General features: G+C 35.3%; 2 protein-coding genes, 1 long non-coding RNA gene and 1 gene segment (V, D, J or C); all 4 read right to left on the reverse strand.

Moving 5' to 3' along the window:
* LOC118807309 overlaps positions 1 to 247 on the reverse strand; it is an 844-nt gene extending 597 nt beyond the window's left edge. The window contains exon 1 of the long non-coding RNA XR_005007192.1: positions 163 to 247. This is a non-coding gene — a long non-coding RNA (uncharacterized LOC118807309). The remainder of the gene's footprint in view (positions 1 to 162) is intronic.
* An 11557-nt stretch (positions 248 to 11804) lies between these two features.
* LOC118806341 lies at positions 11805 to 14958 on the reverse strand (the record flags this gene model as incomplete). The annotated part of the segment is given in 4 exon segments: positions 11805 to 12226; positions 13194 to 13310; positions 14423 to 14761; positions 14868 to 14958. Coding segments are annotated over 4 exon segments (555 nt in total), but the record flags the coding sequence as incomplete, so codon positions are not given.
* A 10369-nt stretch (positions 14959 to 25327) lies between these two features.
* Positions 25328 to 33636, reverse strand: LOC118806342. Its single transcript, XM_036567750.1, has 6 exons — positions 33557 to 33636; positions 33010 to 33348; positions 30486 to 30602; positions 30021 to 30064; positions 29828 to 29929; positions 25328 to 25450 (listed from the first exon to the last, which is right to left on the reverse strand). The coding sequence occupies exons 1-6, from the start codon at positions 33624 to 33626 to the stop codon at positions 25328 to 25330; spliced, it is 795 nt and encodes a 264-aa protein (XP_036423643.1). The 5' UTR covers positions 33627 to 33636.
* Positions 33637 to 56919: 23283 nt separating this feature from the next.
* Positions 56920 to 63561, reverse strand: LOC118807310. Its single transcript, XM_036569303.1, has 4 exons — positions 63436 to 63561; positions 58768 to 59115; positions 58390 to 58482; positions 56920 to 57666 (listed from the first exon to the last, which is right to left on the reverse strand). Exons 1-4 carry the CDS (start codon positions 63479 to 63481, stop codon positions 57485 to 57487), a joined length of 669 nt encoding a protein of 222 aa, XP_036425196.1. The 5' UTR covers positions 63482 to 63561; the 3' UTR covers positions 56920 to 57484.
* Positions 63562 to 72089: the final 8528 nt, after the last annotated feature.

Raw genomic sequence — 72089 nt, forward strand, 5'->3', positions numbered from 1 at the left:
TCTTTCTTTCTTTCTTTCTTTCTTTCTTTCTTTCCTTCTTTCTTTTTTGCATAAACTCTTTCTGTAACACTTTATCACATGGCATTTGTTCTTAGTGAGGGAACCAGCTGAACTGAACACTGTGATTAACATAAAGAAAAGACTGTAAAATCCTCCACTCACCACTGCAGTGGTCACTGTTTCTCCTTTTACAGATTATAAAGGCTTGAGCAGAGATCACAACCACACACACTCCCAAAGCTGCTCCCAGACAGATCACAACAGGATCCACAGGCACCTCTGAAATAAATAAATAAATAAATAAATAAATAAATAAATAAATAAATAAATAAATAAATAAATAAATAAATAAATAAATACTGTACATTTCTGTTCACAAATATTCAAACCAAAAGAAAACATTATTTTGGAGGACTTGAACACAAAGTTATTCAATATTTATTCAGGCATTATTTAAGGTTAACTAACCCGAATTACTAACATATTTTAAAGTTAAAAATAAAATTCTCCTCCCATTTTCATTTAGAATCTGAATGCACTTCAAAATTTTTAGAATTTGTTTTTCCTATACATTTGAGTAGATTTTATTAAAACACTGAATCAAATTCATGTCCTTATAAAATGAAACTATGGGCGGCACGGTGGCGCAGTGGGTAGCGCTGTCGCCTCACAGCAAGAAGGGCCTGGGTTCGATTCCCGGCCGGGCGACCAGGGTCATTTCTGTGTGGAGTTTGCATGTTCTCCCCGTGTCTGCGTGGGTTTCCTCCGGGTACTCCAGTTTCCTCCCAAAGACATGCAGTCAGGCTGATTGGACATGCTGATTTGCCCCTAGGTGTGAATGTGTGTGTGATTGTATATGTATGTCTGTCTGTCTGCCCTGCGATGGACTGGCGACCTGTCCAGGGTGTATCCTGCCTTCCGCCCAATGACAGCTGGGATAGGCTCCAGCACCCCACCGTGACCCAGAAGGATAAGCGGTTTAGATGATGTATGATAAAATGAAACTGCTCACAACTCTGCTACTTTGTCTTTGGAGGCCCTGTACTGCTCATTAGATGCCACCTCTCTGACGCACTCTGAACAAAGACTACTTTTCATGCATTTGGTCAAAACAACTAGTTTTTACTTTTATTTACTAGAAAATGTTTAACAGTTTATACTTTACTTTCATTCAAGTATATTTTTGGCTTCATACTTCAAAATGTAATTCTTACATTCATATAAATATAGTTTCTCAGGTTTTATCCCACTCATGTGTTAACAAGTAAATTAATTTTACTCAACCTGAATAAATACTTTAAATGAGCGATTCTTTCAATGTAGTTTTTTAAGTTGAATATACTAGTTAATTGATTTGTTACCACATGAAGTAAATTTTTTAGGTAGATCTGACGAGCCACTTTTTACAGTGTACAAAAATTCTAAGCTTGCTAACTAATGATGTTTTATTTAGTACGACATCATTAATTACTTGCTAATAGTTTAGTAGTCGTTAAGAAGCAGACTTTAAAATAGTGTTAGCAAGTAATGTCATTTTCTCAGGAGCGTAAAGACTGTTAAATGATGTCATGCACAACATAATTTATTCATTCAATGCAGCTGAAGAATACTGTCAGTTCTGTTATGCCATCATGCAAATGATCAATGAACAATAGATTTAAACTTCTAAAATATTGCTTACGAAATTGTACTGATGCTCCATTGCCAACAATGATCTTCCCACAAGCAGCCACAGCGCAGTAGTAAGTTCCAGTATGGTGGTCGTCGAGGATGTTCTTGGAGAAGTTGTACACACAACTGTGTGTAGAAGAGCTGATCTCACACTGACGGCTGCTGCTGCTCTGATGAGTGTAAATGATTTCAGGAAAGGATTGTCCTGCAGCAGCTCTGAACCAGAGCACTCGGAGTTCTGCTGCTCTGATCTCAGAGAGGACCGTGCACTGCAGGTTCACCCACTCTCCTGGAGAAAATGACCCCCGTACTGGTGTTTGGAGCACTGATATGCCTAACTGAGGTTTATCTGGCCAATATAATGAAGACATTGTAAGATCTTAGTACATATATTTTCTTTACTTAGACAAGCACGTGAGTATGGTAATTAAATGTAAAATGGTCATTTATTACCTGTCACGGCTAAGAATGTGCCGTGAGAAAATGTAATGGTGTTCCCGTCTCCTACACCACAGAAGTACATTCCTTCATCATCTTTAGTAGTTTGCTCAATAGTCAGATTAAAACTCTGGTTTATTTTGAATCTGAATGATGAAGTAGCTGTTTTTTTGTCAGTTAACTTCACTGCCACTTCCTGAGGTTCCTGTCCTGCTCTTTGTTTGTACCAAACCCAAGACTTTGTTACAGACTTTTCCACAAATTTGCAGTGTAGAGTAACAGTTTTACCAGACTCAGTTGAGACAAATGACGCCTGAGTAAGATCCACAGCCTGAAAAGGATCTATAAAACAGGATTAGATCAGAGCTCAGCTGATAAAGAAACTAGCGGATGATATTTCATCAAGAACAATTAATAATATTACCTAAAATTAATAGTAATTGATGAACGAAAATTTTCTTGTAAAGAGCTGTTAGATTTACCTGCTATGTAGAGAGATAAGATGAGAATCCATATCAGAGCCATCACCAAAAAAGAGACAGATCTTCACTGAAGTAAATCTGAGAAGAAGCAACTGAAAAAATCACCAAATTAGCTTGCAGAGCACATGACTGTAACCTCATTGGCTGGAAAAAGTCACAGCTTTTTTTCTAGCTGCTTGTTTAATGCATATTTGATGACTTGAAGGTTCCTCCTCTCAAAACTATGAGTGTTATAATAAGCACTTCTGTTCACATAAAAATAATGTGATCAAATCACTTAAAACAAGTTCTTTAATAGCTTTACACTCACTGAAGATAAGCTGGAAGGTAAAAGCCCACAAATATATGAATTACATGCTTGACAGAACATCACCAGGAAGGATGACCGGAATGTGGTGATGTCTGAGGGTCTCAGTTAGATTTGATGGGTTCTAACCTGGGAGAGTGATGGCTAATATGCAATTGTGATGATGTATGTAAAGCCAGTCACTATAACTTTATTGTACTGAACTGCTGATAATGCAGAGTCATCAGACAGCTCACTGTGGAGGACAGCTCAACATCAGCAAACAGATGCCACGCTACACTCCTGCTGAGTGAAAGAAAAGAGTGAGGGGCTTCCTACTAACCCAGAGAGAATGAGGCTACTTATACTCTCTTGAATTCTTGGCCACAGATGACTGTGGCATCAAAGGATCAACCACACTGTTACTATTATACATTATATTATACAATGTATTTTGGAGAAATTCTTAATAAAGGGATCTTCACTGATTCTAGTCCCTGTCTTACTGGATGGCCTCACAGACATCATCACTTCCCAGCACAACTGATCGGTTATCAACTGGGGCCTCATCAAGACCTTCCTCCAACTGCTCTACATCTCTTCTGCAGGAAACACAGCGGCAACACAAGAAATCATTCAAATTTAGTAGATCCAGCTTCATCTCCTGCCTTCTAGTGTCTGTTAGTATGTGTCCCAGTCAGGATCTGGGACACACACTAACAGTTGTTTTGGAGGACAGACAGTGACACTTCTTGAGGTGGGACAAAGGCCTTATCCAAGACCAAGTTGTTATCTGCAGAAGGCTGAAGATGAGTGTAAGGTAGCCAAGTTAGTTACATCATTTATCCAGACAGGAGCCGACATCAAATCAGTTGTTATTGCAGCAAAGGCAAATATTTTTCCACTTGTAAAATCATCAAACCCAGTCGCCTAACTCTCAGCTCTCTTCATGTCAATTGCTGGACAACTGTTCTTAGCACAGAGCTGAACCCATAAAGCTCACTGATGACCACAGGAGCTGTTAAACACTAGAGGCTGTGAAAAGTATGACAAGTAAGTATGACATTTGTTTGAACGAACCATCTTACCTAAAGGTCTGGTGAACTGATGCTTTGCATGGCAATGGAAAATGTAAAAATTCACCACTTGGAATTTACATGTGCCTCCACACCACCTTCTACCTTTCAAATACACATTTGTTTTGTCCTGGAAAGGATCTGAGTCACACCAAGAAAATAGCAGCATCTAGACTTTTGAGTTAGTTAGTGTGCACCAATTACAGTGGACCATGCATCTCCTGTAGGCCATTCTCTGGACTGAATCTACAACTGTCCTTGAGTGACTCAGGCCAGAATAATGTCATTACTTGTGTTGCAGAAATACAGAACCAAAAAGTTATTCTACAGACTAATGCCAGGCCATTTAATGAGGCAGCCAGTGAAGACCACATCTCTTAATACAACTGATACAGCACAGCACAGAAACTGCTCTTGGCACAACGTTAGAAGGACACATTTCCTGAAGACAAAAGGCCTTTAATTCAATTTATCATTTACAATTTATCATGATACCAACTCCACTGGCAGAGAGACAGAAACTTCATTTGCTTCAGTGTTTTCAGCAACAATTAGCAACTAATTACATTAAAACTATTTCCAAAACATTCTCCACATTTCATTTGAATGAGAGAGAAGAACATTAAGATTAATTTACATCACTCTCCAATTTTAGAGAAACTTGAAACTGTTTACAATTTCCATTTCCTAATTGTTAATGATCAGGGCCACCGGAGCCTCATCTTCTTTATAGAAGACAACACCAAAGTTAATTGTGTCATGCTTTATTTTGATGGTCCCCTATATATGATCTACAGGGTTTGGTTTAGGAGTAGGTGTAGGTTTTGTGTCAAGGTTAAGATCAGGGTTAAAATAATCTTTCATGGTCTTCATGTTCAGTTACACTTATTAGATATAGACAGTATAGGTATTAATTTGAATGTTACTTAAAGACAAACTGAGATTCTACAGTGAAATGTTAGTTTCTTTGGATTCAGAGACATCTAGAGTTGGATTGTTGGAACTGCACCATTCAGCCGTCAGAACTATATCAGTTAGTTGTAATAGAGAAATTACCCAAATTTGCATATTTCCTTATTTAAAATGATCTCTCCCACAACAAAATAAAAAAGAATGGAGTTTAAGATATTTTATTATGGCAATTTTAAATTTATGATGACAGCATTATCTACAAACATCAAAAGTGACTCAGTTTACAGTAAGCCTCTGACCTTACATCCCAGAGAAGAAGCAGACATCAAGGAATTCTAATAACATCACTAAATGCTAGATAATTATGCAATTTAGCTTGTGACATAAAGGATCCAACAAGAAATACATTTTCATTTCACATTTGACACAATCTGGTTTCTTTTTACACTGTTCAGCTGGGTTTTATCTGCTGGTAAAAACCTTAAAGAAAGGGAAAAAGAGAAATATCCAGAAAACACTGATACCTTACATCAGCAACTTTAACTCAGTTTGATTTATTTTCTTATTTTCTCAAAATTAAGAGCAATATTGTCTTTCTGAATTGGTCTGAAGTCAGAAAGAGGAAAGAATCTCACTTGAGTGAAAATATTCTCCTTCAGTCGTCTCCTGCAATTAAAAGGAGCAAAATTGAAGTCTTCAGCATTAGAGTCCTGTTTCAGAATGAATGAATGAATAAGATCAGTGCTGTAATAGGGTGCTCCATTAGAGGCAGTACACACAATATCAATCAAATGATAATAAGATGCTTTAAGGACATAAATTCGGTTTATTTATATTCATATCACTACAGTGGGTTCCAATTAATGACATTTAAAATATTTCTGTGACTGAACATGTTTATGCTTGCAAATTTCAAATTTATTGAGGGGGTGGTTTAGGAGACTTTTTTTTTATCATATTGATATCTCACACTTCATATGTCAATGGAATAATAATATCATACATAATTACAGCCCCATTTCCAAAAAAGCTGGGACACTGTGTGAAATTTAAGTAAAAACAAAATGCAATGATGTGCAAATCATTTAAACCCTATATGTAATTGATGACAGCACAAATACAACAAAATGGGAAATGTTGATTTTTTTTTTTTTTATATATATGCCCATTTTGAATTTGATTCCAACAAGACATTCCAAAACAGTTGGGCTGGGGGCAACAAAATACTGGTAACGTTGTGTAATGCTTAAAAAAAAAAAAACACCTTGTGGTTAATTTGTGACAGGTCAGTAACATGATTGGGTATAAAAAAGAGTCACTCTGTGAAAGACTGCATAATCAAATAGTGCAACAATTCAAGAATAATGTTTATCAATTTAAAATAGCAAAGAACTTTTACTTTTCATAGTCTTCACTACATAATAACATTAAAAGAGTCAGAGAATTCAGAAAGATATCTGTATGCAAGGAGCAAGGCTGCAAAGCAATATTTGCTGGCCATGATGTTTGGGCCCTCAGGTGGCACTGCATTAAAAACAGACATGATTCTGTAGTGGAAATCACTGCATGCAAGGAAGAAATCATATATAAACAGGATCCTGAAATGCTGCCACCTTTGCTGAGCCCAAGCTCATTTAAAATAGACTGAGGGGAAGTAGGAAAGGAGAGTATCTTGTGTTGTCCGACCAATCAACATTTGAAATTCTTTTTGGAAATCATGGATGCTGTGTCCTCTGGGCTAAAGATCTCCCCGCTTGTTATCAGTGCACAGTTCAAAAGCCAGTATTCATGATGGTATAGGGGTGCATTAGTGCACATGGCATGGGTGACATGCACATCTGTTAAGGTGCCATTAATGCTGAATGACAGATACATGTTTTGGAAACATACTGCCATCCAGACAGTGTCTTTTTCAGGAAAGGCCTTGCTTATTTCAGCAAGACAATGTCAACCCACATTCTGCATGTATTACAACAGCATTGCTCCATTGTAAAAGAGTCTGGGCGCTAAACTGGCCTGCCTGCAGTCCAGACCTGTCACTACTTAAAACATCTGGTTAAGACACCAGTAAAGATAAATATACTGATACTAATGAAAACAAAGACTATTAATAATTGTTTTGGCCAAAGTCATCAGATGATTATAGAACAGTAAAGTGTTGAAAACAACTCAAGGCTAGCGCTGCTTTCTTTTTGATGTTACTGACTATGAATAAATTAAACAACAATCTACTTTGAGTATTTTGAGTTTTAAACTGTGGCAGCTACAAAACCACTGATATTTCTCACATCATTTCAAACAGTTGAAATAACGTGCAATGTTAGAATGAAGCACAACATCCAAAAATACACATCAATAGTTTTTAATGAAGGTCTGCACTCCAGTGTCGACATTTGCAATCGTTGTGCATTAGCTTTAGTTTCTCTGCTCAGCATCTTTGCGATTACTGTATTACTATATTATTATGTTACAAGGCCCTCGAAGCAGAGGTTTTACAGAGGCACACTCCAAATAGAGTGTTATGAGAAAAAACAAGAAAAACCAGTAAGATGGTTGCACAAGTGACCAAAGAAATCTATGAATGTGAGAATTGTCTCACATTGCAATAACCATTGTTTTATCTAAGTTTAATTTAGTTTAAGTTATTTAACACACATATATACTGCTACAGGAATAGTGGGAGCATTTTCCTCAAGCATGCTGATCGCAGGTGATGCTGGTTGTCCTGATTGTTATGGAGGGGCTCTCTGTCTCCCTCTGGTGGCCAAAGTTAGAAGGACACATGTCCTGAGGACAAAGGCCTTCAGTTCCATTATCATGTTGCTCAAGAACTTCTTTAGGATAGTGATACCAATTACACTGGCAGAAAGACAGAATCATCACTTGCTTCAGTGGCTACTTGTTTGCAGTTAGAGACACAACTTTCTGATTAGATTACATTTAGTAAAAAAGTGAAAAAAATCCACACAGTGTGCCACATTTTGCTGGAATAGGAGAGAAAGAGGGATTAGGTCTGGGATGAAATTCCTCAAGGTAGTGCAAAAGTTCAAACAGAATCTCAAAATGCTCAAAGTTGTCTCATTAATTTGCATCATGACTATTAGTTAGTAAATGGCAAAAGTGAGCAGATTTTCTGTCATAACTTTGTAACATTACTGCATCAAGACTCTTAGAATTAGTTAGAATTACATTCTCCTCCAATTTTAGAGAAACTTGAAGCTGTTAATAATTTCCACCTCCTAATTATTAATGCTCAAGGCTGCTGGAGCCTCACCTGCTTTGTGGAAGACAACTAGAAGTTATTTGGGTCACACTGTATTTTTGATGGTCCTCTATATATGATCTGCAGAGGTTTAGAGACATCTAGCCGTATTGTTGGAACTGCAGGACTACAGCTGTTAGCTTTGTTGTGTGTGTTTAAGGAATTACCCAAAATTCGTCTCGTCAGCAGGGCAGCACTGAAGGAATTCCAAATGCTTTCTATTTCTATTGTCTTAGAAATAAATGGTTCCTTCCATTGTTTCATTTATAAAACTATCATAAATACATACATATTAAAAAATCACCACAATAATATCAAAACAAGATTTCTGAGAAATTAAAATTTTTTAATGTGACATTTTCCATTGACAGTTTACATGTACGAACATTACAGTAAATTTCCATAAACAACGTTGAATGCCAGATAGTTACAAAAATCAGCTTATGATATGAAGAATACAACAAAAAATACATCTTTATTTAATGTCCGACAGTCATTTGGTGATTTTTTCTGCTGAGTTTTATGATATAAGAAGAAAGAAAGAAAGAAAAAGAAAGAAAGAAAGAAAGAAAGAAAGAAAGAAAAAGAAAGAAACTCAATTTGACTTATTCTCTTCTTTTCTCAGCAATATTGTCTCTCTGGATTGGTTTGAAGTCAGAAACAGGGAAGAATCTCACTCGGGTGAAAACGTTCTCCTTCAGCAGTCGACTCTTGTCAGAGAAATTTAAAGGTGCAAAACTGGACTCTTCAAATAAGTTAATAAATAAGACCAGTGCTGAAATATACAACTCCATTAAGCAGCAAGTATCAATTGAGTTACAATAAGATGCCTCTCTCTCTCCCTCTCTCTCTCTCTCACACACACATACCTGCTATTATTACTCTACTATAAAAAGTTTTAAATATAATTTATTTTCTTATAAGTGAAAGTAAGTTAACACATCCTCTACAGTGAAGATACTAATTAAAACATGTTCAGCTGTTTTGTTCATTGTCATAGTCCACAGTAAATCCTACTGTGGCCTAAACCACATCAGGTCTGTACCTTAAAGATGATCTGGGTATAATTTGAGTGTTTTGAGACTAATTCTGGGGATGTACTTAGAGAAACAATTTGGGTGACTATTGACTTCCAGTGTCTGCTACAATGTTAGAATGTTTGCCTCACAGCTCCAGATTGCAATTGATAAAGGTAAGTGAAAAATTGTTTACATTAGATTTTCATTAAACTATTAAGATGCATTCATTGCAGACACGTGTTAAATTGTTCACACAGAGCTTGAATAATCTCCAGCTTCTATAATGTAATAGAAAAGCAAAGCTCTGAAGCAGCCTCACATGAGCCTAAGGTCGCTATGCCTGGAACCAAGTGTAAAGGAGAGCGGTCTAAAGACCCCCAGTATTGAACTGTGTATTAATGGAGCTCCATCCAATACCTTTGGGATGAGTTGGAGAGATCCAGAACTGATCATCCAGCATCAGTACCTGACCTCACTAATGCTCCTGTGAGGTCTTTCAGGTCTTTCAGGTCTTTTAGTGTCTTTGACCTCAGTAGAAACATTAGATGAGCGAATGTCTAGAGATTTTTGTAAATATAGTACATATGGCGATGATATGTCCTGATGATGTGTATCATATGCTCAAACATGGAACTTGACAGCTGGGCCTGAATAGCTGCACTGATCTGAACTGAACGTCTTCTGGAGGTGTGAAAGTTTCAGCCTCTTTATCTCTTTATCTTATGTATAGTGTGTGGTTGAGGATGCAGTCCAGGGTGCAAATGTAGTCTGATGAATGGGGGGGGCTACACTAAACATGTAGCAATTTAAATTTAAAACTGTGTAAAAAAAGTAAACTTACAGTTACACTTACCATGTTGATATCATGCTTTATAGAATATAAACACAAAAACAAATATTATTATTAACATATTCAGAATTGAAATTCAGTTTGAGACAGATATTCATAATTTTTATGGAGTAACTCAGCAACAATGAGTTCAACAAAGAAGTGTTGAACTGCAGTGCAGGTTTATATATATATATATATATATATATATATATATATATATATATATATATAAACCTGGAACAAAACTCTTTATCTCCATTTTTGACATTTTTCAGTGTTGACATCATTTGAAAATATCTATTAGCCTTTACATTGTGTGTAAATTTCATGATGAATGGACTAAAAGAAATTTTTCAAAATGACTTGGAAAAAAGTCTGGTTCCATTGACTTGCATTAAAAATAAAGGTCTTTTCCTTCTCCTGTAAAGTTACCATTTTAGAGATATGAGATTTTCTTCCGACAACAGCAATGCATCGATTAATAAACAAGCACAGGCATCACTGTTATGCACAGCAGAATACAGATCATAAACATTCAGTGTTTGAATGGATGAAAAGAGTGAATAGTAAAGAATCTTCCTTTACCTTCACTAAAACTGTACCAAAACCTAAGGAGCTTTAGCTCTGTAATGCTGAACAAGCACAGAAAGACGCATGCGGATCTTAAAAACAAGAGTTCATTTATTGAGAGAACAGAGTCAGGGCAAATCCAAATTGTTGGCATTGGATATACAACGTGTTTATGATTAGTTTCCATCTTCCATTTAAATTCAATACCACAAAAATGCCCCCGAACTTCACTTCTGCATTTTATTTGGATAGTACACTTCAAAACCTGCGACAAAATATGTATTAAATTTACCTATTTTTTCCAACTCTACACTGGGCCCTAATCCTAAACTCAACTCAGATCCTAAACTTAAACCAACATCTGTTGAGAATAAATGAGTTTCACCCGGTATGTTCTTATCAATTTGAACCTATAGACAACCATCATGGTGCGTTTCAAATAGAGTACATTTATTCAGTCAGAGCAACAATAATAAGTGAAATATATTCTTACACTTTTGCTTACTTTCTAAATATTATATAAACAATGCAAAAGCAGCAACTGTGCCAGACCCTGTACTGATAATGTACTAGATTTAACCAGCAAAAACAGGCAGTGATTGTCCTCAGTCTTAAGAGCATGAAATGAGGAAATAATGAATAATTCTGGTTTTATACTCTTGGCATTCATTGCTTTACTGTTTATGAACCTCTGTTATTATAAGAAATGCAGCAAATGATTCAAGATATTATATGATATTATTTCTTTATTTATTACTTATTTATAAATGTATTATTTATTACTTAATACACATTAACAATTATTTATTATTATTATTATTATTGTTATTATTATTATTATTATTATTATTATTATTATTATTATTATTATTATTACTATTATATCACTGCTACAGACAATAACAGTAGTGACTTTAAAACGTTTATTTATTTTTTCTCAGATTATCCCTTGTTTAATATGTTTATACATAGCAGAGAGTTTCTCTTATATAGGTCCCTCCAGTCTCTATATTTTGGGTATATTTTGTGTAGAATTTATATATTTTAATTTTAGTATCATCTTTTTGTATTTCTACTTTGTTTGGTCTGCACTGTTTTTTAGTATGTATATAAAGCTGTCCTGCTGTTAAGTGATTACCTGAGCCTCACCACAAGCATTTCAATGTATACATTTTCTGACATGTTGTGCAAATGACAAATAAACTTGAAACTTCAAACATGAATGTTTTAGAAATAGTACGCATGACACTGTAAAATACACTAGTAATAATTTCAATGTTGCTATTCATACTTCAGCAACTAAACAGAACACTTTTCACTCTCTTTTGAGCAAAATGGGGACCTAAACAAAGTACAGCACTTCACTGTAAATCCAAATATCAGCAGAAACAACAAACATTCACAAAGTCCAAAATCAAGAGAAATAATAACATAAACATTATTAAACTAACCTGGAGATCATGTGCAGCTCTGAATATCCCAGTAAAATAAAAACATCCCCAAACTTCCCTTCTGCTCACTAAAGGAAAGAGATCTAGCGATGAGAACGATGAGCTTTAGCATTAGAGCTTCTCACTTGAGAGTACACAATGTCTTCAGGCTGTTCTCTCTTCACTCGTCCAGTTTTGGGTTTGTTCTCTTTGAAATGGATGGGAGCGTAATTCAGACTCTCAGCAGTCTGTGAGAAAGAACACGAAAGGTTCAGTAAGTTCTGTGTGGATTAAACAGTATCAGCATCTTCTGAAAGTGTTACAGAACACAGGTGTTACCTGACTGGTTGTGTTCTCTGATGATCCTTGTTGTTTTCTCACTGTGGTGGAAAAAGAATATACAGCATCATGTTTAGATCAGACAATATTACTTTTTGCCACTTTTACTACATTTACAGTTAGTTTGCACAGCATATTTAACACATAAACATTGTATATCTAAATGTAGATTGTAAATAGAGTATCTATATATTAAATAGTGCATATTACTCCGGTCTTATTTAGTACACAGTGGCTTCCTAGAAGATGTTGTTTATGACTTTTAAAACTCGTTATAGCTGAGCTTCGACACATATTACTGATCTGTTAAAGCGTTATGGTCCAGACTACTTTGTTCAACTAAAGTAAGCTTAGGGAAAACACATAAGACCTTTTACAACTCATAGCTCATAGACTATCAACTCATATTCTCTTCTTTAGTATCTCATATTAGGAATGTATTCCTGTTTGTAATTATAACTGAGCTTGATTCCTGGCCAGGCGGCCAAAGTCCCCAGAAGGATAAGCGACTTAGAAAATGTGTGTGTATTAATAATGTTTGTTTGTATCTCCATATGTTTGTATCTCCATTCTCATGTGCAATATAATCAATACTTCATGTGTAATATTCCATATGCAATTGGGTAAAATATCATTACAGTGTAAAGATTTTTTTTGTTGTTTTCTGTATTTCAGAATGTTGTATTGTTTATTTTGGTGAATAGCATTAATGTGAAACAAACAGAGTTTATGCGTTTGTTTGTTTTTTTGTTGTCGTTGTTGTTTTTTGTTTTTTGTTTTTTTTTTTGTTATTTTTGTTTTTTTTTTTTGCTCACATTAATGCTGAAAAGAACACTATGATTAATGTAGAGAAAAGACCAAAAATCCTCCACTCACCACTGCAGTGGTCACTGTTTCTCCTCTTACAGATTATAAAGGTTTCAGCAGAGATCACAACCACACACACTCCTAAAGCTGCTCCCAGAAAGATCACAGCAGGATCCAGAGGCCCCTCTGAAACAACCAGACATGTAAATATATCATTTTTATTGCTGTTGAATAAAGTTCAAGCCAAAAGAAAATACTATTTGGAATAGTTGTATTTTATTCAATTGTTAAGAAATTAGAAATACTGTAGATTTAGACTTTTGAAGCACTTCAAATATTTTCCTCTTTCCTTAGCCAATCATTTTTTTTTTAATTGCACTACTGACCATCACCTTACATGCCCTGAAAAAAAAAAACAACTTTTCACTCATTTGTTAAAAAATCTAGTTTTTACTTTTATATACATGAAGACGTTGATATAATGATTCTCACAGTATTTTCAGCTCTGTACTTCCAAATCTAACCTAATCTAATTTTATTTAAGCACTCATACTTTCACATGAGTACAGTTTCTCTGCTCTTGTTCTGCTCCTAAAAGCTATATTAGCAAATGGTTTGTAAAATATGAATGAAGGAATAATCTGCTCACAGCCTTACTGTAATGTATGAGTGAGACTCGGATAGCATACAGTACAAAAATGCATAAACCAAATTGTTAAAACATTCTGTCTCAACAGTTGCTAGTAAAAACTATATTACATTATAATAAATATAATTAAATATGAAAACAGTGAATATAAGTAAATATTTAAAGTTTTCAAATAGGTATTTGATTTCTTGTGAGCTGGTTAGAAGAACATAGCCTATCATATAGATTTGTACAAATTTGCTGTTACTGATTTAATTTGATGAAACGCTGATTAGACCAATACAGATACAGGATGATGATTACAAAAGATATTGGGATACTTCCAGTAGAGGCTTCCAGGAGAGGTTTGGAAATGTAAACATTTGGCAGAAAATCAATACATATTTTATTATTATTATTTGTGTTTATTCTACTATTACTGCTTTTCTGAGCAAATAAACACTTCCTAGGTAACTAGATTTAAATATATGTATTCCTAAAACTTTTGCAAAGTACAGAATGCAAAAGGGCTAAATACTTTTAAAAGACGGCTTACACAATATAATTAACTCAGTCAATAAAGTGAAAGAATATGATCAGTTCTAATATCTACATCCATCACACAAGTTGTCAATGACCAATGACTTTAAAATTCTTAAATATTGCTTACTCGGTTGTACTAATGCTCCATTGCTAAAAAGTATCTTCCCACAAGCAGCCACAGCGCAGTAGTAAGTTCCAGCATCAGAGTCACTGAGGTTGTTCTTGGAGAAGTTGTGCACACATTTGTGTGTAGAAGAGCTGATCTCACACTGACGGCTTCTGCTGTTCTCATGAGTGTAAATGATTTCAGGAAAGGATTGTCCTGCAGCAGCTCTGAACCACAGCACTCTGAGTTCAGCTGCTCCGGTCTTAGAGTGGACCGTGCACTGCAGAGTGACCGACTCTCCCGGAGAAATTGACTTCCATACTGGAGTTTGAAGCACTGTTACATTTAACTGAGGTTGACCTGGTCAAGAAAATAAAGACATTGCAAGATCTTAGTGCATATTGATTTTTTTCAGACAGGCATATGATTTATACAATAATGAAGTGTAAAATCATAATGTCATTACCTGTCACGGCTAAGAATGTGCCATTAGAAAATGTAATGGTTTTTTCTGTAATGTCTACTTTTCCACAGAAGTACATTCCTTCATCATCTTTAGTAGTTCGTACAATAGTCAGAGAAAAATGCTGGTTTATGTTGAATCTGACTGATGTAGTAGTTGCTTTTATTTTGTTGGGTAATTTCACTGCAACTTCCTGAGGTTCCTGTCCTGCTCTTTGTTTGTACCAAACCAAGTTAGTTTGAGAAAACCTTTCCACAAATTTGCAGTGTAGAGTAACAGTTTCACCAGGCTCAGCTGAGCCAAAAGATGCCTCAGAAAGCTCCACAGCTTGAGCAGAATCTATAAGATACAATAGATACAATCAGATCAGAGCTAAGCTGATAAAGACAATAGCTAATAACATTTTAACAAGCACAGTTAAACGTAAATCCAAGAATTAAGAGTTATTGATAACATAAGAGCTCATAAGAAGCTCATGAACTTACGTGTTATGTAGAGACATAAGATGAGAATCCATATCAGAGCCATCACCATAAAAGAATCAGATCTTCACTGAAGTAAATTTGAGAGGTTGCAACTGACAAAAGCATCAGGTTAGCTTGCTGGGCATGTGAGTGTAACCTCATTGGCTGGAAAAAGTCACAGTTTTTTTTTTTTTTTCTGACTGCTTCACTGACTCATGTTCGGCCCTCAGAAGTCTTTTGGTCTTCTTCCATGTCTATTTAAGTCTTACGATAAATTGTTTTGATTCCATAAACAAGAAATAAACCCATCTGTTCTATTACACCTTAATACAGCAGGTTTTTTCAAAAGTTTATTCTATAAAAGCAGCAAAAACTCTAAAGACCCAGCAATAATATCAATAATAATAAAGAATGTGCTTGTAAGCCCAGCAAACAACATAGCAGACTGAAAGAAACTTTCAAAAACAGAAGCTAGATCTGATGCAATCATCAACTTATCCGTGACCAAATAGTAATAATTTAATTTCAGTCTTATTGGTGCAGTTGGTCATTAGTTCATGCTTATAAAAAGGGGAAGAATGTACACCCAATGTAGTAGACCTTGAGACCAGTTTTGAGAACACAATTACGTTATCTCAGTCTTAGTCTTTGTCTCAACATTTTGTCTTAATATGTTTTCTCAGTCTGAGAGTGAGGCCTGTCACAGTCACACCTTGTATATCTATGGTGCTGTGAGGTCTGTAACACATGACATTAAAAGGCTGACCTGGTGTAGAAGAGAAAAGCAGTGAGGAATGGACAGGTCAAAGACATTTAATTAAACCAGCCACAAAACACTTACATACACTATCAACTGAGTACTTCAACATTTATGTTTACATTTATATTTACAACATTTAGCAGACGTCTTCTGTCTGCGTTTGAAGAACGCTAGAGAATCTGCTGTTAGGACATCCAGTGGGAGTTTGTCCCACTACTTGGGCGCCAGGACAGAAAAAAAAAATGATGCTTGGCCATGCATATTGAAGGATGGCAGGTCAAGCCAAGCTGCACTTGAGGTTTGAAGGGCTCAGGGTACAGTTTGAGATTTGACCATTGCCATAAGGTAGGGAGGGGCTTCTCTGTTTTTAGCTTTGTAGGCAAGCATGAGGGTTTAAAATCTGATTTGTGCAGCTACAGGAAGCCAGTGAAGGGAGTGCGGCAGTGGAGTGATGTGAGTGAACTTAAAGACAAGCTGTGCTGTTGCATTCTGGATGAGTGGCAGGGGTGTGGTGGCCTGCATAAGAAGACCAGCCAGGATCGAGTTGCAGTAGTCAAGTCTTGAGATGACATTAGACAAAACTACCACCTGGGTGGCCTCTTGAGTGAGAAAGGGTCTAATCCTCCGGATGTTGTACAGGAGAAACTTGCATAACCGAGTCAGGTTCGCAGTATGAGCTGAAAATGATAACTGGCCACCCAGAATCCCACCAAGACTTCTTGCATCTTCAGATGGAACAATCAGAGAGTTCTTGAATAAGATGGCAAGATCATGGTGAGGATCTGTAGTTCCCAGGAATGAATAGCAGCTCAGTCTTGCTAGGACTGAGTTTGAAATGATGAGCTGCCCTCCATGAAGAGATGTCAGTCAGACATGCTGAGAGGCACCTGGAAACCTGAATATCAGAAGGTGGGAAGGAAAGCATTAGTTGGGTGTCATCAACATAGCAATGGTAGGAGAGACAATGAGAGGATAATACATCACCAAGAACACGAGGGTGAAGTGAAAAGAGAGGAAGACCCAGCCTCGAGCCTTGTGGAACACCAGTGGAGAGCCTGCATGGAGAGAATATGGACCCTCACCATGTTACCTGATAAGAGCGCCCCTCCAGATAGGATATCAAGCCAGATCGAGCCAATCGATTCCAAGGTTGGTGAGAACAGCCAGTCTTGAGCAGTTCTACACTAATTACACACATACACCCATTTACAATAAAGCTGTGCCCTGTTCACACACACCAAAAATAAAGCTGTGCCCTGTTCACACACACCAAAAAGAAAGCTGTGCCCTGTTCACACACACCAAAAATAAAGCAATCCTCTGCTCTGCATCTACTGCTGTCCTTTAGTTGCTCAGGTCAGAATAATTTCATTACTTGTTTTGTGGAAATACAAAATCAGAATGATGTTAAGAGTTGATGGTATGTTGATAAATAAACCAGCATATAACATCACTTGTGAGCTGAACCTGGAAGAACTGACTTGCCCACACAAATACCCACCACTATCAGTGGTTCTCAGAAGTGCTTTAGCTGCTGAAGTGAAAGGTCCTTCTCCAGACTACTGCCAGGTCTTTTACTGAGGCAGGAAGTGAAGATCAGCACATCCCTCAATATTACTGATACACCACAGCACAGAAACTACTCAAGGCACAACGTTAGAAGGACACATGTCCTGAAGACAAAGGCCTCCAATTCCATTTATCACGTTGCTCAAGAACTTCTTTAGGACAGTGATACCAACTTTATTGGCAAAGAGACCAAAACTTAATTTGCTTCAGTGGCTCCTTGTTAGCAGTTAGCGGCAAATAACTTCCTGATTAAATTTCAGTTAGTAAAAAAGTATTTTCTGATTAATTCCACACAGTGTGCCACATTTTGGTGTAATGGGAGAAAAGGGATTAGATCTGGGATGAAATTCCTGAAGGTAGCGCAAGGGTTCAAATAAAATCTCAAAATGCTTAAGGTTGTCTCATTCATATGTAGCATGACTATTAGGTAGTAAATGGGCAAAGTGAGCACGTTTTCTATCATAGCTTTGTAACAATACCTGCATCAAGACAAAAAAGGTTAGAATTACATTCTCCTCCAATTTTAGAGAAACTTGAAGCCGTTCATAATTTCCTCTTCCTAATTATTAATGACCAGGGCCGCTGGAGTCTCACCTGCTTTGTGGAAGACAAACAGAAATTATTTGGGTCACACTATATTCTGATGATCCTCTATATATGATCTACAGAGGATGTGGTTTAGAGACATCTACAGCCGTATTGTTGGAACTGCAGGACTACAGCTGTTCCAACATCTATTTGTTGTGTGTGTTTAAGGAATTACTCAAAAGTCATCTCCTCAGTAGAGCAGAACTGAAGGAATTCAAAATGCTATCAAACGATTTGCATGTTTCTATATCTTGGAAATAAATGGTTCCTTTCAATGTTTCATTTATAAAACCATTGTAAATACACATACACACACACACACACACACACACACACACATATATAATAAAATAGCCACAATAATATCAAAAGGAGACTTCTGAAAAAAATTAATTTCTTTAATGTGACAATTTCCATTGACAGTTTTATATTTACTACAAGTAAATTTACATAAACATCACTGAAAGCCAGATAGTTTTAAAAATTTTTCTAGAAAACACTGACAATTTTTATGAATACTTTTAAATGAATGTGACTTATTTTCTACATTTTTCAGCAATATTGTGTTTCTGGATTGCTCTGTAGTCAGAAACAGGGAAGAATCTCACTCGGGTGAAAACATTCTCCTTCAGCAGTCGTCTCTTGTCAGAGAAATTTGAAGGTGTAAAACTGAACTCTTCTGCATCAGAGTCCTATTTCAGAATAAATAAACAAATAAATATACAAATAAGTTAATAAATAAGGTCAGCATCAAGGCAAGTATCAATCTAATCTCTCTCTTTCTTTCTCTCTCTCTCTTTCTCTCTCTCTATTTTGTTAATATATTTTATTTTCTTATAAGTGAAAGTAAGTTTGCTGGCAAATTATTGTTTACATTTGATTTTCATTAAACTGTTAAGATCCATACATTGCAAGCATGAGTTACATTGTTTACACAGAGCTTGAATAATCTCCAACTTGTATAATCTAATAGAAAAGCAAAGCCAGTAGAACAGGACGCTCTGAAGCAGCCTCACATGAGTCTAAGGTCACCATGCCCAGAGCCAAGTATCGAATAGAGGGGTACTGAACCCAGTATTGAACTGTGTAGTAATGGAGCTCCAACCATTACTTTTAAGATATGTTGAAGTGATCCAGATCTGATCATCCAGCATCAGTACCTGACCTCACTAATGCTCCTGTGGCTGAATTCTGCATTTTAGTGTCTCTGACCTCAGTAGAAACATTAGATGAGCGAGTTTCTAGAGATTTTTGTAAATATAGTACATATGAGTGTCAACTGATGATGTGTATCATATACTCAAACATGGAAATTGACACCTAGCCTTGAATAGCTTCACTGATCTGAACTGGTGTTAAAACCACACCGTCTTCTGGAGGTGTGAAAGTTTCCGCTTCTTTATCTCTTTATCTTATGTTTAGTGTGTGGTTGTGGATGCAGTCCAGGGCTCAAATTTAGTTTGGTGAGTGGGGGTGGGGGGGTGGGGGGATACGCTAAACAGCAAATTAATTTTAACACTGTGTTAACAATGACAGTTATAATGTTGATCTCATGCTGTATAGAATATAAACACAAAAACAAATACTATTATTAACAGGAATAATGATATTATAAATATTCGGTTTTGGTTCCTTTCACGATGAGATTTTGTTTTCCATTGTATTACTTAAATGCTTAGTGTGGTCTGCATGTTGCTGTATATATATTATCAAAATACTCCAATAATTGTTAATATGATGATAATTAAGAGAAATGCATATCTATTAATAACTATTATGTAATAATTCAACAAATTATTATTGTTCATTAAAAAAGTGCTGAAATCTCCAGGACAGATTGGCGCTGCTTTTCTGTATGTTGTTTCAGACTATAACTAAAATAAAAACAAACTCTTTCAAGCTATTCAAGAAGGGGTGGCTGGTAGTCTAGTGGTAGGAGAGCTGAGCCAGCAACTGGAGGGTCGCAGGTTCAGAACTGTTGAAGTTAGTAAACTGCTGCCAAGCAAGATAAACGAATTTTAGCTGTATAGTGCAAAAATGAATCTGCCGGTTTATCAGTACTTTCACAGCGATGCATTCTATGTAGAGCAGCAGCACTTTCTTCTGTATCTGTAACTGTGACACGTCCAGTATTTGGTGGAGCCCCGAAAGTCTGTTACATATATCATTTGTATCATCATGCATCCAGTTTTCTTAATGACGGCTCCCCTTCTGTCAGATACACCAGTGTGTTAAGTTCCTGCCCCATTTACTTTTTATTTTTTAATTTATTTTTAAGGTAACATACCTGGTCTTGCAGCATCTCTGGGAAACTTTGGATGACGGACTGACACGTTTTGCCTTTAAATGCATTGAGAGGGAAATGAGTTAGAAATTCAGCAGTGTGGTGATAAATTCTGTAGCATTTCATCTCAATACACTCACTCAGTTTTTACAAAGACTCTGACATTCACCAATATTTTCATGTTTGGGATTTGTTCCTCAGTACAAAGAGAACTGCAGGCTCAAGAGCACAAAAGTGCAAACTATTCAGAATTTTAAGAGATCAGAAGAGCAAATTTAAGTGAAAACCTAGAATGACATTTGTGAATGAGGCCAATTATTATTATTGTTATTATTATTATTATTATTATTATTATTATTATTATTATTATTATTGTGACTGTTTATTACAGGGAAAAATATAAACTGAACTGTAACTGTCATTACTGTAGAGAAAAGAGTGTAAAATCCTCCACTCACCACTGCAGTGGTCACTGTTTCTCCTTTTACAGATTATAAAGGTTTCGGCAGAGATCACAACCACACACACTCCCAAAGCTGCTCCCAGGATCATAACAGGATCCACAGGCCCCTCTGAAACAATCAGACATGTAAATATATCATTTTTATTGCTGTTGAATAAAGTTCAAGCCAAAAGAAAATACTATTTGGAATAGTTGTATTTTATTCAGGTGTTAAGAAATTAGAAATACTGTAGATTTAGACTTTTGAAGCACTTCAAATATTTTCCTCTTTCCTTAGCCAGTCATTTTTTTTTTTAATTGCACTACTGACCATCACCTTACACGCCCTGAAAAAACAACAACTTTTCACTCATTTGTTAAAAAATCTAGTTTTTACTTTTATATACATGAAGACGTTGATATAATGATTCTCACAGTATTTTCAGCTCTGTACTTCCAAATCTAACCTAATCTAATTTTATTTAAGCACTCATACTTTCACATGAGTACAGTTTCTCTGCTCTTGTTCTGCTCCTAAAAGCTATATTAGCAAATGGTTTGTAAAATATGAATGAAGGAATAATCTGCTCACAGCCTTACTGTAATGTATGAGTGAGACTCGGATAACATACAGTACAAAAATGCATAAACCAAATTGGTAAAACACTCTGTCTCGACAGTTGCTAGTAAAAACTATATCACATTATAATAAATATAAATAAATATGAAAACAGTGAATATAAGTAAATATTTAAAGTTTTCAAATAGGTATTTGATTTCTTGTGAGCTGGTTAGAAGAACATAGCCTATCATATAGATTTGTACAAATTTGCTGTTACTGATTTAATTTGATGAAACGCTGATTAGACCAATACAGACACAGGATGATGATTACAAAAGATATTGGGATACTTCCAGTAGAGGCTTCCAGGAGAGGTTTGGAAATGTAAACATTTGGCAGAAAATCAATACATATTTTATTATTATTATTTGTGTTTATTCTACTATTACTGCTTTTCTGAGCAAATAAACACTTCCTAGGTAACTAGATTTAAACATATGTATTCCTAAAACTTTTGCAAAGTACAGAATGCAAAAGGGCTAAATCCTTTTAAAAGACGGCTTACACAATATAATTGACTCAGTCAGTAAAGTAAAAGGATATGATCAGTTTTAATATCTACATCCATCACACAAGTTGTCAATGACCAATGACTTTAAAATTCTTAAATATTGCTTACTCAGTTGTACTAATGCTCCATTGCTAAAAAGGATCTTCCCACAAGCAGCCACAGCACAGTAGTAAGTTCCAGCATCAGAGTCACTGAGGTTGTTCTTGGAGAAGTTGTGCACACATTTGTGTGTAGAAGAGCTGATCTCACACTGACAGCTTCTGCTGTTCTCATGAGTGTAAATCATTTCAGGAAAGGATTGTCCTGCAGCAGCTCTGAACCACAGCACTCGGAGTTCAGCTGCTCCGGTCTTAGAGTGGACCGTGCACTGCAGAGTGACCGTCTCTCCCGGAGAAATTGACTTCCATACTGGAGTTTGAAGCACTGTTACATTTAACTGAGGTTGACCTGGTCAAGAAAATAAAGACATTGCAAGATCTTAGTGCATATTGATTTTTTTCAGACAGGCATATGATTTATACAATAATGAAGTGTAAAATCATAATGTCATTACCTGTCACGGCTAAGAATGTGCCATTAGAAAATGTAATGGTTTTTTCTGTAATGTCTACTTTTCCACAGAAGTACATTCCTTCATCATCTTTAGTAGTTTGTACAATAGTCAGAGAAAAATGCTGGTTTATGTTGAATCTGACTGATGTAGTAGTTGCTTTTATTTTGTTGGGTAATTTCACTGCAACTTCCTGAGGTTCCTGTCCTGCTCTTTGTTTGTACCAAACCAAGTTAGTTTGAGAAAACCTTTCCACAAATTTGCAGTGTAGAGTAACAGTTTCACCAGGCTCAGCTGAGCCAAAAGATGCCTCAGAAAGCTCCACAGCTTGAGCAGAATCTATAAGATACAATAGATACAATCAGATCAGAGCTAAGCTGATAAAGGCAATAGCTAATAACATTTTAACAAGCACAGTTAAAAGTAAATCCAAGAATTAAGAGTTATTGATAACATAAGAGCTCATAAGAAGCTCATGAACTTACGTGTTATGTAGAGACATAAGATGAGAATCCATATCAGAGCCATCACCATAAAAGAATCAGATCTTCACTGAAGTAAATTTGAGAGGTTGCAACTGACAAAAGCATCAGGTTAGCTTGCTGGGCATGTGAGTGTAACCTCATTGGCTGGAAAAAGTCACAGTTTTTTTTTTTTTTTCTGACTGCTTCACTGACTCATGTTCGGCCCTCAGAAGTCTTTTGGTCTTCTTCCATGTCTATTTAAGTCTTACGATAAATTGTTTTGATTCCATAAACAAGAAATAAACCCATCTGTTCTATTACACCTTAATACAGCAGGTTTTTTCAAAAGTTTATTCTATAAAAGCAGCAAAAACTCTAAAGACCCAGCAATAATATCAATAATAATAAAGAATGTGCTTGTAAGCCCAGCAAACAACATAGCAGACTGAAAGAAACTTTCAAAAACAGAAGCTAGATCTGATGCAATCATCAACTTATCCGTGACCAAATAGTAATAATTTGATTTCAGTCTTATTGGTGCAGTTGGTCATTAGTTCATGCTTATGAAAAGGGGAAGAATGTACAACCAATGTAGTAGACCTTGAGACCAGTTTTGAGAACACAATTACGTTATCTCAGTCTTAGTCTTTGTCTCAACATTTTGTCTTAATATGTTTTCTCAGTCTGAGAGTGAGGCCTGTCACAGTCACACCTTGTATATCTATGGTGTTGTAAGGTCTGTAACACGTGACATTAAAAGGCTGACCTGGTGAAGAAGAGAAAAACAGTGAGCAATGGACAGGTCAGAGCTTTTCTAAGACATTTAAGCAAACCAGCCACAAAACACTTACATACACTATCAACTGTACTTCTACATTTATGTTTACATTTATATTTACAACATTTAGCAGACGTTTTCTGTCTGTTTTTGAAGACCGCTAGGGAGTCTGCTGTTCGGACAGCCAATGGGAGTTTGTCCCACTACTTGGGCGCCAGGACAGAAAAAAAAAATGATGCTTGGCCATGCATATTGAAGGATGGCAGGTCAAGCCAAGCTGCACTTGAAGCTTGAAGGGCTCGGGGTACAGTTTGAGATTTGACCATTGCCATAAGGTAGGGAGGGGCTTGTCTGTTTTTAGCTTTGTAGGCAAGCATGAAGGTTTAAAATCTGATTTGTGCAGCTACAGGAAGCCAGTGAAGGGAGTGCGGCAGTGGAGTGATGTGAGTGAACTTAAAGACAAGCTGTGCTGTTGCATTCTGGATGAGTGGCAGGGGTGTGGTGGCCTGCATAAGAAGACCAGCCAGGATCGAGTTGCAGTAGTCAAGTCTTGAGATGACATTAGACAAAACTACCACCTGGGTGGCCTCTTGAGTGAGAAAGGGTCTAATCCTCCGGATGTTGTACAGGAGAAACTTGCATGACTGAGTCAGGTTCGCAGTATGAGCTGAAAATGATAACTGGCCCTCCAGAATCACACCAAGACTTCTTGCATCTTCAGATGGAACAATCAGTCAGTTCTTGAATAAGATGGCAAGATCATGGTGAGGATCTGTAGTTCCCAGGGATGAATAGCAGCTCAGTCTTGCTAGGACTGAGTTTGAAATGATGAGCTGCCCTCCATGAAGAGATGTCAGTCAGACATGCTGAGATGCAACTGGAAACCTGAATATCAGAAGGTGGGAAGGAAAGCATTAGTTGTGTGTCATTAACATAGCAATGGTAGGAGAGACAATGAGAGGATAATACATCACCAAGAGCACAAGGGTGAAGTGAAAAGAGAGGAAGACCCAGCCTCGAGCCTTGTGGGATGCCAGTGGAGAGCCTGCATGGAGAGGATGTGGACCCTCACCATGTTACCTGATGAGAGCACCCCTCCAGATAGGACTTCAAGCCACATCGAGCCAATGATTCCAAGGTTGGTGAGAACAGCCAGTCTTGAGTAGTTCTATGCTAATTACACATGTACACCCATTTACAATAAAGCTGTGCCCTGTTCACACACACCAACAATAAAGCTGTGCCCTGTTCACACACACCAAAAAGAAAGCGATCCTCTGCTCTGGATCTACTGCTGTCCTTCAGTTGCTCAGGTCAGAAGCATTTCATGTTTCAGTATGCTGATAAATAAACAAGCATATAACATCACTTTTGAGCTGAGCCTGGAAGAACTGACTTGCCCACACAAATACCCACCACTGTCAGTGGTTCTCAGAAATTCTTCAACTGCTGAGGTGGAAGGACCTTCTCCAGACTACTGCCAGGTCCTTTACTGAGGCAGGAGGTGAAGATCAGCACATCCCTCAATATTACTGATACACCACAGCACAGAAACTACTCAAGGCACAGTTAGAAGGACACATGTCCTGAAGACAAAGGCCTCCAATTCCATTTATCACATTGCTCAAGAATTTCTTTAGGACAATGACACCAACTTCATTGGAGAAGAGACCGAAACTTCATTTGCTTCAGTGTCTCCTTGTTAGCAGTTAGCAGCAAATATCTTCCTGATTAAATTTCAGTTAGTAAAAAAATGTTTTTTTTTTTATTAATTCCACACAGTGTGCCACATTTTGGTGGAATGGGAGAGAAAGAGATTAGGTCTGGGATGGAATTCCTCAAGGTAGTGCAAGGGTTCAAATAAAACCTCAAAATGCTTAAGGTTGTCTCATTCATTTGTACCATGACTATTAGATTTTAAATGGCAAAAGTGAGCAGATTTTCTGTCATAGCTTTGTAACTTTACCTGCATCAAGACATAAAAGGTTAGAATTACATTCTCCTCCAATTTTAGAGAAACTTGAAGCCGTTCATAATTTCCTCTTCCTAATTATTAATGATCAGGGCCGCTGGAGCCTCACCTGCTTTGTGGAAGACAACCAGAAATTATTTGGTTCACACTGTGTTTTTGATGGTCCTCTATATATCATCTACAGATGTTGAGGTTTAGAGACATCTACAGTCGTAATGTTGGAACTGCAGGACTACAGCTGTTAGCTAATCTATTTGTTGTGTGTGTTTAAGGAATTACCCAAAAGTCGTCTTTTCAGCAGGGCAGCACTGAAGGTATTCCAAATGCTATCAAATTATTTGCATAATTCTTTTCTTGGAAATAAATGGTTCCTTTCATTATTTCATTTATAAAACCTATAGAACCATTGTAAATATATATATATATATATATATATATATATATATATATATATATATATATATATTATGGCAAGCCAAACAGGAAATATTTAATGAACATTGATATGGAATAAACGTTGATATATATGGAATGAACTTTGATATAAATTGAAAAATGCTCTTTTATTGAGAGCAAGGGAAAACAGTGCCATTTGAAAAGCAACTCAAAATTGAGGTAGGTCACTCCTAGCCCCACTCTTTCTTCTGATGGTCACCAAACACAAGCACACTCTCCCTAACTCTGAGCTGGACACAACATAACACAGTAAACACAAACACACTCTCCCTAACTCTGAGCTGGACACAAAATAACAGAGTAACCACATACACACACTGTAACTGAAGAACTACAACATAGCAACATTAAATAACAATGTAAACAGTCTGTTAGGGGGGTGGGGTGCAAGGCTACAACACACACAACCCCAAAAGTCCCTCTCTGTCTAAACAAAACATTTTATGAATTATATTATTCATTTTTTTCATCTCAGTGTTCGATCCATGTACATCAATGTTCATTCAATATATATAAATTTTCATTCCATATATATCAATGTTCATTCTATATATATCAAAGTTCATTCCATATATATCAATGTTCATTCCATATATATCAAAGTTAATTCCATATATATCAAAGTTCATTCAATATATATCAATGTTCGTTCCACATATATCAATCTATGTTCTACTGAGATATATGGAATGAACATTTATATATATGGAATGAACTTTGATATATATGGAATTAACTTTGATATATATGGAATGAAAATTTATATATATTGAATGAACATTGATGTACATGGATCGAACACTGAGATGAAAAAAATGAATAATATAATTCATAAAATGTTTTGTTTAGACAGAGAGGGACTTTTGGGTTTGTGTGTGTTGTAGCCTTTCACTAAAAAAAAAGAAGACTGTTTACATTCTTATTTAATGTTGCTATGTTGTTGTTCTTCAGTTACAGTGTGTGTTGGTGTTTACTCTGTTATTTTGTGTCTAGCTCAGAGTTAGGGAGAGTGTGTTTGTGTTTGGTGACCATCAGAGGGAAGTGTAGGGCTAGGAGTGACCTACCTCAATTTTCAGTTGCTTTTCAAGTGGCACTGTTTTCCCTTGCTCTCAATAAAAGAGCATTTTTCAAACAGAGGTTATGGCCTCATCTGACTCTTCTTCTGCACCATGTCAAATTATGTATATATTGAAAATCCACCCATCTGTTTCTTCACATCATATATCTGCCACTCTCAGGTCACTCTGTCCACAGGATCACTGTGTATAGATACTGGTCACTTTATCAGAATTCCCTTCCTTTAAGCTCCACCTGGAGTTTGTTAATGCCCATTTATTGATGTACAGTTTTTCTTGGCCATCCTCAACCCTTCAACAGCAACTTTCATTCAAAATATATCTATGTTCAATCCATATATATATATATATATATATATATATATATATATATATGAACACTTTTCACAAGATTATTAGTAAATCATTACTATGATAAAATAAAAAAAAACAAAACATTAAGAAAGAAACCTTATTAAAGAAACTTTTATTAAAGCAGACAGTTAATATGTTGCCTCAATCTAATAGTAAATGAAAATTCAAAAGTTTTACAGTGTGTGAAAAAGTATACATTTTATACATGTTCTGTGTAATTTTAAAAGGAAATAGATACACTGTGTGTTTATGATTAGTTTATCATCCATTTAAACTCAATATCACACAACTTTTAGAACAGGTTTCAGTTCACCAGGTGGCTGAAGGATGAAACTTTCATTAAAAAAATAATAAATAAATAAAGTAAAAGGTTAAAAAACAACTTTTCATCAAAGCCACACTTCCTTGAATGATGCACCATATCAGGCACAATCAGTCTGACCTCATACATCTGAAAAAAGCTCATCACTGTCTGAAATGTCTTTCCTATCAGACCTTTAAACTTCTTTGTTTCTTGATCTTAAAATAACAACACAGTTCCATGAAGACTTCACTTCACCTTATCAGACACCATCAGTGTGAACTCCTGCGTCTGTTTAGCAGGTGTGAAAGATTATAATCACCCAGTTCTCTCACAATCAAACATACACACAATACAATACATCTACCAGGTGAGAAACCATATAAAAAACAGAATAAAGGTTTAAAGGAGCTTCTTCATTTAGAGGCCCTCCTCTCATCACAGATTGATTTCAGATAACACTTTATTTGAATAGTACAGTTTAGTTTCTTTGTAGGTACCTTTGACTCACATTAAACAAAATGTCCATTAAATTCACCATTTTTTACTAACTCTACACTTAAACCCAACCCTAAAACAGTAGAGTTTCACCAGATATGTGAAAAAAAGAAAAATCATGCATCTCTATTTTGTAGTTTTCTACATCATTTGAATATGACAGCTGCCCTTTACATTCTGTAAAATTCCATAATGAATAGACCAATAGAAATGCTCAAAAACATGGAATAAAATCTCTAAATTCTCTAAAATCTCATATGCTCATATATTTGTTGGCTTGCTAAAAAGTGCAGCTGTGCTGTGTCATGTTGATTTTACTAAAACAGGTGCAACAACAATAAGACACTGCATTAAAGAAATAAACAGGTTGAAACTACCATAAAAGTTCAGATGTTCTTGGTTTCCTGTGCTTAATAATTTGGCTCTGCAGTTTGTGAAACATCTGTGATGATGAGACTTAACAGTAAATTATCCATTATATTACATGATGTAATATTAAGATGTCATTTTATATTAATACTTTATAAAATTTCAATGAAAGTGTTAAGTTTGCCATTTGCAAATGGCAATTATCATGTATGTTATCAAGGGTTCTTTGTGGAATATCCAAACATGTTATGTCAGGAAACATGTAGACATAATCATAATAATAAAATAAATAAATAAAATAAAACAATTGAGATTGATAACACTTAGTGTACTCTGTAACCAGCTCTGTTCTTCTGTATATACTAAAAATACCATTTTAATGAATTTTAAGTTGCAGGAAGTGTAATTTTTGTGTTTAATAACTGAGCAGTGCTGGAAAAGAACAAATTACGGGAAAATTCTCATCAAAATCTGAAATAACTTTTCTGTCAAACCTTTAGACGGCCTTAAAAATACAACACACTTCTATTATCAGACACCATCAGCAAAAACTGAAATACTTTAATGACCACACTCACTCTAAAAATGTCCTCACAAACTCCTTTAGAGAACTGAAACTTCATACTAAACTGCACATTTTTCACCCAGTTTTAAGCAAAGTGGGGACCTAAACAAAGCACAGCACTTCACTGTAGATCCTGGCAAATATCATCAAAAACAACAAACACCCACACAGTCCAAAATCAAGAGAAATAATAACATAAAGCTCACTAAACTAACCTGGAGATCATGTGCAGCTCTGAATATCCCAGTAAAATAAAAACATCCCCAAAATTCACTACTGCTCACTAAAGGAAAGAGATCTAGCGATAAGAACGATGAGCTTTAGCATTAGAGCTTCTCACTTGAGAGTACACAATGTCTTCAGGCTGTTCTCTCTTCACCCGTCCAGTTTTGGGTTTGCTCTCTTTGAAATGGATGGGAGCATAATTCAGACTCTCAGCAGTCTGTGAGAAAGAACACGAAAGGTTCAGTAAGTTCTGTGTGGATTAAACAGTATCAGCATCTTCTGAAAGTGTTACAGAACACAGGTGTTACCTGACTGGTTGTGTTCTCTGCTGCTGATCCTTGTTGTTTTCTCACTGTGGTGGAAAAAGCATATACAGGATCATGATTGGATCAGGCAACATTTTTTTCCAAGAACATTTTTACAATTTTTACCACATTTTCATTTACAGGTAGTGGCACAAACCCAGTTGATGCCTAAAACAAAATGTATAGTGTATGAAGTATTTCTACATTAAATAAAGCATATTCCGTCAATCTCTTTCAAGTTCCATAGTAACTATAAGGTTTTGCTTAAGACATTTAAAACACATATCAGCTGATCTCCTGATCCGTTACAGCTCATCCAGATCACTTTACTCAGCTGAGGCAAACTCACTGTCTAGGATCTCTTACAACTCAGTGGGTTGAGGATCTTTTTCTTATGGTCAGAATCTTTTTATATGAGTAATGCAAGCTCCAAGATCCAAATTAAAATTGTAAAAATCCTCCACTCACCACCGCAGTGGTCACTGTTTCTCCTTTTATAGATTATAAAGGCTTGAGCAGAGATCACAACCACACACACTCCCAAAGCTGCTCCCAGACAGATCACCACAAGATCCACAGGCTCCTCTGAGAGAGATAAATAAACAAACTAACAAATAAATAAATACTATATATTTGTGCCATAAAAAAATCTAGCCAAAAGATTATTTTGGAGTAGTTGTATTTTATTCAAGTGTTACTTACATTGAATTTGAATTGAAGTCTTAATTGAATTACTATATTATTATATTAAATTAATTATTATATTAAATGGATATATTCAATTATGTGGATATAATTCTTTGATAATTCTATGTGTACATTTCTTTGTAATTAATAAAACATCCAACCAAATTCATAAAATTTCTAAATCAAACTGACCAGAACTCTAATTTTGTCTTTGTGTGTGCAAGAACCAGTACTGCCCATTAGTCACCACACCACTGACCACCACCTTACACACCCTGAACAAAAACTTTTAATCTAATTAAACATAGTTTGTACTTTTATATGCCTGAATATGTTTTGATATGTATGGTTTCTCAGTTCTTGTTTCACCTCTGAGCACTACATTAGCATGGAATGTAAAGTATAAATAATGGAATAATATAAATATGAGTGATGCTCAAATAAAGTACAGAACTCTGCAAAAGGCGTCAAAGGTATTTGTAATTTTATCTGAACAGTAAGTGCTTTTGCCAGTAAGAATTTGATATCAAATTAGAATTATAACAAATATAAACATTAACACAATAAAAGTCTCTAATTACTCTATTAGTATTGTTTGTACTAATCCTAAAATCATTGTTTTTTGAGCAAATGAACACTTACTGCCCAGATAAACTTATTTTTAAGATCTCTTAACAATTTTTAAGGCTTCTTAACAATTAATTAACTATAAGCAACCAATTAATAATACCTAGTCAGTAGAAATATATTTGTAACCATGCTTAGAAATGTGTTATAACAGTTATTTGTGTTAATGTAGTGTTTAATAAATGAATAATTAACTGTTGACAAATGAGCAAAATATAATTTAATTGTGATCTTTCAGTTACAAACATACTTGAAATATCAATATCCTTCTTTATCAAGGCCAGTGGTTATTATAATTATATTCCTCTTGTTTTAGATCTTGCAAATTCAATAATTAAAACCATTTAAATGTATGTTATAATTTGCACACTATCTTTATGTAATTCACAAACTTTCATAAACTCCTCCTTTAACCACCATACAGAATATACATGTGGATTTAGGCCATTTCTACTCAACAAGCTTATATAAACAATTTTATTTGATATTAAAAGCTGATGAATGCCTTCTTTAGCAGATTTGACTGTTCAATTCTGTTACATAAAGCATTTCCTTTTAATGTTCAAATACAATCATCTACTAATCACTGTAAAAGTAGTCATCAGTTGTTTGTGACATGAAAATAAATGTCACTATTTACTACAGCATTTGTTCATTGAATTCAGATAAATTTTACGTGTTTATGTTGTTTAATTAAGGCGTCACAAAGACATTACAAATAGGCTTATAATTGAAGTATTACAAACAATTAGTGTTTAATTCCATAGTCAACAAACAGTTAATAACTAAGTAATACTTCTTTCTGAGTGGTACTTTGTAGTTGATTAATAAACTCTTAACAGATTATCAGTAACACATCAACAACGTATCGGTGAAGTAGCAGTAGTGAAGCATCTGAATACACTAAAGTAAATATCTTGTAGATGTTCTGTTGATGCATTACTTACATTAAGTAGATGTATTGTTAATATGTTACTTCTATTACGCAAAACCTAACCTTACCCACAACCTAACCCTCACCCTGGCCCTAATCCTAACCTTAACCTCAATCCAAAACCTAATCCTAGCCCTCACCCTGCCCTAATCCTAACCTTAACCTCAACCCAAAACCTAATCCTAGCCCTCACCCTGCCCTAATCCTAACCTTAACCTCAACCCAAAACCTAATCCTAACCCTCACTCTGGCCCCAATCCTAACCCTAACCTTAACCCTTACCCAAAACCTAATCCTAGCCCTCACCCTGCCCTAATCCTAACTTATATTTTATTATAAGCAAATTTTATCCACACGGTTAATTAAATCTGTTGATAATCTGCAGAATGTATTCACTGCTGCTACATCACTGATATATTGTTAATAGTGTTACTAAGAGAATGTTGAGTGTTTACTTCATCTAAAAGAGGAGCATTCAAAATAAATTATTATTAATAACTACTTCACGGAAGACCTTATGTGTTATGAATACATTTAAACAACAGTTCTAAGGCACTAAGGCATCATTAATTACTTGTCAGTACTTTAGCTGTTTTTAACGTAATTTTCTCAGGTTCTTAAAGATTGTTAAATGATGCCATAATTTATTCAGTCGTTATAGCTGAAGAATACTGTCAGTTATTCTATGTCAATCACACAAATGATCAATGACCAATAACTTTAAACTTCTTAAATATTGCTTACTCAGCTCTACTGCTGTTCCATTCCCAACAACGATCTTCCCACAAGCAGCCACAGCGCAGTAGTAAGTTCCAGTGTGGTGCTGGTTGAGGATGTTCTTAGATAACTTGTACAGAGAGCAGCTTGAAGAAGAGCTGATCTCACACTGACGGCTGCTGCTGTTCTGATGAGTGTAAATGATTTCAGGAAAGGATTGTCCTGCAGCAGCTCTGAGCCAGAGCACTCGGAGATCTTCTGCTTCAGTGTCAGAGAGGACCGTGCACTGCAGAGTCACTGACTGTCCTGGAGAAACTGTACCTGATACTGGAGTTTGGACCACCGACAAGTTTAACTGAAGATGATCTGTTCAATTTAATAAAGACATCTTGTTTACAGCTGCACTGTCTCATGATTAAACATGATAATGATATTAATAATTTATTATGTAAGACATTAACCAAAAAGCTCATTCTAAATGCAATATATACAATCTAATATGATGCTAACTTTGTAAAACTAAATTGTGAAAAGTTTTGAATGAGTTAATATGTTAAAACTGTAATGTGATTACCTGTCACAGCTAAGACTATGAGATTAGAAAATGTAAATATTTTTCCATCACTTTGTCCACAGAAGTACATTCCTTCATCATCTTTGGAGACTGCCTTAACAGTCAGAGAAAAATCTTCATTTACACTGAATCTTGAATTATTTAAAATGGGAGATCTGTTGTCTAACTTTGATACAACTTTTTTAGGTTTCTGCCACAGTTGTTGTTTGTACCAAACCTTAACGTTTCTATCAGACTTTTCAACTTCGCAAGACAGAGTAGCACTTTCTCCAGCCTTAACTGAGACAAACGATCTCTCATTAAGATCCACAGCTTCAACAAGACCTATAAAATGACATGAAATCAATTATAAGCAATAAGCAAAACAATGGGTGACATTTCAGCAACAGAAGTTATATAAGAATCTAATTGCATTTTAATATCTGACACTTTTGAAAAGAATTCATAACTTACATATTATGCAGAGAGATAAAATGACAATCCGCAGTGGAGCCATCATCATCATCATAAGCTGCTTTGCTTATTTGAAGTAACTTAGAAAGGAACCTTCTGACCAAAGCAGCAAACTGCATTAGCATGCTGAGCTCAAGAGATGAATCTCTTTCGCTGGCGAATGTCACAAGGCCCTCCTCCCCTTCTGGCTTCCTTGTTTAGAATGATTCAAGTCTAATTATAAGAAACAGTCCACTCCATAATTATTAGTACCTTTGGTTAAGTTGGAGATCACCTCTTGTAGTTTTGAAGACTTAATGACCCCAAAATGCTACCATCTTCTGCAAAGGTGAAAACATGAACTCTGGAGAAATTTTAGCCTTGCTAAACGTCCTCCTCAATGTGTATGGCATTTGACAGCTGTTTCACCTCATATTTATACCCCCGTGGAAAAGAACATTTCCATACCCAAATGAAACTGTCACAGGATGGCTGGGGAGGGGTGGTTAGACCCAAATGCAGAGACCTTTTGGATAATAAGGAATATTTGTGTGTGAATGTTAGTGAGACTGGTTTTCACGATCACACCTGGGTGGAATTTGAACTGGGAATGTACTGATCTGCAAGTTACCACTGCACCACAGGGCCCAGTCTGAGGGCTGTATAGCAGCTTACAGGATGAATTGTGGGAAAAATGTGGGAAAATTGTAACAAAACGAGTGTCAGAGCAGCGAGCTCAAACAAAGAAGATAGTCCCACACAAAGGAAACAAATAAAGGAACACAAAACTCTTTTTCTTTTGTTTCCTTAGGAGCTACTTTGTGTTTTATTTTCTTATGATTCTCTTTTCTTTGTTTAAAGCAAAAATTTTCTTTTCTTTTCTTTTCTTTTCTTTTCTTTTTTCTTTTCTTTTCTACCAGTTACCCCTCTACAAAGGTGTGACACTGAGTGTCATTTGTCACTCTCTTTAATACAGCCCTCAGCAGGTGAGCCTAGTTGGCCTGATGAACCCAGGGAAGTCTGGGAATTGGAGTTCCCATGGCCACTTGCTCTATTCCTCTCAGAAAGCTGCCTCCGCCCTCTGCTGGCTGTTGGTGGCATGGAGCACTAACTTACAGAAACAGGAAGACCCGCCTATTTTTCACTAGAAAGCTTGACCCAAAACAGACCCAGCCAGGACCAAGAATATAATGAAAGGGAACATTTCACATGTTGTTCATTTTCTACAATAATAATAATAATAATAATAATAATAATAATACATTCAGATCAATTATTACTAATAATAAAAGCAATATTGACCTAGCAACTAGTCTTAATTCAACTCCACATTCTAAATTTTTTGGAGGCAAATGAAAATGATATAAAGATATTTCTGTGGTCTTTCAGGATCTTACGGAGCCCTGGAGGGGACGGAGGTAAAAAAATATATATATAATTCGAGCGAACGTTTTGTAGTTCGTACGCACATTTTCTCTTATTTGTGGTCACGATTTCTTAAATCGCTCCGTCGTTTTCTTTTAATCGTGCGCACGTTTTCTTTACTTCGTGGGTTCATTTTTTTTATTCATGATCACGATTTTCTAGTTCGTTCTCTCGTTTTCTCTTAACCGTGGTCATGTTTTATTTTTAACTGAACGCCCGTTGTTTGTGTTTTGATAACAGCTCCATGAGACTGTCTGGCGGGTTTTGATGAGTTAGATTGATGAGATAATGGACAGAGGTGCTCATCAGGTCTGATTTTGATTTGGGGGTTATGAGGAAACTGCAGCTCCTCTTCACAGCGAACGTCCCACGGTGTTTCTGCTCCCAGTCAAGATGCGGTGTTAGAGACCATCATACAATTACAGGACGAAATGATCAGCGTTTCAACATCCTCACATTAATATATCTACATCTAATCCATAGATCTATTAAACTCTCTCGCCATTTGACCTCATTCCACATGAACGTTTCTGTGTGTGTTTAATTTGAGTTTGTTGAAACGTTGACGCTGATCATTTCTTCCTGTAATTGTGTGATGATCTCTAACACCGCAGCTTGTCGCGGGAGCAGAAACAGCGCTAAGCGACCGCGCTGCGTCTCTATCTCTGTTAAATATGATCATTAGACAGTGCAGTTTAGTGAAGATTGTGGTTGTAGTTTATTGTCTTCCTTCATTTGACCACCAAACTGCAGCTGCACTGATGAATCTGAGGGCCGTTTGTTGTGAAGCGGAGCTGCAGTTTCCTCATAACCCCCCAAATCAAAATCAGACCTGATGAGCATCTCTGTTCATTATCTCATCAATCTAACTCATCAAAACCCGTCAGACGGTCTCTTGGAGCTGTTATTTACTTCTGCACCAGGCAAAAAGCACGACCTGTATCTACAACACTGATTTTGCGCACGAATCAAAAAAATAAGCAACGTGCGTTCAGTTAAAAATAAAACATGACAACATTTAAATGAAAACGAGAGAACGAATTAGAAAATCGTGATCACGAATAAACAAAAACGTACCCACGAAGTAAAGAAAACGTGCGCACGTTTAAAAGAAAACGAGGGAACGATTTAAGAAATCGTGACCACGAATAAAGGAAAACGTGTGTACGAACTGCAAAATGTTCGCTCGAATTAATTATTATTTTTTACCTCCATCCCCTCCGGGGCTCCGTAGGATCTTAATGTTACGTGGAAAGAAGAATGTTTAATTCAAAAAACCTCATTTCCACTGTTAGGCCGAAAAACACACACACATCAAATCCGAAGGCAAAATATTACTTAACCACAAACTTAACTTTAATCTTTAATATTGTTTTCCAGATCTCATGGAGTCAATAGCTTTAATAATGTACATGTAAATATATTTGAATGGTACAGCTGTTGACAGTGTTTCAAATTACAGTTATTTGGGAATTTATATAGGATCTTTTAGGACACACACTGATGAGTAAATCAATTAAAACTTAGAATTAGGCTGGGATTGTTATATAGAAATAGAATATTTTTTTTTTCTTCTGAAAGTAGAACGAAAGTTGTTCAAGCAATCATTTTTATTGTACTGGGTTATGGTGATGTAATCTATATAAGTGCAGCTCCTTCATTGCTGAAGCCATTAGACATGATCTAATACAGTGCACTTTATGTTATAACTGATGACAGACTTAAAATAATCATTGTGAGCTCTACTGCAAAGCTGGTTTATCATATTTTGATATAAGCAGGAAATTCCACTTACAGGTTTACAACCCCATTTCCAAAAAAAGTTGGGATGCTGTGCAAAAGGTAAATAAAAACAAAATGCAATGATGTGCAGATCATTTAAACCCTATATTTATTTGTAAATAGTACAAAGACAACATATCAAATGCTAAAAGTGAGAAAATGTATTGTTTTTTTTTAATAAAAATATATGCCCATTTTGAATTTGATGGCAGAAACACAAACAAAAAAGTTGGGACAGTGGCACGTTTACCACTGTGTGTCATCGCCTCTTCTTTTAAAAGCACTCTGTAGTCAGTGTTTAGGAGCTGAGGAGACCATTTGCTGCAGTTTTGAAAGTGAAATATTTTCTCATTCTTGTTTGATATAGAATTTCATCTGCTCAACATTTCAGGGTCTCTTTGGTCGTTTTTCTCATTTCATGAAGTGCCATATGTTTTCAGTGGGTGACAGGTCTGATCTGCAAGCAGGTCAGTTTAGCATCCAAGCTTATTTACTATGGAGCCATGCTGCTGTAATATATGCAGAATGTGGTTTTACATTGTGTAGCTGAAATAAACAAGGCCTCTTCTGAAAAAGATGACATCTGAATGGCAACATATGTTGCCAAAACCTTTATGTATCATTCAGCATTAATGATGCCTTTACAGGTGTGCACGTTACCCATGCCATGGGCACTAATGCACCCCCATACCATCATGAATACTGGCTTTTGAACTGTGTGCTGATAACAAGCTGGATGGTCTTTAGCCAACAGGATCCAGTGTCTATGATTTCTTAAAAGAATTTTAGATTTTAGAACACTTTTCCACTTTGGCTCAGTTCATTTTAAATGAGCTCAGGCCCAGAGAAGACAGCAGCGTTTCTGGATCCTGTTCATATATGGTTTCTTCTTTGAATGGTAGAGTTGTAACTTGCATTTATGGATGCAGTGATGAACTGTGTTCACAGACAGTGGTTTTCAGAAGTGTTCCTGAGCCCATGCAGTGATTTCCTCTACAGAATCATGCCTGTTTTAAATGCAGTGCCATCTGAGGGCCCAAAGATCTTGGCTAGCCAATATTAGTTTTTGGCCTTGTCCTTTTCATACAGAGATTTCTTCCGATTGTCTAAACCTTTTAATGATATTATGTACTGTAGTCTCCAAGTTCTTTGCTATTTTACATTGATAAATGTTATTCTTGAATTGTTGCACTATTTGCTACACAATCTTTCACAGAGTGGACAAGCCCTCCCCATTTTACCTTCTGAAAGACTCAGCCTCTCTGAGATGTTCTTTTTCTACCCAGTGATCTTACTGACCTGTGGCCAATTAACCTTGAGGTGTTTTGTTTTTTTTTTGCATTCCACAACTTTACCATTCTTTTCTTGCCCCCGTCCCAGCTTTTGTCTTTGTAATATTTTCAAATATATATAGGGTTAGAAGGTTTGCACATCATTGGATTTTGTTTTCATTTACATTTTGTACAGCGTCCCAACTTTTTTGGAAATGGGGTTGTATTTACAAAGCTCTTTTGAAAAAGTTACTACTCTACATTTCATCCTTTCTTAGTCAGAATAAATAGATTAGACAGAATGACTGACATGTTCTGAATGTACCATTCAGAGAATTTGGGCAGAAAGCATTTTCATGCAGTTGAGTGCTAAAATGCAACATCTTTTACTGTTCAGTCAATCTAAAATACTTTTAATACATGAGAGCTCTGAGTGTGTTTCTCTTAATTTTATCAAATGTATGTCTTTTTTAGGTTCTATCTGTTCTATTGGTTTTGTTTGTTTTATTTGCATTTTGTACATATGTTTGTTCATTTTAAACTTATTTTTAATCTTTAAAGTAGTAGTTTTATTAAATTAGTACTTTGTTTTTGTTTACAATATAGTTGTATTATTTTATTTTATGTCTTACAGGACCAAATTGTAAATGAGGCTTAGTCAGTTTACCAACCACCCCAATATTAGAACAAGGAAAGTCTTATTCTTCTCACTGGTCAAGAGTCACACACAGCCCAGTGCAGCTACTATACACTGAATTTTGAGGAGTCCTGGTTCCTGTTAGAGCTTTATGAAGTAGAATTTAAGCTAATCCAAGATTGGAATGGAAAATACAAAAAAGCATTTTCACTGGTTAAAATGAACATCATTCCTGCTGTTGCTCTACTGTTTGTCCAGGGAAGTTTTCTTTAAATAATGACAGTTTTTCACAACTTTAACCTAAATATATCTCTGCACTTTCTCTACCACTGATAAACAGCACGATTAAAAAGGAAGCCAGGGGGGCTTTTGGTGGTCAAACTAGATAACAAAAGAAGTGAAGGAAAAAGACATTTTCTGTTAGCCATTACCTGCGTCAGCCAATGAGGTGAGAATGTTGTAAGCTCATCAAGCAAAAGCAGCCTGGTCTGTCAATCACTTCCTTTCAAACATGTTACTCAAAGTATCAGTCATTTCAGTCATGAGGACGGTTTCAGTCTGGATTCTTATGTTGTCTTTTCATGAAATATGTAAGTTTTATTGGTATTTTTAATCTTATGTTAAATTACTTTTATCAATCACTAATAGTTTTGATTAAAACTGACTGTTCAATAATTATTTTATAGACGCTGCAGAAACTGTGGATATTTACCAGAAACAGTCATTTGTCTCTGCTAAGCCTGGTGAAGCCGTTATCCTTCAGTGCACACTGGCTGACCATCAGAGTACTTAAGACGTCTTTTGGTACAAACAGCCACTGGGACAAATGCCTCAGGAGGTGGGCATCAAGGGGGCATTTATGAAAGCAGTCTTTTCATCACATTTCAAAAACACAAGCTTCAAACTGGAGAGAGTGGAGAACAGTGTTAGTCTGACTATACCACACCCCACAAAAGATGATGAAGCGATGTACTACTGTGGGATATCTATGATGAAGATGATCAAGTTTTCCACTGGAACATTCTTAGCTATTACAGGTAACTTTATTCATATTGTTATTTATATTGTATATTATATTACGATGTATATTATTTTATACAATCATAAAGTTATAGATGTGTTTAATAAAACCTGCTAGCAAGTCCTGGCCTTTGTGAATATCCATCGGTTATACTATATTAGGCTGGTAGACCTTTGTGACTTCATATGCACAGTGGATGTTGTCTAAAAACTTCTGTATTACACTGACCAGATCATCCTCAGTTAAACATATCAGTGCTCCAAACTCCAGTACGGGGCTCAGTTTCTCCAGGAGAGTCGGTCACTCTGCAGTGCACGGTCCTCTCTGAGATCAGAGCAGCTGAACTCCGAGTGCTCTGGTTCAGAGCTGCTGCAGGACAATCCTTTCCTGAAATCATTTACAGAACAGCAGCAGCCGTCAGTGTGAGATCAGCTCTTCTACACACAGCTCTGTGTACAACTTCTCCAAGAACATCCTCGACCACCACCATACTGGAACTTACTACTGCACTGTGGCTGCTTGTGGGAGGATCATTTTTGGTAATGGGTCTGCTGTGGAAATAGGTAGGTGCTAGTTGGAATAAACATAGTTAAAACTGTGAATACGGCTGTGCTATTTAATTTTTTTTTGAAATAGGGGATTCTTGCACAATGTAGTATCATACTGAATTCAAATGAACTGAATTGCAATTATACAGTGCAGTGCAAAAGTGAAAGACCACTCTTCACTCAATTTCCAGTCATACAGGTCATTCATTTTTCATTAGATATGTTTGAAAAGATTAGGGTTAAAATTTCCACTTGCATAATGAAGAGACTTCTGTTTTATTTTCCATTGAATATATGTTTTCTGCTTTTTTTCTCCTGGTATAAATGATAAGTGGTCTCTGACTTCTGCACAGTGATGTATGTGCTTTACACTTTTTGGTAAAGCTGGTGTCTTTGTATTTCTCCATTACAACCATTCTCACTATATAACACAAATAAAGCTTAAACAATAGCTGAAGCTATTATAACTGTATGAAATTAAGGTCTGATTTCTATTTTCTAGATCATTCCAAGTCTCATCATTCAGTTCTTGTCATGATGGGACTGGCTCTGGGTTTGTGTGCTGTCTGGAATGTCACACTGTGCTGCTTCTGTATGAAATGGAAAATCTGTGAATACTGTCAAGGTAAGTTAATTGAGGAATCCAAATATTTAGTATTTTTCCTCTTTTTTCAGTGATTCTAATGTTCTGTTTCTCTGTGAATTTCAAGGCAATAAACCTCACCCTGTCACACATGATCTCTCAGGGACAGATGATCTACAGCGGCAGGTACGCCATCATTATACATACATACATACATCATCTAAACCGCTTATCCTTCTGGGTCGCGGTGGGGTGCTGGAGCCTATCCCAGCTGTCATTGGGCGGAAGGCAGGATACACCCTGGACAGGTCGCCAGTCCATCGCAGGGCAGACAGACATACACATACATTCATACACACACCTAGGGGCAATTTAGCATGTCCAATCAGCCTGACTGCATGTTTTTGGACTGTGGGAGGAAACCGGAGTACCCGGAGGAAACTCACGCAGACACGGGGAGAACAGGCAAACTCCACACAGAAACGCCCCTGGTCGCCCAGCCGAGAATCGAACCCAGGCCATTCTTGCTGTGAGGCAACAGCGCTACCCACTGCGCTACCGTGCCGCCTACGCCATCATTATTTCTTGGGAAATTATACCAAACATATATTCTATGGAAATGAAAGGGTAACTGACCAAACATCCTTCAAAAACACTAACTTTCAGATTTTAGAAATGGAAAAACAGTCTGTTTTATAAATTATGATTCATATTTATTTACTTGGGACATGATTTTATCCACAGGTACTTACAAAAGAAGCAAACCAAAGTGAAATAAAGCACCAGATACGTAATAATAATTTAGTTATTTTCTAATAAAAATGATAAACTATATAACTTGAAATATTAAAGATTTACTTAGTTGCAAAAAAACTATTTTAAGATCATTATGAATAAATAATTAATAATTGCATACATCCTGGTTTAAATAATTAAACTCTTTCACTATCTTGATATGTTTTATGCATGAAATTTACTTAATGCTTGGTGGATCATTATTAATCGGTGAATATATATTATTAATTTTTAATTAGACTCTAATTTTGAAGTTGCAACTTTACTTTATAATGTATTTATAAACAAATATCGCAATACTTATTATCATTACTAAAGAAATTAAGTATAATATGTTTATTGAATTGTGTTTACATTGATTGTACATTCCTGAGCAAAAGCTTAAAAAACAAACAGGTAAAAAAATAATTATTAAAAAGCTAAAATTTATTAATGTATAAGTAAAATGCATAAATGTTATCTCACAAACCATTACATAATGATTAAGGTGCCGTTTACAGGGGTCTGTTTATATGAAATGCTACCCGCCAGTCCTGTCATAGCCAGATGCAGGAATCAGTGAGATCTGGATATAGATGTTATGTTATCTGTAAAAGTTGGTCGACAGGTCAAAGAGGATGAAGACTAATGATATAAAGTTCTCTCTGGCTTTGTGGAGCTCATGTGACTGACTATGTGATGGATCTGTTAAGTGATCCAGTTTGCAATCAGACTGTTTGGTGTTCAGCAGAATGTTTATCTTAAAATTCAGAGATTTTAATTTTAAAATGTTATACAACTATTTGTAAACAATTTAGATATAAGCTCTTAAATATAATAATATATAATCATTATTATATATACAGACCAATAGGGCATGTTTACAGACCAAAGGGACAGGGGTTCAAGCTCCCGCTGTGGTCTATCTCTGCATGTGCCTGGTTACAGCAAACCAGCTCTACATTTATTGGTTAACCTTGATCAAAAGATGAGCAAATAAAAGAATCTTAAAAAGTATCTATAAATTGTTCACTGCAGGACCAAGACACTGTGGAGCTGAATTATGCTGCTTTGCACTTCTCTGAGAAGAACACTAAAAAGGGAAGAAGAAGAAGAAGAAGAAGAAGAAGAAGAAGAAGAAGAAGAGAGAATGGCCTCAAGAGAGTGTCTACTCTGAAGTAAGAAGCTTCAGTTAGATATAAATTTACATATATTATGCCTCTGAACAGACTCCTGTTCTGTTTACTGGACTATATTTGGTCAGATGGGCTTAACTCTTAAAATCACATGCTTATTACAAACTAAGGCTTATTATTATTATAACTACATGGACTATAATGCAAACTGGCAGAGTTATTCCAAAGTTATAAAAGTGTAGTTAATAGTACAGTTAAAGCAATAGAGATGAAACCAGAGGTAACAGTGACTCTTACAGATGCAAATCTGACATCTTAACCTTTAAGATCATGTCAAGTTTTGAACTGCAGTGCTCAGAGCCAGATGAGTCATAACTCATAAACAAGCTTCTTCTTAAAAGAGGAATAAATGAGTTTTTAAATGGTAGTGTTTACCATTATCTCTTAAAACAAGATTTATTTTGTTCTATTACACTTTGTCTTTACTTGCCAAATGTTGTTCTGTGAGCTGTAACCTGTGCAAACACACAAATAAAGTAAACATGTGAATCCAGGCTTTAAAGTAGTGTTCACTGACTCTGTTTCAGAATATCTCAGTCATGATGCATGTAAATGTTGGGCACGTTGTGGGTGGAGTTTGCTCCTGTCCTCACTGAGGCTCCTCCTTCATCACTGTGTGACAATTACCAATGATATCGTCCTCTCTCTCCTTTAGACGTCCCCCACTTCCTTTCTTTCTCGCTTACCAGATTCGTCTGTAGAATGAAAAAAGTTTATATATTCTTTGCTGAGTAACGTAGTGAATTCTTTACAAAGCAAAATATTCTAAAAAAAAAGCAGTCAATATATCAACTTAATCTTCTAGTTCACATTCTAGTGCACTTATTGGTGATGTTATGGTGCTTAGTGACTTTATGTTTACCTAGAAGAGTTGACTTCAGCTTCAAGTGTTACCAAAGACAGAGAAGAACAATGCTGAGTGCTAATAGGTCCTATTGGTTCTAATCTAGAGTCCCAACAGCCATAAAAATGAAATCTGCAGTACTGCACTGATGGCCAATAGAAAAAAAAACAAAACAGAAAAGTGCCAAAAATTCAAGTGCTTTATGCAATACAAACACACCTACTGTTCAAGGGTTTTCAATACTATAAGACCAATTTCTTAAAGATAAGTGTACAAAAAAAAATAAAATAACTGTTATGTGTGTTAGATGGTAGGTGATTCAAAAATGAGAAAGCAGCAGAAACAAAGTCCTCATAAAATGAACATGAAGGATAATTATTATATCAGTATTGTTTTATTGATTCAGTTATTATTTATAAAATAACAACAATTTTTACAACAAGCGGTTTCAAAAGGTAGTGTTTGTGCTTGTTTGTGTGTTTGTGAAACTCAGTCTTTGACGTGTCAGTGGACGCCTCTGCTTGTAGGTGCTGTTTAGGCCGTTGGTGGTTTTCACAGCTTTTTGTTGTCCTCTACGTCTCACTCCTTCACCTACTGCACTGCTGAAGTTTCACTGCTTTATCTCTGCAGATCGCTTTGACCACCCCTGACCAGGTTTCTCAGAAAAACAGCCCCTCTCACCTCAAAGTTTCCACAGGAAGCTCAGCTATATCTGTCACAGGACACATAGCAGCTTTCTTTAGACACAGAGTGCAGCTACAGAAACTGGACAAACAAATAACACAATACAAATATCTTCAAAACAACAGTGGTTTTCTGTCTTTTTATTGGCTCTGCAGTCAGTAGGATATTTAGGGATTTTAATTTTCAAATCAATATTTGAAATTAAAAAAAAATCTAACCATTCTATTAAACATGGTTGATGTCATAATCTGCTTCTGTTTACACAGTGACCTAATATTGAATATTTCATCTTCATGTCACATTTCTTTGTTTCAAAATCTAAAACATAATGAGCAACATTGCAACCTGAGCTCAGTCTTCTGGGCACCACTGTATATGGTAAATATGTTTGTCTGAGGAACAGAATTGTTTTTGGCATATGTGTTCATCATGATGAGTAATATTTGTGTGTTTTATATTTGTGGCTGTCATTTACATTGTTTTCTTCATAGCTTACAGTTATGAGAATCCAGAGTGACAGCTACTGTGATGATTTTCCAGACTCATCAAAAAGTAGAACACAGAAGCTGAGAACTCCTGAGGGAAACTGTATTTTATCAATACAGGACTAATAAATCATAACATCTACCTGAACAGGCCTCAACACCAAAATCTAAATTCTCCAGTTGCTTACTGGACTAGACTCCAACTTTACAGTTTCCAGCTTCTTACTGTGATCCATCCCAGTGATCCACAAAGCAATCCCATAAATCCAGTCCAGAAGAGTCCAAAACACCATCCATGAGGGACCAGCATAACTGGTGTTCCATCTCGTCATAGCTCTTCCCACACAGTCTGTATATGATCACCTTGACCCGGTAGAGGTCAACCATCACAGCTAAACACCACATAGTCCCTCTTGGCCTCCAAGCATGGCTTGTTCTGTCTGTTTTCCTCCATTGTGAACAAATACACATTCAAGGCAGGCTGCATCACTCTGGCTCTAGTTGATTGCTCACCCTCTGTAGATGTCCAAGGCAGAGTAAACTGCTGTTCAGATCTTCTTCATCCCTAAACATGTCTGTCACCTGTGAGAGGAACTTTCTTCTTTCCCAGGCTTGGTGAAGTGTAGAACCCCATTGTAACATGAGGTCCAAGCCCACAACACACACATATCCTTGATTCCAGTTGATCAGAATAGGTGCCCAAAGCAATGGCCCTGCTGTCAAACCCAAATCTCAAGGCCCTGTCCAGTCACAGTTGACTCACTGTCACCATCATCCAGCCCTTCAGCATCCACAGTTTGAAGCTGGGTAGCAGCCCCACCTTCACAATAGAGGTGGGCCAACCAATAGGAACCTTCCTTAACACCATAGCTGTGAAAAAGTCACCAAGCAACACCGTTAAGTCAACCTCTTATAATTTGGTGGCGTGTTTGAGAGTTTATGCAAGAAAAATGTCATTAAAAAAGCAGGAAATTATTTCTTGTATTTCTCTGACACCTCGTAATAGATCTGAATCAAAGCAAGGTTTGTTAGCTAGTTATCTAATTAATAATCAACATTGGTTCCAAGTTCTTGTAAGTAACAAATTAAATGCATTTGTATAATAATCCATGAAGCTTTCTATGCCTAAAGCCCCTAAAGTCAACCTGATAAGGAATAAAGACAGATGCTGCTTTTGAAGAGATCCCTGTAGTTCCAGCTTTAGGTCCTCCTACCAGCAGTTAAACCACACTGTCAGCTGTAGCTGTGCCTAAAACCTTTCACTAAAGCCCTCACCTTTCTTTCTTAGTAATCTCCCATGCAAATGAGGGACTGCGGCGGAGGCTGCCACAAAAACACAGGACCAGCCCCTGACGTGGAAGTTTCACTGCTTTATCTCTGCAGATCACTTTGACCACCCCTGACCAGGTTTCTCAGAAAAACAGCCCCTCTCACCATTAAAGTTTCCACAGGAAGCTCAGCTCTATCTGTCACAGGACACGTAACAGCTTTCTTTAGACACAGAGTGCAGCTACAGAAACTGGACAAACAAATAACACATTAAAATATCTTCAAAACAAGAGGGGTTTTCTGTCTTTTATTCACTCTGCAGTCAGCAGGATATTTAGCGATTTTATTTTTCAAATCAATATTTGAATTTTTTTCTTTTTTTTTTTTAAATCTAGCCATTCTACTAAACATGGTTGATGTCATAATTTGCTTCTGTTTACACAGTGACCTAATATTGAATATTTCATCTTCATGTCACATTTCTTTGTTTTAAAATCTAAAACATAATGATCAACACTGCAACCTGAGCTCAGTCTTCTGGACACCACTGTATATGGTAAATATGTTTGTCTGAGGCACAGAATTGTTTTTGGCATATGTGTCCATCATGATGAGTAATATTTGTGTGCTTTATATTTGTGGCTGTCATTTACATTGTTTTCTTCATAGCTTACAGTTATGAGAATCCAGAGTGACAGGTACTGTGATGATTTTCCAGACTAATCAAAAAGTAGAACACAGAAGCTGAGAACTCCTGAGGGAAACTGTATTTTATCAATACAGCACTAATAAATCATAGCATCTACTCTGAACAGGCCTCATCACCAAAATTTAAATTCTCCAGTTGCTTACTGGACTAGACTCCAACTTTACAGTTCCAGCTTCTTACTGTGATCCATCCCAGTGATCCACAAAGCACTCCCATAAGTCCAGTCCAGAAGAGTCCAAAACACCATCCATGAGGGACCAGCATAACTGGTGTTCCATCTCGTCATAGCTCTTACCACACAGTCTGTATATGATAACCTTGACCCGGTAGAGGTCAACCATCACAACTAAACACCACATAGTCCCTCTTGGCTTCCAAGCATGGCTTGTTCTGTCTGTGAACGAATACACTGTGATTTGTTCATTGTGAACAAATACACATTTAAGGCAGGCTGCTTCACTCTGTCTCTAGTTGATTGCTCACCCTCTGTAGATGTCCAAGGCAGAGTAAACTGCTGTTCAGATCTTCTTTATCCCTAAACGTGTCTGTTACCTGTGAGAGGAATTTTCTTCTTTCCCAGGCTTGGTGAAGTGTAGAACCCCATTGTAACATGAGGTCCAAGCCCACAACACACACATATCCTTAATTCCAGTTGATCAGAATAGGTGCCCAAAGCAATGGCCCTGCTGTCAAACCGAAATCTCAAGGCCCTGTCCAGTCACAGTTGACTCACTGTCACCATCATCCAGCCCTTCAGCATCCTCAGTTTGAAGCTGGGTAGCAGCCCCACCTTCACAATTGAGGTGGGCCAACCAATAGGAACCTTCCTTGACACCATAGCTGTGAAAAAGTCACCAAGCAACACCTTTAAGTCAACCCCTTATAATTTGGTGGAGTGTTTGAGAGTTTATGCAAGAAAAATGTCATCAAAAAAGCAGGAAATTATTTCTTGTATTTCTCTGACACCTCATAATAGATCAGAATCAAAGCAAGGTTTGTTAGCTAGTTATCTAATTAATAATCAACATTGGTTCCTGGTTCTTGTAAGTAACAAGAGCTTTAAGTCCTCCTACCAGCAGTTAAACCACACTGTCAGCTGTAGCTGTGCCTAAAACCTTCCACTAAAGCCTTCACCTTTCTTTCTTAGTAATCTCCCATACAAATGAGGGGCTGCACCAGAGGCTGCCACAAAAACACAGGACTAGCCCCTGATGTGTGAGTGAGTTCAACAGGAGCAACGAGACCAACAGAAAGATCCTAATAGATCAAATCATAATTGATCATAACAGGAGAAAAGCTTTTACTGCTCCTGTAAACACTTATTAGAACAGTTTGAATGATCAAACTGAAGCCTTCACAGCTTTTCAGTTTCTGTCTTCCTGTCTGCAGTGACTGAAGGAAAAGTCTGTTGTTTTATAATGTGCAGAGCTGTATTGAAATATGTATCATATTACCTCTAAAACGCTATTTAACCTGCAACATAACAAACTTGTATTATCTGCATCTGAAGTTCGAGCTTATAAGCTCTCAGCACTCTCAGATTCATCTCTTTATTAGGAAGAAGAAAAACTAACTTGGTAATGGCATCAAATCATACATTTTTATTAATGCAAACATTTTGTTGTATTGCTACAGATACATGAGAAATATATGTGTTTAATTGTGTTTGTGTGTGTGTGTGTGTGTGTGTGTGTGTGTGTGTGTGTGTGTGTGTGTGTGTGCGTGCGTGTGTGTGTGTGTTAGTGCTTTACATGTTCTTCTAACTTTTTATAGTTGGGCTCATCATGTTTGCTCCAGGCATGTGCTGATAGGTTGAAGGCTGTGGAGATTAAGTGCCCCTTGTGGTGGAGGACAAAACTGCTGTTATTTTCTCCTTCTGGACTTTTCAGCACTTTTCTTAAACCACTTTTCTCATTTCTGGGATGGACTGAAATATCAGAGTTTCCTTCAGGGTGAGTGTTATATTGGAAAATGAATCCACAAACATTGATCTTTTACTTTTAACACAAGCTTTACATGAAAAAAGATCATCTCATCCTTATTATTGGCAGGTCACTCTGCTCAGTGTGGTGCTGTCACTCAGGGACAGTCTTAGGCAAAGATAGACAGTCAACTAGCTCCCCCATGAGCCAAGGGCTCAGTGAAAATACAAATTAGATATATTGTATTTGTTGACGTCAAAGTCAAAATATATATATATATATATATATATATATATATATATATATATATATATATATATATATATGAATACATAGCGTTGTCAGTCATTTCAATGCACCCCCCCCAAGTCATGGTAATAATGCATTATTCTATGTTATTACATAATGACACAACTGCATAAAGACAGACTAGTATGGCAATATAATTAAGTGATTGTCTACATCATGGCGAAAAGGTTTTTTGTTGTGATTTACTTGGTGGTGAAGAAGTCAGACACGTACAGCAGAGAAATGCAAAAATAGCTTAGAATAAAGAAGAAAGCAAAAGGTTTATGGCTCAACACCCAAAGCTGACTTTTCATTCAGAACAGAGTGCTGCACAGACTCAACAGTACACAAAGCTAACATTAATGTTAGTACAGATAGCTCCAGTGTTGGGATCAGTACTTAATCAACATTGGTTCCAAGTTCTTGTAAGTAACAAATTAAATGCATTTGTATAATAAAAAAGTAATTGTTACAAGTTACTAATTACTTCTCTCAGATTGTAATGGGATAATGTTATTGATTACTTCCTGAAAAGGGTAATACTTAATTGCTTCTACTCTGTACAAAATGATTTTACTCTATTTAAAACTTTGTTGTTTCATGCGTCTTTCTTCAAACAAGCAAAATGATTCATCAAGATAATGAGATAATTTCATGTAAAACTGACCAGAAATATATAAAATCTTATCATTTTTCACAACAACTGCTAAATGAAAATATTAGACTTTAAGACTTGCTTTAAGATTATTTTGCTTGCCAAGATATCATTTTCTGCAGTGTAAGCAGTTCTGTTAAAAATTTAAAAAGGGCATCCAGGGGGCCCCATTCCTGTCTTTTGTCTAGAGCTGCACAATCATTAAATCCAGCCCAGTAATCACAGTTCCCGCTACTCCACTGTGTTCAGGAAAAATTATCCACATAAAGTTAAAATTTATATTGTGGTCACTCTGATACTCGACCAATGAGAGAGACAAACAGCAACAGAGAATGGAAGAAATCATTTTCATTTTAGTAGAGAAAAATAGTTTGTTAGACAGATATAAGTTTAAATTATTATTATTATTTTTGTTCAGTTATCCAGAGCAGCCTCTGTTTTTCAGAACCATGGAGAGCGAAATAGTTCAGTTCAGTCATGATATCAGTGCAACTGTAAGATAATTCAACCAGATAGGGAAGATTAAGCAAAAACTAAACTTAAATTTTAAATGCATTAAAAGAAGTCATAAAAGACATTATATGTATATTTTTTACATTACAGTTCTGTATTTGGAAAGCTTTATAAATGCATTCATAAGGCATGAACAATAACAATTTATAATACCTGGCATAAGCTTGTATAGTTGTTCTTAAGCCACATGCATAACAATAAAGCTAGGTAGGTAAAAACTGTTGTAATGGATCTGGGTAGTAACATAACCTTGTTATTGTACATTACAACATTCATGTTTACAGTGTACTTATGAGCAGATGTTATAATGTTTTATGAAACCTGACATGATAACATCATATTCTAATGTTTCATAAAGTGTTATGCATGCAATTTTAATTATTTATAAGCAATTAAATAGGCTTATGCCAGGCATGATAAGCTATTATGCATGCTATTTAATGCCTTATAAAGGCATTCATAAATTATTATGAATACAGGATCAATAGCAAGCGTTACCAAAAAAGCACCTAAGAGATCTATCTCAAGATCTATCACTAAACATGTTCAAGAGTTTGTCAGGAGATTTACTATTGATACAAATTGTATTGTATCTTGAGCCTCTAAGCTGATGATTTCTTTCTTTTTTTTTTTTTAAGCACATAACATCCCAGCATCAGGTTAACAGTACTAACTACCCTTATTACTTTAGAGATGAATGACAGACATGTTAATCACTACAGGATAAATATTTGGACTTTTATCCTAGAACATCTTCATAGCTGCTGTTCCTGCTTTTAACCACCAGATGTCATTAATTATTAATGAGAAGCTTTCTGCTTCCTTCTGGTGGCTGTAGCTGGTCTCATAGATGTATGAAGTATGCTTTACAGTATGATTTATAGTGTGGGTCATACCCCTAAGAAGAAATATAAGAAGAAATTAAAGAAATATATATTTACAAAAACAAGCAAAAATAGTTAATTGATAAGTTTTACATCTGACTCTTTTATTTGCACATTGTACATATTGAACATTCATTCAAATAAAAAAAAAATATATAACAATATCAATAGAGCACTGAGAGTCTACATGACTATATTAACTCAGTAAGACGTCTTTTCTGTTGTGTAATACAGCTTTACTGAACTGCTCTGTAGTCAGAAACAGGGAAGAATCTCACTCGGGTGAAAACTTTCTCCTTTAGCGCTCTTCTCTTCATCTTCTCAGAGAAACATAATGCAGTGAAATCAAACTCCTCATCGTCAGAGTCCTGTTTCAGAAAACAGAAGATCAGTGCTGAAATGGACAACAAGCATTGTAATCTGGATAAACACCTTATAAGTGTATTGAAGAATCCTTTTCAGAGCTTTTTAGAATCAAAACACAAAGAAGAAAAATTACTGATTATTTAGAAGATGTAATTTCGATGTGATTACAGTAAGAGACGGCTAAATGATTTAAAAGAAAAAATATTGTACTAGAGTACTTAAACTGGATGTGTGAGATGTGAAATTTCTGAACTGATGAATCTAAATTCGTTGTTGAGATTGTTAAAGCAGAAAATGCGTCAAATGTCCAACACTAAATTTTGAAGGTATAGAAAAAAAGTGCAGATTGTTTTTTGAAAAACTTTGAGCAAGAAATGGAATTGAAAGCATCCCAAAAATAGAAGCTGTAATAAAAACAAAATATTAAATAATAAAGCACAGCTCAGTAATGCTGAGATTAATAATTCACTCATCATATTGATTTATCAGTCTACTCAGGCTTTAGCAGAGCTCAGTAACACTGAGTTTAATAACTGATCATCACATTGATTTATCAGTCTACTCAGGCTTTAGCCAGAATATCCAGAAACTGTTAAATAGGTCCTCTTAGATGTTCATCTAACATGCATGTTTGTTACGCACAGTATGCTGATTTAAAAACAAGCATCAATGGTTTCTTTTGATTTTTTTTTTTTTTTACCCAGTGAAAATGTGTTCTAAATATGCTCCTAAAAGTGTACAAAGTGTATTCTGAATACTGCCTTTACAAAATGTAATTTGGACTGAATACAAATACTTCTGTATTCTAAATATGCATTCCCGATACTTGTATTCCATTACATCCCAACCCTGCACACTGATGAACAAATTTATTCCTCTCCACATTGTAACATCAGTCAGTACATCCATGCATTTCAAAAGGTGGCATCTTGCACTGAAATTCAGAACAGAACATTTTCTACATAGAATATATTACACAACCACAGCAAAAACATTTGTGGAGACAAAAATAAAGCAAATAAAAACATTAAAACTCACTAGTTACCTTTTTCATGATGGTGATTAAAATTACCCCTTTGTACAACTGATGGCTATTTTTGATCAGTTGGTTCACAGGTATGTTTTATGAAAAGCGGTGCCTTGAGATGGCAAAGAAGTGACATCATATTAGAGTCCTGTGTCTAATGTAGAGAAGTGTGTTCAGTGGTTCATGTGCTAAAAGTGGTTCATGTGCTAAAAGTGTGAGGCTCAGAATGAGCTTACAGTTGTGCAGAGCTGCACTGAGGTTTTGCTCTTTTAGTATCAGGTTTCACAAACTAGTATGTTCGTATATTAGCAATGATTAAAAATATAAGGCAAATTTCTTAGTTTTGCCTCATCAATTACAACAATGCTTGTAGAATGCTGTTTGTATTCTGTAGTTACAGTGTAATAACAGTATAATTACAGCATAACAGTGAATAACAGTGCATGTATCATGAATCTAAAGGATGATAGTGATAACCAATGAATACCTGAAGAATATATTTTCTTTAGTATTAATTGCAATAATGTATTTGTAACTGGCATCAGTTTTCTCTTAATAGACATTAAACTATTAAACTGTAAGTGTAGATTTAACTGTACTCCATACATATTTAAATATTTTTAAGAGAAATAAGAGGATAATAAGATGAAAATAAAAACACAACCCACTGCCTTGTTACTCCTGGGCAACTTTCACATTTGGGTCACATGTTGGTCTTCACTAGGGAATGGTTTATTATAGAAAAAATATTTTAGCAGAAACAAAACAAAACCTAGTATTAATCGATGTTTATTACAAAACATAACTGCTGTAAGTCCTTAACCATTAACCAATATTTTTCCCAGTTAAGTGATGACACTAACTCAGAGGTTGGCAACACATCGGCTCCAAAGCCGCTTGCGGCTCTTTTACTGCAGGCTCCACAGCAAAATTAGATTTGTAGGTAAAAAAAAATAAATAAATAAATAAAAATCTGTAATGTTGGAACAGAAAGCAGAAGCTCGCGGTTTAAAGACAAAAAGGAAGCTTTACTTGGGGAATCAAGGATGCACACCATAGTCAAATAACGAGCATGGGTCAGTTCCAAAAACCACAGCAAGATGAGAATGGCTACCATGACAAACAAGGGCAAAACAGTTTGAAGTCCACAAAACAAGCAAAGGGTCAAAATCACCAATCCGAATAACCAGGCAGAAGTACAAAAGGGCAAATCCAAAAACAGAGTCAGAGAACATGAGAAGAATAAAGTCATAACCAGGAAAACAATCAAAGAAAATGCTCAGTAGTTTCATAAAGAAAGCAATACCTCGCAAAGATTCTAACTAAAGCCTGGGCTTAAATATTATCTAAAACAGCTGCAAAGCATTAGTATTCCGGCGAACTTGAACGCTGATTGGAGGATGAGGATCTCTCCGGAGTCATGTGACTTTGCTGAGGAGTCTGGGAAATGGAGTTTGTGTCAGAACATGTGAGCGAGGGAACTAGCTCCATCTGATGAGTGGCAGGAAGCGTGACAAAATCCTCCTTTACAGTAAAATAAAACTCTGCTGATTGTTCAACACAGTTTCAACAATAAACGGTCTTAAACACTGGAGTTAATATAGCCTATATCTGCTAATTTACCCTTTAACCCTGCAGGCGTGCAGACTGCTGGTCACAGCAGAACAGTCAACAGTCTTGCCCAGCTAGTAAGTTAGCTAACAAAAAAGCGAAAGGAAAGATTTAAGACGAATGTCGATAATTTGGATATTTGTTTATTTAGTTTATTTGTGCATTTTGTTTATTTTTTCATATATATATATATACATTTTAGAGAATTAAAAAAAAAATCAGTCTAAGAAGAAAAGGAACAAAGTGAAGGCAATACCCTTTAATTAATGGCCACGTGAGGTGGTGTGTTTTTATTTTTGTTTTAGAAAAAACTGAAGATTTTAGCAAACATATCTGTATTTTGCAGTTCCATTTTCAGAAGAGTTTAACGTTTCCTGATTTGAGTTTGAGCAGCATGTTTAAGTGCCTGTTCTGAACATTGGTCTTGCCAATAAAAAAGGACCTTCCTACTTGTGGTGTTTATTGACTCCTTTTCACAGTCGTTGGGTCTTGCTGCAAAGGTAGGGAAAATACTTATAGATGTTTAATTGTAAATCACTATCACTATTTATACACTCCTAAAAATGCTATGAATCACTTATGAATGTTGCTTTGCATGTCACTTTACTACATGGACAGTGAATAACTCATAAATATGCTATGAACAGTCAATCAACTTAAAGTCTCAAACTTTGTGTGGTGGTGGGACAGGTCCATGCATGTAACATGCACTTTAGTCAGGGTAACGTGGCTTCCATCACTTTTGTGGTGAAGGCAAAGCAATGCAAATTTATAAAGAATATTTCTTACAAAATTATCAGCACCCTGAGTGAGGAAAGTCAAAGAGCCACCACTCGATTGTACTTTGAAGTAATGCAAAAAAGGAACTATTCCTTGGGATTTTAGTGTGTGTCACACTTTAACATTTAAAGTGTCAGTTACACATGATAACCAATGCACAGTTATACATGTGCCTTCTCCAAAACCGTAAGTGAGGAAGAACATCACAAAAAAAATGTCCAAAGTAATTGGGATAACAGTGTTAGCATTTACCCCAAGAAAGTTAAACTTAGTTTAAATAACATTTTCAGAAAGAATAGCATAGTGCAAAATACAAATGCTTGAGGACCTAATTTAAAAAAAGTTGAAAGTCTAAGTAAAAAGTGTCAAAGCTCTTTCTGTCCAAAGTGATAAAGCCAGGTCGTTTTTATGCTGGCAGTCCAGAAATAAGGAATTTCACTGAAAATAATAAAGTTATTCAAAATAAAATATAAAGACTTTTATTTTAAAAAACATCTTTTGGTAAAATGACTTTGTAGTCCATATTGATATCATGTAAAACATATAGTTTAGTTAGCTACAATATACAGTATAGTTTACAAATGTTGATTTAAGCATTCATGAACATGTTATGAAGTGTTTATGTAAGGTGATATGAATGTGTTATGTAGACACCCTTCAAATAAAGTGTTACCCATTTTTCTTTCATCAAAGCACAAACAATATAAATGTACCCTTAACGGTAGAACAATGGTTTTAAGGTCCAGTTGTGGACCTTAAATAAGTTTTTCCCAGGTGAAAAGTATGTATTTGTACCTTTTCATGACCTAATGTTTTAAAACAGAACAGTAAAAATAAAGGTCTGGAGACGAGACGGGATGTGTGGAGTCAATACAATGTGTTCCCTGGCTAAAGGTACTGAAAGTACCACCCCAGTGAGAAGAGGCATACTGCTCCAGTGACAGTTTACTACCTTTTTTTCTGACAGTATAGTTCAAGCTTGAATCCATTACAGCTAAAAAGAGTTCAATAAAGCATTAAAAAGAGCTAAAACAACCTAAAGAAGTTTTCAATAAGTCAATTTGAGTCATAAATATATATATTATATATATATATATATATATAGATAGATAGATATTTTAATTTTATGATATTTAATTAAATTAAATAAATATTTTTTGGTTACCAAAAATCTATGAAATTACATTTGCTTTAGAATATGAGACACAAACCGACTCATTGCAGCTTGGTTAGTGCTTCTTAGCCTCTAATCAACAAAAAGTAAGCTGCTCTTTAGAATATGGAATATGGATGTATTAGTGATAATTAAACACTTACTAGCTCCAAAATAATGAACTCAAAATTAAAATCAAACCTAAAACATAAAACGTTATGACAAATTATATGTTTTAATTTTTTTGTTTGTTTGTTTGTTTGATCATTTGTTTTTTTCTCAATAGGTTAAAAGAAAATGAACAAAATCTTTGTATAATAATTATATAATAATTTGCTCAGGGGTCTCCAAACATTTACATATGACTCTATTATGTGTGATTTTTTTTTCATTATTACAACTAATAATGCATTTTAGGTCATAATGAACAAAACTTAATGCAGAGTGAATAAACTATTTAGAAGTGTTTAACTGAACAAAGAACAAGAATTTAATAAACCCGGCATTTGTATATATTAAAATAAAGTTTTGCCGACAGTTAAAGGCTCTGCTCTGCTGATGATGCTGTGCTGCTCTGAGATTATGAGCAAAATGATAAATTTATATTGTAAATGGATCTAAAAATTATAATTATCTGTATGTACTGTAGGTTGGAATACAGATTATTAAACAAAGAATTTTCTTTATATTGATGTTTTATGTTTCTCTTCTCCTTTTTCTTAACTGATGACTGAATGGAGTTATCTGTACATTTTATTATGTACATGAACTAAAAAAGAGCTCTACAGAGTAATTTGCATGTTCAGTTGTGAATCAGAAACCAGAAAAAAACAGATTTGTCTCTGGCTGAAATTCGAACCACCAAATCTTTAGTGGAAAATGTAGTTTAAAGAATAAGTGCATAAAGAGTACCTGTCTGGTGGTCCTCTCATTCACAGCCCCCTCCTGAACTTTCTCTGTAGAGGAGATAAAACTTCACAATCACTTCCAGATACAGTTTAATGAGGCTAAACTTATTAGTATTATCACCATTTTCTATTTTCTTTCTATCAAAATATTCAGCTTCATCTCATAATGAACACTTACCACCAGCGCAGTGTTTAGATTTCCTCAGTTTGTGAATTAAAATGGCTTCAGCGCAGATTACAGCCACACACACTGCTGAGAAAACTGCCAGAGTCAGCATTACAGGATCTACAGGATCTACAGGACCTACAGGACCTACAGGATCAACGGGATCTACAGGAGCTTCTGTAAGACAGGAATTATAAACATACTGAATACAGGAATACAAAGTTCAAGCCTCAAAATCCATTCGCCATCTAATCTTGTTAAGCTGGACTTTTATATCACGTTCATTTTATTACTGTTTAGCAAACTGGTTTTTGTCCAAATAAAGAAGAATGCCATATTTTTTTCCCAGTTTTTTTGGATAATTAAACAAGACAATACAAAGTAGTTTGCTGTGAAATGGTGCATTGTTGAGAAACAATACTGAGTCAGAGTTGTTCATAGTGGTGGTGAAAGGAACCAGAAATCTGAAGCCTTTAACTTCTCTAAAACACAGAAAACATGAATTAGTTTTTGTGTTTTGTTGTTGTTTTTGTTTTTATTTATCTATTTATTTGTATTTAAACATTGTTTTTGAGTGAATCCACGTAATGCTAGAGAAATACTTGCAGGGTGTTATAAGAAAAGATGCACAACCCCCACCCCACCCAAAAATATATGTTTTTGAATTAAATTTTGCACAGCTCTCACAACCCCTGGTTCTTATTATCACCACTGCAAAGAATTCTGAGTCAGCACTTTTCTTTACAATTTACCATTTTATATCAATCCACTCTGATTGACTTTGTTAACATCTCAAAAACTGAGTTACATTGAAATGTTCTAATTGATGGCAACAGTAAATAAACAGATAACATATTAACATATATACACAAGTGACTAGTTGTACAATGCAAAATTTACTCAGTTCTACTGCTGTTCCATTCCCAGTGACCGACTCTCCGGGAGAAACTGACCCCTGTACTGTAGTTTGGAGCACTGATATGATTGACTGCCCTGGAAAATGTAATATATACAGTGGTAGAATAACACTGATATATCAGTATGATGACATTATAATAAAAGTAAAACAGTGAAATGGCACTGTGTCCATTATGCATCTAAAGTGTGACAGTGACATCTAATGGGTATTAAAAACTAAGCATCACTTTTGCACTAGAATTGATATTATTAAGGTCAGCAGTAACAACACATTTCAGAATGGCTTCACATAATTGATTTTAAGAAATAAATAGATCTTACATGTTAAGAACACTGAAAGCAATAAATTATTTATATTACCTGTGACAGATAAGAATGTAGCATTAGAAAAGTTAATTGTTGTCTCTCCAGGCGTTGCACAGAAGTACACTCCTTCATCTTCTTTAGTGACACGTTCAATACTGACAGAAGTGCCACTCGCAATTCTGTTCATTTTAAATCTTGATTGGTCGAAAGAAGCTGAAATCCTTGATTTCTTATCTTTAAACTGTGATCCCACTTCCACTGGAGCATGCCGCAGCCTTTGTTTGTACCACATCCTAATATTTGCATTTGAGTCATCTACAGGTGTGCAGTTGAGAGTGACCGTTTTACCGGGCTCAGCTGAGACGACCAACAGCTCAGAATTTCTCACAGCTTGAGCAGAATCTGTAAAACAAAGTTCAATATATTCAAGCAAAGTTCAGTCAATAAGAAAAAAATGATGAAACTCAAATCAAGCGTAATTGACAAGACTAAATATAAAAAGAATTTTGGTAACACTACATTAAGGGTCGCTAATCAATCATTAAATATATAATAATCAACTATTACTTTCCCATTATTTAGTTATTAGTTAACTCTTCATTAAGCATTAGCTATTACTTAGTAATTGATTAAGCACTTATCAATTAGTAATTAAGTACACTGTTAGTTGATAAGTTAGTTTGTCGTTAGTTTGTGGCTTACTTACTCATTATCTGTGTGCTAATTGCTGCTTATTACATTGTTAATTAACTAATAAGTATTTTTCTTCATATAAAGAAGTAACGTGACAACTTACTAGCACTTATATGTTAATCCCGCTAATTATCTGTTAATTAACTTTCCATCACCTCCATATATTCAGTTGCATCACTTTTCTCACTTTGGTTCTTGTTCATTAAAGATGCTTATGGTCACATCTGACCGTAAGATGAGCGCACACAAATTCATGGCCGGTTTTGTTATTCATCACGTTCATCTTGGCATATCTGTACTCATATCTGGTAGGAGTGCATGTAAATTTGGGCATAAATGCTGGATATGTGGCTAATTAACCAAAACTATTATCAACATAATCTGTAACTGCAAAAATAAGAACAACAATAGAAAATTTCAATAATACTAATTTGTGTGCATGACAGTCCAGTACAAAAGTGGATGTACTTACTTTACATGCACATTGATATAAACAAGTGCTGCAACTATTTCATGTTCCATTTAAAGACACATTACACTGTGCTTTTGTTTCATACTACTGACTCACAAACACAGCTTCGGTCATACACTGCAATAATACAGCATTTATTTTAGGGAATTAATTACACTAAACAGTCACTCTACTATGATAACAACACTGAGTATTTTGTTTTATTTTACATTTTATTTTTTCCAGTTGTTTTCATTTTAATACTATTAAGTTCGGTCAGCAGGGGAGGAGTGCACTCACTGCTGGACATCAAACTCCACCCACGAGCTCGGCCATTAGCTTCCATGCCAGACACTGCCGTTTTATTGGCTGGCTACTGAAACATCTGCATGAATTAGGGTGTGCTTCATGTAAATGATATGTAAATGAGGTGCTGGTAGGCTGGTTTCATGCACTGAAGCTGATTTATCATTTATGCTCAAATCTCCACTTGTTTCCACATCGTACAAAATTGTTATGAATCAGACGCAGAGCAGTTCATACCTTATAAAAGGCAAAAAAAAGGTGTTCTTTTTTATGTAACTTTGATGATTAATGGGCCCTTTTCACAAGATTCGTGATTACTTCCGGTTTAAGCATTAGCAGAGTAAAACTCACTTCCTTTCCATATAGCTACTGCAGAGGCGATGTCAGAATGTTTACTAGTGAACTGTAACGCTCAAACACTGAGCTACAACAGCTGTATTTTAGTTTTCCTGCACGGTTGTGTCAAACAGTGAAAGTAAGTGGACGGAAGCTCTGCTTTAACTGTAAACAGAGCTGAGATGCTGTATGTTGTTTTTACTGCAGTTCTGCTGCAGCTGTATCACATCAAGCAGCCTCTGTGTCTTTGTACAACACGTCAGCGATTCGGTAATATTCTGATTTCAAAAGAAAGAAGAGCTTTTATATGTAGCATGAATGTTATAGACTGTGTTTATATTAAGCTAACTATACTGGCTAGAAGCTACTGCTAACCAAACTAGCCCGGCTAACATGAAGCAGCTTTTTCAGATGTTATTTTCAGCTACGAGTCTCGTTTTTGACTGAGCAGTGAAAGGTGGATGTTTTCTGAAGTGCTGCTTCAAAAATTACCATGAAACTATAAGAATAATGCTGTTTGGCAGATCGCTAACATAGCTAATGTTAGAGCTAACTTAGCTTTAAAGTTTGCTACTCATACGAAGCTGGTGCTCTTCAAACTGCTAACGGTAGGCTAGCTAATTAGCCACTGTAGCCTGCTAGCCTACCGTAAGCTAATACAGTTTAAACGAGGTCTGTAAAATAGATTTTACATATAAAAGTTTTTGTTTGTGTTTATGTCAGAAGTCACTGCCATCATGTAGCTAAATGTGTCACAGAACCTGCTCCACGTTAGCCGGCTGGTGGCAGCAGCTGATGAAAGCTAACTAGCTTCCTTATTTTGGAAATACAGCTACAGTTAGAAATGGCTTCTAGCGTTGCTAGCTAGCTACAGCTAAACAACGTCTACCAAATTCATACTACACAGAAGAACTTCAGTTTCTTTTGAAAACAAAAATATTACAGAAATTGCTGGCATGTTGTACAACTACAGAGACACTGCTTGATGTGAGCAGCTACACCACACAAAGCATTTCAGCTGTGTTTAAAGTTAAATCAGTGCTTCCATTCACTTCCTGTTCTCACTTTTTGTCATGATAGTGCACGAAAACTAACATATGTCTGTTGTAGCTCAGTTTTTGAGCATTATAGTTCACTGCTAATGCTTAATCCGGACATAATCGTGACTCTTTGTGAAAAGGGCCCATGGCCATTAGATCTTTACATTTTGACCATTAATTACTTCTTAAATTCCTTACTTAACCATTAATTACTGATTTTGTGTTGTCACTTTACTTGGAGGGACACAAAAGCAGTAATTAATGGTTAAGTAAGAGAAATTTGAGAAGTAATTAATGGTCAAAATGTAAAGATCTAATGGCAATGGGCCCTTTTCACAAAGAGTCGCGATTACGTCTGGATTAAGCATTAGCAGTGAACTATAATGCTCAAATACTGAGCTACAACAGACATATGTTAGTTTTTGTGCACTATCATGACAAAATGCCCATTAGATCTTTACATTTTGACCATTAATTACTTCTTAAATTCCTCTTACTTAACCATTAATTACTGATTTTGTGTTGTCACTACTTGGAGGGACACAAAAGCAGTAATTAATGGTTAAGTAAGAGGAATTTAAGAAGTAATTAATGATTAAGTAATAGGAATTTAAGAAGCAATGAATGGTTGATTAAGTGGAATTTAAGAAGTAATTAATGGTCAAAATGTAAAGATCTAATGGCCATTAATCATCAAAGTTACGTAAAAAAAAGACTTTTATAAGGTATGAACTGCTCTGCGTCTGATTCATAACAATTTTGTACGATGTGGAAACAAGTGGAGATTTGAGCATGAATGATAAATCAGCTTCAGTGCATGAAACCAGCCTACCAGCACCTCATTTACATATCATTTACATGAAGCACACCCTAATTCATGCAGATGTTTCAGTAGCCAGCCAATAAAACGGCAGTGTTTGGCATGGAAACTAATGGCCGTGCTCGTGGGTGGAGTTTGATGTCCAGCAGTGAGTGGACTCCTCCCCTGCTGACCAAACTTAATAGTATTAAAATGAAAACAACTGGAAAAAATAAAATGTGAAATAAAACTAAACACTCAGTGTTGTTAGCATAATAGAGTGATTGTTTAGTGTAATTAATTCCCTAAAATAAACGCTGTATTATTGCAGTGTATGACAACAAAAGCACAATGTAATGGAACATGAAATAGTTGCAGCACTTGTTTATATCAATGTGCATGTAAAGTAAGTACATCCACTTTTGTACTGGACTGTCATGCACACAAATTAGTATTATTGAAATTTTCTATTGTTTTTCTTATTTTTGCAATTACAGATTATGTTGATAATAGTTTTGGTTAATTAGCCACATATCCAGCATTTATGCCCAAATTTGCATGCACTCCTACCGGATATGAGTACAGATATGCCAAGATGAATGTGATCAATAACAAAACGGTCCATGAATTTGTGTGCGCTCATCTTACGGTCAGATGTGACCATAAGCATCTTTAATGAACAAGAACCAAAGTGAGAAAAGTGAAGCAAATGAATATATGGAGGTGATGGAAAGTTAATTAACAGATAATTAGCAGGATTAACACATAAGTGCTAGTAAGTTATCACATTACTTCTTTATATGAAGAAAAACACTTATTAGTTAATTAACAATGTAATAAGCAGCAATTAGCACACAGATAATGAGTAAGTAAGCCACAAACTAACGACAAACTAACTTATCAACTAACAGTGTACTTAATTACTAATTGATAAGTGCTTAATCAATTACTAAGTAATAGCTAATGCTTAATGAAGAGTTAACTAATAACTAAATAATGGGAAACTAATAGTGGATTATTATATATTTAATGATTGATTAGCGACCCTTAATATAAAGTGTTACCATAATTTCTATGGGTAACTTTATGAAACTTACACATCTTGTAGAGAAGTAAGATGATAATCACAGCTGGATCCATCATCAGAAAAACAACAGCTGTAACTTGAAACTTGAAGGCAAATATGAAGGCAAGAGTGTAACTGAGTAAAGCTTCAAACTGTATGAGCTTACTGTGGTCTTGTACTGAACCCCATTGGATGGTAAAAGTCACATGGTTCTTTCTGTCTGCTTGACTTGATCTGTTTGGCCACAACAATGTTCCTATTGGCTCCATCAATGTCAGTATTATTAGCAATAATTTTGACTGAAAGTTTAATAGCCACTGTAGAAAAACAGGCGAATGTAAGAAAGCCACTACATTTCCTTGGAAAGGTTTCAAGACCTGATCTGTTGTTTAATAAGCAATTATATATATATATATATATATATATAAATATATATATATATATATTATTGTCCACAATAGTGACAGGAGAGAATACTTTCAGTCGTTATTAGGAACTTTTTAGTAGACACAGAATTATATCTAGGATACTGAGATACGTATTTTAGAATGACCAAGTCTTGTATGACAGACAATGTTGCTGTAAAACTGAGTTAAATGAAATCAGGCAGAAGGCTTATATTCACTATGTTCTGAAAGGAAAAAATGATGAAACCACAGTAGATACCCAGAGCACAGCCAGTGCTCACACTGCCTCTTACTGGTAATCACAGGTCTTCGTTCAACAAAAGCATTTAAAATTATAGCCCACTTGTTTAAAAATGTTGAATAAAAATAGGAAAACTGTGTGTTAAGTGCATGTTCAGTAATGTTCAAAGAACTGTAGTTTGATACATCTGAAAAGCTAAGCTTTATTTATTTAATCTAATTACATATTTTATTACATTTTATTTTTAAGTGAAAAATTGAATAGAGAGTGCCAATAACCCAATTCCAAAATTTTGGGACAACATGTGAAATGCTAATGAAAATTATTGAATTTAAAATCGTACAAAAAACAATATTTTATGTTTTACCTAATGAACTTGATTTTTTGTTCTTTTATCTTGTAAATATCCACTCGTTCCCAACACATTCCAATACAAGTTGGAACAGTAGCATGTTTACCACTGTGTTACATCACCTTTCCTTTCCAACACCTAATAATCATGTGGGGACTGAAGACATAAACTGATCCAGTTTTGAAAGTGGAATTTTAGGCCTTTCTCCTGTTATACAAGTCTTCAGCTGTCTAAGCATACGGGGCCTTTGTTATCATAATTTGAGCTTAATTATGCCTCACATATTTTCAATGGGACACAGGTCTGGATTGCAGGAAGGTCTGTCTAGCACCCCTTTCGGATTACACATGAAATAAGCATGACATAGGTGTGAAATAAGCATGGATGTCCAAAGATGCTGTCTAGGAGGCAGCATATATTGTTGTAAACTAAGACAGCATTAATGGTGCTTTAACAGATGAAAAAGTTACTCACTAATACCCCAATATTAGCACTATGACAGACACTGAGTTTTCAACTTTACACTGGTAACAATCTGTCCGTTTCAGAGGAGCTCAGAGAAGTCAGTGCCTTTTCTGTGTGTTACTGTCAGATGACTTCCTCTGTGAATAATAGGGTCTTGTATTAGTCAATGCAGTGACAGGTTGTGCTTATTGATAATGGTTTGTCAAAGTATTCCTGAGCCCCTGTGGTTATCATAGAAACATGTTTAATGCAGTCTTGTCATAAGGGTCAAAGGTCACAGGCCTTCAATTGTAGTATTTTGCTTTTCCCTTTACACACAGAGATTTTTCCAGATTCTCTGAATCTTTTGATGATATAAAATTTTATGATATTAAAAATTAAATCTTCACAATCACTCACAGAGGAACAATGTTTTTACAATGTTTAACTGATGTATTTTTTATTAACGTGGTGAGCCTCGACTATCCTCACTCACACAGATCTAGACTTTTCTTCGATGCTTCTTTTGTACCCATGCATGATTACGTCAGCAAAAACAAACAAACAAAACAAAAAAAAAAAACAAAAAAAAACAAATAATAATAATAAAAAAATGTTTTTGAACATTTAATCATGTTTCTTGTCTTAAACTGATCCTGTCCCAACTTTTTTGGACATGTTACAAATGCAATTGAGTTTTCCAATTATGTAAAACTGGATATAGAAACATTCAGAAAGGCTGTATATTTACAAAAACAATGAAGTGGATAAGAAACAAATATAAAAAAAAACTGGTCTTTATACTGTTTTCTTTCAAATACAGGTCAAAGTATTGACATGAGTACTTTCATAAACCACTTTCTGTTTTCTGCATTTTACCTACTGTCCTAAAACTTTTGGAACTGGTTTTATAAATATCCTTTAATGCCCAAACGAAACAGCTGAAATCTGTCCTGAAGAAAAACAGCACATAGTTGAATTAATTAAAACGTGGCATGAATATCAAAGAGGCTATAATCTGTGATCAACTGTGATTAATGTATAGATATTGTATGATACATTTTTACAGAAGGAGGAGTGATTATATGATTTATCTTTTTTACTCTCACATTGACATCATATGGTTTTCACTAATATTACACATCATTCACATAGTAACTAATAAGTAATAATAACAGTAATTGTTAGTATATGTTCTTATGGTATTTATGGCATAATTGTATTTTAAAGTCTTATTTATAGAAAATACAATGGCTCTCAATCTAAAATCAGCAGGATCTCTTATAGTTATGAACATTAAAGATAAGAATTAAACAAATTTGATGCTTTGTTTAATCTTAAGTTCTCGTAAAGAAAAAAAAAACCCTATTCAATTAAAGAAACTGACTAATTGGTCATACTTGTCTGAAACTAAATATCTAACAAAGTTTTATAGTCATGTGCAGAAGTTTGAACAACCCTCTTTAATTAAAATTCCTATTCATTTGCTGAGTTGAACAAAGTGGGGAAAAAACTTTTAAGAGTAGTTGCAGATTAATATGTGCAGAAGTGTGTTCTCTGTAGAGGAAGTGTAACTTATGTTCACTAAGAAAATCAACAATACATGTCTTTTAACCAGGTGTGCCCAAACTTTTGCACACTACTGTGATCGGTCAAGCATTATTTCAGCCATAGTTTGCTGGCCGATCTCAAAATGTTGCTACACTGCTATGAATGGAGCTGAATTTCAGACACCATCAGTCTGTTTGATCACAGTGATCACACACTCTAAAGCTGAGTTCTCACATCGTCCTTCAGAGAACCAAGACTTCATTTCAGTCAGCAGAACTCTCACCTAACAAGAAATAAACAGTTACAGATAAAAGACTGGAGCTCATTTGAGGCATGAAAAGGTCCAAATCTTCACTCATGATCATCTTAGGAAACTAGCGATGTGAGCGCTGAGCAGCAGCTTTGGAGCTTCTCACTTGAGAGTACACAATGTCTTCAGGCTGCTCTCTCTTCACTCTCGCACCTTTTGGTTTCTTCTCTTTGATGTGGATGGCAGCGTAATGCAGGTTCTCAGTGTTCTGTTCCTGTAAGAATAATCATATCATCCTCATCTACTGAAAAATATACATGATCTAGTAGAAAAAGGCATTTTTTTTGCAGAAAAAACACTGTTACTAATACATGACAGTATTTGTTGATCTACTTTAAGTTGCCTGATGAATATTAAAAAGCCTGAGTTTGCTATAGAATGTTTGTCTTTATTCACTGACTATTGCAATCCATTTAAAATCATTTAGAATATTAATTTAGTATTCTCCAGCAATGAACTGAAAATAAATATTAAAGTAAACATGTTTTGAATACAGGACAGACTGTGAACCTCTTATTGTGCTCTTGAGCAAGACTGCAGTTTATTGTAAGGAACTACTGTTTGGGTATTCATTAAGGTCTCGTGTGTTTAATAAACTCAAATTAGACATCCATGTATCAATCATTGTTCATTGTAACCTGTTTTAGTACAAAACTGGAAGTCTGTTTTGTGAAAATCACGTATAATGGAATTATATATATATATATATATATATATATATATATTCATTAGATGTAATAACACACAGTAAACGCTCTAATTCCATGCAAAATAAATTATTTTTTACCAAAATTCACAAATATTTTTGCCTGTACACTGTTAGAAATAAAGGTTCTGTGCAGGGACATTTTTCTTTCATCAAGGTACAAACAATATAAATGTACCCTTAATGGTAGAAGTGGTTTTAAGGTCCAGTTGTGGACCCCAGTGACAACAGGTGTACTGCTCCAGTGACAGTTTACTACCCTTTTTCTGACAGTGTAGTTCAAGTTTGAATCCATTACAGCTAAAAAGAATTAAATAAAGAATTAAAACGAGCTAAAACAACGTCAATTTGAGTCATATTTTAATGATAATTTAATTTTATGTTATTTAATTTAAAAAAAAGCATGTTTAATTAATTTAAATTTGGTTGTTAAAATAGGCTGAAATTTACCGTAAATACTTTTTGGTTACCAAAAATCTATGAAATTACATTTGCTTTAGAATATGAGACACAAACTGACTCATTGAAGCTTGGTTAGTGCTTTTTAGCCTCTAATCAATAAAAAAAATAAGCTGCTCTTTAGAATATGGAACACATTTTGATGTACTAGTGATTATTAAACACTTACTAGCTCCAAAATAATGAACTCCAAAAATCGCCTCACTCTGCTTTGAGCCAAAAGGAACAAAATTAACCATTAATATGATGTGAATTTAGGTGATAATTCACGCCCAATAATTTGCATAACAAAGTACAATTGGTTGCAAAGTTTGGGCGCCCCTGGTCGAAAGACATGTTTTATTGATTTTCTAAGTAATTTTAAAAGAACACATCTTCTACAGAGAACACACACCTGCACCTTTAATGCACAATTACTGTTTATTTGCTTAATTTCAAAACAAAAAAATAAAATAAAAATTAAACCTAAAACATAAAACGTTATGACAAATGACATATTTTATTTTATTTTTTTGTTTGTTTGTTTGTTTGATCTTTTCTCAATAGGTTAAAACTTTGTATAGTAATTATATAATAATTTGCTCAGGCATCTCCAAACTTTTACATATGACTGTCTTATGTGTGATTTTCGTTATTACAACTAATAATGCGTTTTAGGTCATAATGAACAAAACTTAATGCAGAGTGAATAAACTATTAAGAAGTGTTTAACTGAACAAATAAAGTTTTGCCGACAGTTAAAGGCTCTGCTCTGCTGATGATGCTGTGCTCCTCTGTTCCAAAAAACAACAAAATGATGAATTTATATTGTAAATGGATCTATACATTATAATTATCTGTAGGTACTGTAGGTTGGAATACAGATTATTAAACAAAGACTTTTCTTCATATTGATGTTTTATGTTTGTCTTCTCCTTTTTCTTAACTGATGACTGAATGGAGTTATCTGTACATTTTATTATGTACATGAACTAAAAAAGAGCTCTACAGAGTAATTTGCATGTTCAGTTGTGAATCAGAAACCATAAAAAAACAGACTTGTCTCTGGTTGAAATTCAAACCGCACAAAATCTTTAGTGGAAAACATAGTTTAAAGAATAAGTGCATAAAGAGTACCTGTCTGGTGGTCCTTTCATTCACAGCCCCCTCCTGAACTTTCTCTGTAGAGGAGATAAAACTTCACAATCACTTCCAGATACAGTTTAATGAGACTAAACATATTAGTATTATCAGCATTTTCTATCAAAATATTCAGCTTCATCTCATAATGAACACTTACCACCAGCGCCGTGTTTAGATTTCCTCAGTTTGTGAATTAAAATGGCTTGAGCGCAGATTACAGCCACACACACTGCTGAGAAAACTGCCAGAGTCAGCATTACAGGATCTACAGGACCTCCAGGACATATAGGATCTACAGGAGCTTCTGGAAGACAGGAATTATAAACATACTGACTACAGGAATACAAAAGTTCAATCCTTAAAATCCATTCTCCATCTAATCTTGTTAAGCTGGACTTTTATATCATGTTCATTTTATTACTGTTTAGCAAACTGGTTTTTGTCTAAATAAAGAAGAATGCCATTCCCCATTTATTTATTTTTTTTTATGGATAATTAAACAAGACAATACAAAGTAGTTTGCTGTGAAATAGTGCACTGTTAAGAAACAATACTGAGTCAGAATTGTTCATAGTGGTGGTGAAAGGAACCAGAAATCCGAAGACTTTAACATCTCTAAAACACTGAAAACATGAATTTAGTTTTTGTGTTTTGTTGTTGTTTTTTGTTTTTATTTATCTATTTATTTGTTTTAAACATTGTTTTTGACTGAATCCACATAATGCTAGAGAAATACTTGCAGGGTGTTATAAGAAAACATGCACAACCACCCACCCCACCTAAAAATATATGTTTTGAATTAAATTTTGCACAGCTATCACAACCCCTGGTTCTTATTATCACCACTGCAAAGAATTCTGAGTCAGCACTTTTCTTTACCATTTACCATTTTATATCAATCCACTCTGATTGACTTTGTTAACATCTCAAAAACTGAGTTACATTGAAATGTTCTAATTGATGGCAACAGTAAATAAACAGATAAAATATTAACATATATACACAAGTGACTAGTTGTACAATGCAGAATTTACTCAGTTCTACTGCTGCTCCATTCCCAGTGACCGACTCTCCGGGAGAAACTGACCCCCGTACTGGAGTTGGGAGCACTGATATGATTGACTGCCCTGGAAAATGTAATATATACAGTGGTAGAATAACACTGATATATCAAAATGATGACATTATAATAAAAGTAAAACAGTGAAACAGCACTGTGTCCAGTATGCATCTAAAGTGTGACAGTGACATCTAATGGGTATTAAAAACTAAGTATCACTTTTACACTAGAATTGATATTATTAAGGTCAGTAGCAACAACACAGAACTCAGAATGGCTTCACATAATTGATTTTAAGAAATAAATAGATCTTACATGTTAAAAACACTGAAAACAATTAATTATTTAAATTACCTGTGACAGTTAAGACTGTAGCATTAGAAAAGCTCATTGTTTTCTCTCCAGCCGCTGCACAGAAGTACACTCCTTGATCTTCTTTAGTGACACGTTCAATACTGAGAGATATCCCACTCGCAGTTCTGTTCATTTTAAATCTTGATTGGTCAAAAGAAGCTGAAATCTTTGATTTCTTATCTTTAAACTGTGATCCCACTTCTACTGGAGCATGCCGCAGCCTTTGTTTGTACCACCTCCTAACATTTACATTTGAGTCATTTACAGGTGTGCAGTTGAGAGTGACTGTTTTACCGGGCTCAGCTGAGACGACCAATTGCTCAGAATTTCCCACAGCTTGAGCAGAATCTGTAAAACAAAGTTCAATATATTCAACCAAATTTCAGTCAATAAGAAAAAAATGATGAAACAGAAATCAAGCGTAATTGACAAGACTAAATATAAACAGAATTTCTGTGGGTAACTTTATGAAACTTACACATCTTGTAGAGAAGTAAGATGATAATCACAGCTGGATCCATCATCAGAAAAACAACAGCTGTAACTTGAAACTTGAAGGCAAATATGAAGGCAAGAGTGTAACTGAGTAAAGCTTCAAACTGTATGAGTTCGCTGGGGTCTTATACTGAACCTCATTGGCTGGTAAAAGTCACATGGTTCTTTCTGTCTGCTTGATCTGTTTGGCCACAACAATGTTCCTATTGGCTCCATCTATGTCAGTATTATTAGCAATAATGTTGGATGTTGGTTTCTGGTTTCAAGACCTGATCTGTTTATTTTGAACATTTATTTTGGTTCTGTTGGAGAAATTCAATTGCCTGAATATATGAGATATTAACATTAACAAAACATCACCAGTTATCATTTTATAAATGATAAATCCAGGGTGACCATGTAAAGAGTCCAGTACCATATTGAGTCAAATTTAGTGTTGAAATAATAATCTGTAGAAATTAATTTACAGTCTGATTTTTAATGAAAATGAATAAAGATATGCTGTATAGGAAATACTTATCATGTTTGGTGATACTCACCGACATTAATTCAGCAGAAATATGTAAAAAAGTTGAAAGTAAATCTTTTAAGTAGACATCAACTTTCCACTTCAGAATATTTTATTGCAATTATTTTAAAGACACATTTCAAACATTTACACTTCATACACCTCATTGCATGTATAGAATATAAACATGGCCTCAAGATGGAGAAGCACAACACGTAATAAAAAACAATTACATGCATATATATATATATATATATATATATATATATATATATATATATATATATATACGCTGCTGTCAGAAAAAAAAAAAAATTGTATCTCCATTTTTGTCATTTTTCAATTTTTGACATGATTTTAAAATGCCTATTGCCCTTTACATTATGTGTAAGTTTCATGATGAATGGATCGAAAGGAATGGTCCAAAAAATGACTTGGAAAATAGTCTGGTTCCACTGACCTACATTGAAAGTAAAGTATGTCTTTCGCCTTCTACTGTAAAGTTACCATTTTAGAGATACAAGGTTTTCTTCCAACAACAGTGATATACAGATTTTAAATGGGTGTACTTCGAATATCATAAACTACAGTTTAAAGCGTCAGCCACAATCTCTAAAGGTCTGAAGAGTGATATGGAAATTCTCACTACTATCTGAAACACGTCTTCTACATTTCC

Source organism: Colossoma macropomum, unplaced genomic scaffold (genome assembly GCF_904425465.1).
Source record: "Colossoma macropomum unplaced genomic scaffold, Colossoma_macropomum, whole genome shotgun sequence".
Taxonomy (NCBI): Eukaryota; Metazoa; Chordata; class Actinopteri; order Characiformes; family Serrasalmidae; genus Colossoma; species Colossoma macropomum.

Coding starts and splice junctions, on each gene's coding strand:
- LOC118806342 (XM_036567750.1), bottom strand. CDS start 33,626: ATGTACTTCTGTGGACAAAGTGATGGAAAAATATTTACATTTTCTAAT. Junction 29,930..30,020: donor CAGAGAACACAACCAGTCAG/GTAACACCTGTG, acceptor TCTTTCTCACAG/ACTGCTGAGAGTCTGAATTA. Junction 25,451..29,827: donor AAGACATTGTGTACTCTCAA/GTGAGAAGCTCT, acceptor TGCCTTGAGTAG/TTTCTGTGCTGTGGTGTATC.
- LOC118807310 (XM_036569303.1), bottom strand. CDS start 63,481: ATGATGGATCCAGCTGTGATTATCATCTTACTTCTCTACAAGATGT. Junction 59,116..63,435: donor CTTACTTCTCTACAAGATGT/GTAAGTTTCATA, acceptor TTTGTTTTACAG/ATTCTGCTCAAGCTGTGAGA. Junction 57,667..58,389: donor TGGAACAGCAGTAGAACTGA/GTAAATTTTGCA, acceptor CCTGTCTTACAG/AAGCTCCTGTAGATCCCGTT.